Source organism: Dipodomys spectabilis, unplaced genomic scaffold (assembly GCF_019054845.1).
Source record: "Dipodomys spectabilis isolate Male_0828 unplaced genomic scaffold, ASM1905484v1 ptg000737l, whole genome shotgun sequence".
NCBI lineage: Eukaryota > Metazoa > Chordata > Mammalia > Rodentia > Heteromyidae > Dipodomys > Dipodomys spectabilis.
The window spans coordinates 41466-113554 of NW_024871414.1; the positions used below are offsets into that span (position 1 = coordinate 41466).

Here is a 72089-nt window from a genome sequence, read left to right on the forward strand (position 1 = left end):
AAGCCTTAACTATCTAAAAGTGAAGGAGATTCCCTTCCTTGAATGTAACATTCCACAGGCTCGAGTGTGTACATTTTATTTTACTTTACTAACCCTCTAAATAATCTACTAAAACATGCTGCATTGATGGTATTTTACTCCAATGCAATTTAAACTTTGCCCATGTGGTTATAATTCTGAAACTCATTTTTTTATTGTGAAAATACTGTACAATTACATGGGCAAGATAATGAGTACATTTCTTATCAAGCATTGTAGCCTCCTCCTTTGTTTCCCCTTCCCGTCCCATCCTCCTCCTCCTCCCCCCACCCCACACCAAAGTTGTAAAGTTCGTTTTCGACATAATGACTTGTATGTCTCATTATTGCAATGGGTCCACCTGTATCCCTATTTAAATGATTTGTTTTTCCCCTTCCCCTCCACAAATTATAACAACATCAAATACAGTGAAAGCAGGGGTTATACTGTGGGGGAGGGACATACAAAGCAACAAAGAAATAATCTTATAAATGTGTTAGAAACAATCCCATGAAAGAAAAAAAACATTTGAATACATATCTTAGGGTTCATTTCTCTAATATCAACTTATCTGACCTTTTGTGCTTGACTCAGATATATACTAGTTATTGCAAATAAGTGAAACCCATTTTTTTAATTGAAAGTTTCCAAGCCAAAAGCCCTGGTGTTGAATTATAACTGTTAATGAATATTTGCATGGAATTGTTACCCGTCACCACTTCTAGAATTAGGATTGTGATTTTGATTTTTTTTTGAATGACTGTCTTCACACACCTTCTTAATAAAAGTCTTTGTTACATGAACACATCATGCTTAATCATACCCTGTGGTTCCTTTAAATGGAGAGTGTCCCTCTTAGAAGTAATATGAGCAGTCAACAATACAGTTAAGTCCTAAACTATGGGAGACTAAACAACCTGAATTAAAATAGCATTGACATTTATGTTGAGGCCATCAGGAGTGAACTAAAGTAGTATTTTACATTATGTACCTAAAATTTGGCTTTAGCACACATGTGTTTTTCAAAGACAATTTTATTCAAAAAATAAAGCTAACTGATTAAAAATATGTCACCAAATTTCTACTTTGACTATTTTCTATTGTTTATTGATTTTATGGGAAAGTTTGGACCCAGTCTCAAACACCTTAAGAAATGCCTTTGAGAACTGTAACACAGTACAGATTCTTTGTTTAACATATGTGGGTTCTTGATTTCTATTCTTTTGTTTTTCTTTCAGGTTTTCCAAAGTACTTATGGTTGAAGTTGAACAATCCATTTCTGTAGACTTCCCTCTCCTCATACTTCCCAGTAATGGTAACTGCCCCTCACTTCCTTTTAAACCTGGAAATCTATTTGTGTGAAAACAACAGTAAATATTTTTAACCATTGTAAATTATTTTTAAAATATTCATATAAAATTTAAAATAACCATACTCTGATAGTAATAAGGGTTATTTTTTCTAGATGATGAGTTACTAGGCAACTTTTTTCCTTTCCTGGTCCATTTTAAATATTAAATGCAGGCTGCTTTCACAATGAAGAAGCTTTGTTTTTGAAAAGGCAGCTGTAGACACAATAAAGTCCACACCTATGCAATATGATCTCAGGTAACTACAAGGCAACAGACTGTCAAGGGAGCTCCTGATGGCAGAAGCATCAGGTTACTGTTGGCAACCTAATAGCCCACCCCACCTGGCTCATCACAAACAGAACCCCAAACTCTGATCAGGTCTTTAATACTGGCTTATCTCTAACCTCTTGTTGGAAGGTCAACTTCTTCCCAAAACAGCTCAGAGGAATCAGTTTGGTTTTGACTTGAAAAGCCAAATAAACTAACCCAGGCTTTACAATGAACATTTATTGTTCAATGGGTGACAACGTTTTAGGGTTTGTATACTTAGAAAAGCAACAAAACTTGTTCGTTGTTCAGTCTTGACCTTTAAGTACATGGATAGAGTTTACAACAGTGAAATCAGGGAAGTGCTGCTGCCTGAAATATATATGTATATATATATATATATATATATTTTTTTTTTTTTTTAATTTATTTTTTTTGCCAGTCCCAGGATTTGAACTTGGGGTCTGGGCACTGTCCTTGAGCTTCTTTTGCTCAAGGCTAGCACTCTACTGCTTGAGCCACAGCACCACTTCTGGCTTTTTCTGTTTATGTGGTACTGAGGAATCGAACCCAAGGCTTCATGCATGCTAGGCAAGCAATCTACCACTAAGCCACATTCCCAGCCCCTGAGATATCTTGATGGAGCCCAAAGTTCTTATCACTGTGGACAGATCCTATTATAATCTAGAAAGCTGACAGAATGTCTGTTCTAAAGATACTTATTTAAAGCTGATTTAAATAAGTGAATCAAACTTAAAAAACCTTCAAAAAATTTATGGCACCTCTAGAACTCACACTAATATACCCATATTCAGAAACAAAATTGGACATGGTTTATTTTACTCATTTCTCCATCAATCCACTAGCCAGTCCTTTTTTATTTTCTTCTGTGTGAAAAGCACAATCTCAGGCATTCAACATGCACCAGGGGAAACACCTTTCGATCACAGGTCTTAGGTTTACAGTTCTAGAAAGGTACAAATTAATAAATAAAATATAGAGTAAGTCAGATGGTGATAAGTATTATGAAGAAAAATAAATCCAGGAAGAGAGGTTGGAGGGGGAACCTCTGGGAGGTAGGTGTGGTGGTCAGAAAAGGCCCTGCCAATAAGGTAACTTCCTGAGACATGTGAAAGAGTTGGTTCTAGGTGACTTTCAGAATTCTCTTTCACAAGTTTCAAATAAAAATAATAATTAAAAAAAAGAATTCCCTTTCAAAAATCCAGTGGTTCTGTTATTGTGACTGAGTGTTGGAAATAATCCTTCTTTTGTCTTCTAAGAATGGTACCTCAGACACAAAAATATATTTTGTATAGACTGAATTGACAGGAATAATATATATATATATATATTTTCAGAGTTGCATGCCTAGTACAGACTCACCAAAATTTCTCTTTCTCAGATCTCAGCCTCCTGAGTAGCGAGGCTTACAGGACAGAGCCACCTGTGCCCGGCTACACTTCTTTTTAAACAATGTCACCCCTTCCTTCACTCTCTTCCAGTTTTTCCCTTCCATCCCTGCCTAGAAGTTGTGTAGGCATTTCAACATAATGTCCATTGAGTAATATGATTTTTTTAATTATATATATATATGATTTTTTAAAAATATAGTGCTAAATCTCTGTGAATCCTACCAGTTCAGGTGAAAGGGGAATAAGAATTCCATGATAGCATTATTGTGAAGGTCAAGTTGGGTTATATATATATAGAAAACATTGCCCATAGTGTTTTATGTGGTTGTTCAATAACTTATTGATAATTTTACTACTACTACTGTTACTTTTAGCAAATTGAGGCAAATACAATTTTTGTTTACATTTGTTGAACATTTAATAATCACTGAGGATACTGCTTATAAATATATCTGTATTAAAAAATTCATCTCCTCATACATCCATGTAATAATCTTGAACCAAATAACATTTATAATATTCTTGAATGCCATATTACTAAGACTATGAAGCAGTGGTTCAAGCCTATAATCCTAGTAACTCAGGAAGCTGAGAACTGAGGATATAAGTTTGCAAGCTAGCCTGGGCAGACAAATCTGAGAGACTGTTACTTTCCATTCACTAACAGAAAGCCAGAAGTAAAGGTGTAAATCAAGTAGCAGAGCGCCAATCTTGAGTGGGAAAGTCTAAACAAGAGGGTTTGAGTTCAAGCCCCAGAATTAGTATTGAAAAGGGGACAGGGGAAGACAATGAAGCAATTGTAAGATATTCTTTCAAAACCATTTCAGCTATGAGACAGGAAATGGGTGTGTCTCAAAACACACACACCCTTGGGGACAGTTTGTCATTTTACTCTCATGAGACTTAACACAATCTCAGCCCCTTAGGTTCTGTTCTTTTTGTATAGAAAGATACAGTAAGTGGAAGTCATTTTTTTTTCCAGGTGAGAAACAATGCTTCAATTTCCATTAGTCTGATAACTTTTTTTGTTTATTCAGTGTTTTCTTGAAGCACAACTAAGAACAAAAAGTTACCACTAGGCACAAAAGTCACTGGCACAAAAGTCACTGGCACAAAAGTCACTGATTCATGGGATTATGGAGATGATCTCTCTGATGTTGAAAATGTCTCCAGTTTTTTGACAACAGGAAATAACCATGGGGTCCAGCGGCCTTGGGAAAGCAGCAACATTAGATGAACTGCTGAGCACCTGCATTGAGATGTTTGGTATGAACCTTTCCCCTTTCATACTGATACAATTGCTTTTCTCAATTCAACTACAGGTTGTTTATGGGCACATTGTATATTCTGGTGTGATAATTATATGTCTTCAGACTTAATCCTTCTGTATATGTCTTATAGCTCTTGCTGAATTATTTCTTTGCAACTATGTACTTCTTATGTTGCTTATGTGTACCCCGTTGTTAAAATATTCCTTGCATAAATAGAATCACACAAGAATAATTCATTTAATTGATCCCTTAAATACTTTGACTTAAGGCTGGGTGCTGATAGCTATACCTTTAATCCTAACCACTTAAGAGGATGAGATCTGAGGATGACAGTTTGAAGCCAGCCCAGGCAAGAAAGTCCGTGAGACTCTTTGTGAGATTCTTTTTTTTTTTTTTGGGTCCGGTCATGGGGCCTGAACTATGGGCCTGGGTGCTGTCCCTCGGCTCTTCAGCTCAAGGCTAGCGCTCTACCCCTTGAGCCACAATGCCACTTCCAGCTTTTTTCTTCTTACTTATGTGGTGCTGAGGAATCGAACCCAGGGTCTCATGCATGCAAGGCAAGCGCTCTACCACTGAGCCACCTTCCCAGCCCTCTTTATGAGATTCTTATCTCCAATAAACTACTCACAAAAAGCCAGAAGTGGTGCTGTGGCTTAAGTGGTAGAGTGCTAACTTTGAGCCAAAGAAGCTCAGGGACAACACCCAGACCCAGAGTTCAAGCCCTAGGACCACCAATAAATAAATAAAGAAAGAAAGAAACAAAGAAATAAAATCTGATGTAAGCCAGCACAATATTGCAGACCAATTATAGAGTGATCAATTAAGTTTTAATTATATATAAACATTTTAAAATATGTGCCCTAAATACTCAGGCCAGACTTACACTGACAAAAGCACTCATTCTTTAACATCATATTCAAATTTTCCTGGGTATCCCCTACTGTTATTTGATGAACGTAACAGCTACAAACAGCCCAACCCACCTTATCGAGTAAAGGGAACCCACAGAAGTAGGAGTTTAAAGCTAATTTAGTTTATGAAAATATTTTTGGAATGGGGTTGAGAGAGACATGAAGGAGAAGGAAGAAAGGGGTGACATTGATCAGGATAATTGTGCTCATAACTAGACACATTGACTTCAAACCCCTTTGTATGATTTTAAGACAATTTTAAGGGAAAAAGCTGGCATTTTTTTCTAGTGATATTAGCACTGTTGTCTTTTAATTCTCACTTTATTTTTCACAGATGACAATGGAGAGCTGAATAATAGCTATTTGCCAAGAATAGTTCTACTGATGCACCGATGGTATTTATCTTCCACCGAATTGGCAGGAAAACTTCTCTGCATATATCTTTTCAACTACTATGTAATTTTTATTGTCATAAATCAAGCTCTGTATTTTAGAGAGCCTATCCAAAGCCAGTGAGTTAAGATGAATAAAGTCTTTAGTCAGTTATCCAACTCTTTTGAGAATATATAGATGTCTAGATGAAACTTCTGGATGATGGCCCAAATAGCTGATTACCCGCTGAATGTTTTGGCTGTACTTGAATATAATCAGGATAATGTGAAACAAAACAGGAGCTGCATGTTGAGTGTTTGGTAACTTGTCTTAAACATGTCAATTGTTAGTTCAAGGGAAGAATATTGGACACTGATCTAAGACCTAACTTACTCTTTCCATAATGACCAAACTGTGGGCACAGAGGACCCTGCCTATGTAGATGGAGATGCTGGCTAAAATAATATGCACTAGCTCAGACACAAACACAAGTTTTGATCTTCCCTTGCTGGCAAGACTCCATAAACACCCTGCTAGTTGTATTGTACTTTGTTGATTGATGCTGATTTTAGAATTTCTTCTGATATGAGAAGAAAAATATCCACATGGAGTGGGGATGTAGCTCAGTGTTAGAACACTTGCCTGGCACAGACAACTCTCTGGGCTCCATTCTTAGTTTGAGAATAAAATATAAGTGAAATAAGAGAAAAGACGAAGGGAAAAAAGGAAAAGGGAAAAGTGATTGAACGTCTAATGGTTGCCAATGCATGCAGTCTCATCTTTTCCCTTGAGATTTAATATTTATTGTGCAGTCTCTGATACTTACTTCCAGTGGTCTCTTCCTTCTTCAAGTCCAAGGGCTGTGTAGATGAGTAAAAATCCCTACAAGACAGGGGGAAGAGTCGGGCGCTGGTGGCTCACGCCTGTAATCCTAGCTACTCAGGAGGCTGAGATCTGAGGATCGCGGTTCAAAGCCAGCCCGGGCAGGAGAGACCATGAGACTCCTATCTCCAATAAACCACCAGAAAACCGGAAGTGGCGCTGTAGCTCAAGTGGTAGAGCGCTCGCCTTGAGCTGAAGAGCTGAGGGACAGCGCCCAGGCCCAGAGTTCAAGCCCCACGACCGACAAAAAAAAAAAAGACAGGGGGAAGGAGAAGGTTCATTGACAGTTTTTAGGGCTTGTCTAGGCTTCCTGGGCTAAGTGGAGATCCGCCTGCTTTGGTTCAGGTTTCTCCACTCTCCACTTTCTATGTCTTCCTTCCTATCCTCCCTAGAACATCAGAGCCAGAGCAGATGTTCAGGAATAATGGCCTTGAACCCAGGTCCTCGAAGTGAGCATATCTCCAGTAGCACTTGCTGTTCAAAGTAGAGAGTAGGGAAAATGGAAGGAATTGATCCACGTGGCCCTATCACTCCTCATGTTCCAAACCTAACCCCAAGATTTTTTTTTTTTTGTCGGTCGTGGGGCTTGAACTCTGAGCCTGGGCGCTGTCCCTCAGCTCTTCAGCTCAAGGCTAGGGCCCTACCACTTGAGCTACAGTACCACTTCCGGTTTTCTGGTGGTTTATTGGAGATAAGAGTCTCACAGAGTTTCCTGCCCAGGCTGGCTTTGAACCTTGATCCTCAGATCTCAGCCTCCTGAGTAGCTAGGATTACAGGCGTGAGCCACCAACACCTGGCTCTTACCCCAAGAATTCTTACTCTTACTATGTCCACTGTTAATAGAGCATATTAAAATCTTCATATGGGAATGTTGGAGTTGTATAAAACTTGGAGAGAGCCCCTGAGTCAACATTCTTTACATTCTTTAAATTTTCCTCTCTTTAGAAGAAAACGTACACTTCATATCCATTGTGCTAGCATTTTGTAGGGGTTCAATAAATAATTATTAAAAAGATAATCAATATACAACTTGTGGGCAGGGGGAAAATGAAGGAAGGAGTAATGTTGTCTAAATGAGAGATGTATGGGTTACCTGAAATGGTAACCCCTCTGTATTACACCTTAATAATAACAATACAATTATATATATTTTTTAAGATAATAAGTAGTCTTAAGAATAAACCACAACTTTTATATTTATGTACCTGAAAATGACATTCTCATATATAAAACAAATTAGGTTACATAGGTAAGGTACTAGTCCTAAATACAAAAAAAAAAACTTTTTTATTTGTAAAAATGGTGCTTCTACATACTACCCATTTTCATTTTTTTTTTTTTGGGTCTGGTCATGGGGCCAAGTCTGGGCCTGGGCGCTGTCTCTCAGCTCTTCAGCTCAAGGCTAGTGCTCTACCACTTGAGCCACAGCGCCACTTCCGGCTTTTTTCTTTTTGCTTATGTGGTGCTGAGGAATCGAACCCAGGGCCTCATGCATGAAAGGCAAGCACTGTACCACTGAGCCACCTTCCCAGCCCCTTACTATCCATTTTCAGTAGATACAATTGGCAATGTACTTTTTAATTATAGTTGGCAGCTATGGGTTAGTGTTTAAGAAGGTAAAACCAACTCTTTAAGTAGCTTATCTTCCAGACACCAGCCCCCACCAAAATACATATAAGAGCACTAACAGTTCAAGTTTTAATTACTTCATGGTCAGAGCTCATTTCTTTCCCCATGTGAGGGTCTATGTACACATGATCACTTCTCCAAAATGTTTCAGATCAGTATGCATCACAGCATGGATTTTTTTTGTAATTTTAGACCATTGCATATGCATAATGAGATTGGACTCAATTCTTAAAGTGAAATTCATTTGTACTTCAAATGCATTTTATGTATGTTGCCTGAGATCTTCTTTTCTTTTTTTCTTTTTTTTCCAGTCATGGAGGTTGAACTCAGGGCCTGGGCACTGTCCCTGAGCTTCTTTTGCTCAAGGCTAGCACTCTACCACTTGAACCACAGCACCACTTCTGGCTTTTTCTGTGTTTGTGGTACTGAGGAATTGAACCCAGGGCTTCACGAATGCTAGGCGAGCACTCTATCACTAAGCCACATTCCCAGGATGTGTTTTGACTGTTGCCCATCATGTAGAGTGAGGAGAGTCATTGTTGGGCATGGGGACATTATTGGTGGCCCTAAAGTTTCAGAGGCCGAAACATTTTGAATTTCAAACGTTTGAATTAGAGGTTCTCCACCTGTAACCCATATGTCAAGTATGTCCCCTGTGTTAGCAATGTGTGTATGGAAAAGATGCAGGGATGGGCAAAGAGCAGTGTGCAGAACTTTTCCTTAACTTGTGCACGTATCGAAATGCCAGTGGAGAAAGCTGTGATGAGTTTCGATTAAAGATCTGCTACTTCATGAGGTAAATGGATATACAGATTTCAATAGACTTACAGATTTTCATGGACTTGTAGCATTAACTATAGTCACTCATTCTGGAATTGTTGGCAATTTGCTCTTCTCCAAGCAGCAGGGATGCCTTCTTTGACCAACTTTGTTAAAATTAGTCCTCCTTGATTACTAGGGGTTAGGGATGGGTTAGAATTTACCTTCTGGACTAGAGATGAATGTAATCAGGGAACAAAAACACCTCTTGAAGAGGGTGAATGTAATTTTTTCCACTCCCTGTCCACACACTCATTACTTGTCATGAACTGGAAAGCAATTCCTCTCAGCTGCCTGTCCTACACAGCATCAAGATGATTCTCAAAGTTGAAATGATGGAACCTGGCTCTGGACTGAAGGAGGGCAGAGAGAGACTAGAATCTGGAATATCTGGCCATGGCTACTTGGAAGTACAGTCAGTCCTGGATTCAGTGTTCATTGTTGTCCATAACATGGTATGGCAGTTTCTATAGAGGTCCAGCTTGAAATCTTTCAGCTGTTCAAAAGCACTTTTATACCTTGCAGGTACTGGATTCTGACGTTTCCTGCGGAGTTTAACTTGGATCTGGGTTTGATTCGTATGACTGAGGAGTTCCGGGAAGTGGCTAGTCAACTAGGCTATGAAAAACACGTCAGCCTCATCGACATATCCAGCATGTAAGAGGGGCGACTCTTTCACACTTGATGAGTCCACAGCTTTTGAGGGGTTGTGGTGGTGACCCTCACTTGGCTTAAGCTCATGTTATTCCAGAATTAGAGGACAGCCTGGCTGCAGTGAACATAGCTGTTCTGAATATACTTATCTCTCCACGTGGCAGTTTATTTGTCAAATGGGATAATGCCTTTCTTATGGGATTATTATAAGCATCCCCAAAGTATAGCATGTGAAAGCACTTGGCAGATAATAGATGCTCAGTGCTTAGTTAGTGAATCTGAATCTAGTTATGATCTCCGTGCTGTGGAGACTCCATACCAGAATTGGCTCATTAAAAATGCAGAATCCTTGGCTCCACCCTTAACCTGCTGAATGGTAGTCTATACTTTAATGAGATGCCCAGGTGGTTCTTATGTTCATTCAAATTAGAGAAGCACAGTACCCTGGAGCTTTTGAGGCTGGCTTGAGACTAACAAATATGCCTGGAGTTGTAACGTGAACTTGGTAGGTCAGTTATTGGGAACTGGTTTCCTGTCACTGATTAGACTTTTTTTTTCAAATTTGCTATGTAACTTTGGGTTGAGAAAGCAACTGGATGATCAAGTATGCTTATCAATCTTGTAAAATGTATGTTCTTTTGCCTTAGGCATTCAGATTATATTCCCTTTATTTCAAATATTTCTTTGAGTGATGACACTAGAAGTGAAATCCCCAGCACAGCTCCCTTTTCCCTCCCCCTCTCCTCCCCCTGCCAAAAGAAATGATCAACAATGTGTGATTTGATAACTGTTTACAGTATACACTATTCAGGTTCTTTCTCAGTGAATTAGAATCTCTGGCAAGGTAGGTCCAAACCTTTGCTTCTGTAACAAGTTTCTCAGGTAATTCCTATTATGCTGAAATCTGAGAACCATAACTTCTAGTAGTTTCCAATATGCCTTAAGTCACCATCTGCTGATCAACTCCCACATTTCTATGACCTCTCCTTTATCATCCAGATCTTGTTTGGTCACCAGGAAAACCAAGTCAGAGATTTTGGGTGGATCAGTGCAAGCCTACCCCGTCTGGAAAAACAACTCCAAGTTTATGTTCTGTTGGCAATGGGGGTCAGTGGTTTTTCTCTTCAAATATGAAGGACAAGGGCATGTATTTTGTGCACAAGCCCCTGGCAGCGGACCAAGAGTTACAGAGTCAGTAGGTTAATAACTTCCATCGAGTGAAACGGATTTTCAGCACGCTGACCAACCTCCCTCTGCTTTTACAGTCCTTCCTATGACTGGATGAGAAGAGTTACACAGAGGAAAAAAGTATCCAAAAAGGGAAAGGCCTGTCTGCTGTTTGACCATCTGGAGCCCATTGAGTTGGCTGAACACCTCACTTTTCTGGAGCATAAATCTTTTAGAAGGATCGCAGTAAGGAACTTGACATTTATTCTTCCAAGGACAACAACCATCATGCCAACTTTCCCAAGAGCTGCATTTTCATACTCCGAAGTGTTGGCAGGCTCTGTCACTATGCTTTGCTAGAAAAGTGCCCTTAATTCACAGGAACAATCCCTTTTAACCAAAGATAAATATTAGCCTGCCTTTATTTTATGGCTCAGGAGCTATATTTCTGTCGCTGTTTTCAATGTGTCCTTTCATAGAATTAAAGCATGATTTTTTTCTAAATACTCAATGGAGATTTAACCATTCAAGGTTTATTTAGCTCGTTGACTTTTCTCCCCAGTGAATGTGTCTAGTTGGGTGAGTTCATTTTGGAGGGAAGAAAAATGTGCTTATGTTGGATTTTGCATAAATGCCTAATTAGGAGCACAAGTACAAAATTAGGAATTGTAGGTTTTGAGGAGGATCTCATCATGCAAGGAGAGAGATCTAAGACCTTTCTTCCCTCTTCATCTTCCTATTGCTTCATTCCTTTTCTACACCCCCTTTTTCTTCCTCCTTTCTTCCTGGATTGTGTTCCCAACTTTGTTGCCTTCTCCCTCTATACCAAGTATGTTATGATGATATTTTCACCTTGGTTCACAGTCAGCCAGCTGTTTTGCTTTGCTTCATCCAGCTCTAGGGAAGGTATTTCTTGAAATGAATTGCTTTATTGGTGGCAAAGAAGGCCCTGTTGATGAGAAGCCTGAAATTCTAAAAGGTTGATTCTTTCACTAAGTAGTCCTACTTGCACAGGATCCTGACCATTTCTTCCAAGCAGACCCGGGCTGGTGGGGTGTGTGTGTGTGTGTGTGTGTGTGTGTGTGTGTGTGTGTGTGTGTGTGTGTGTGTGTGTGTGTGTGTGTGTGTGTGTGTGTGTGTGTGTTCCCCTGTACTGTGTACATGATAAAAGGCTTAGGTATATTTCCTGACATTCACACTAACTTTCTGAGAATCTGTTCTGCCAACAAATCGTCCTTCCTCAGCTGATATTTTATCTCCCCTCCCCATCTCTCTCTTCCTCTCCTTCTTTCTCCCCCTTTCCCTCTCTCTGCCAGGGCTGGGTCTTGAACTCAAGATTGAGATACAGTAAAATAACCTGTTAATGGTGAATATGTATCAAATACATGGGTGTCATCATGCATATGAATTAAAAGAAATCATGATGTTGCTATGAAAGAAAGCTCATGGGCTGCCCATAGTTGGTACACACATGTAAATCACAGCACTTGGGAGATGGAGGAAAGATGATTGCAGTTTGAAGCAAGCCTGAGCTACATTGCTAGACCAGAGGGAGAGAGGGGAGGGTAGGGAGAGAGGAGGGAGAAAGAAAGAGAGGAGATAAAAATGGAGGGAAGGAAGGAAGGAAGGAAGGGAGGGAGGGAGGGAAGGAGGGAGGGAGGGAGGGAGGGAAGGAGGGGGGAGGGAGGGAGGGAGGGAGGGAGGGAGGAAAAGGGAAAGAATGTCTCACATCTTCTATGAAAATGTAAAATTTCAAATTTTGCAAAAGCCCAATTATAACTCAGGATCTGTGAATTTTCCTTTACCAGTTTACTGATTATCAAAGCTATGTCATCCATGGCTGCCTGGAGAACAACCCAACCCTGGAGAGATCTATTGGTTTATTTAATGGAATCTCTAAGTGGGTCCAGTTGATGGTTCTTAGCAAACCAACACCCCAGCAAAGGGCAGAGGTCATCATAAAGTTTATCAATGTTGCAAAGGTATGTCTTAGAAACAGATGGGGATCTTGGGATTCTGAATAATCATTCACTTCATTGGAAAAATATTGAGGAAATCTGGTTAAACTATTCATAGATATCTAATGGACAAATCATACTTCTTGGGCTGGAGATGTAGTCCAAATGGCAGAGTGCTTGAGCAAGTACACAGCCCTAAGTTCAGACCTAGGACAGTCAAAAACAAATAAGCATATAAATATACAAAACAAAAAATCAAACTACAATAAATAATAACAAAAAATCATACTTCTCTTGAATAACAAGATTGCTTTTTAAAATAAATACCCAGAGTGTTTAACATAGTTATTTTTCTAAAGGATTCTATTTGTGCTTTCAGTTTAAGACACATCAATGATGTTTTTTTAAGTTTTCATTTACAAAGTTATGCCTGCATTCGTTTGTAGTTCGAAACATTCAGAGCAATTAAGAGATCCTTACAATGTGTTGGTGTTAATATTTTTATTGTAGAAACTCCTTCAGCTCAAGAATTTTAATACACTGATGGCCGTGGTGGGAGGCCTCAGTCACAGCTCCATTTCACGCCTCAAAGAGACCCATTCTCATCTTTCCTCAGAGGTTACGAAGGTACTGTGAATTTTGGTCCTAATTCTAAGTAAATATTTGTAAATCGCTTAAAGTGTGCTCCTACCCAACATTCCTGGAGAGGGACTATTTTCCTCTTAAACAATGGTAGGTTACACAAATAAGAATAGCCACCTCAATCTGGCCACAGTGGTTCATACCTATAGGTATTGGATTCTAGCTACTCAGGAGGGTGAGATCTGAAAATTTCATTTTGAAGCCAGCTTGGGCAGGAAAGCCATGCAACTCTTATCTCCAATTAACCGCCAGCCTTGAGCTTATGTACTCAAGGACAGTACCCAGGCTCTGAGTTCAAGCCCCACAACCAACCACAAAAGAAAAAAGAAAAGCCACATCAGCTGAATCTAGCTAGAAAAGAAGCATATTTTTTTACATAAAATGAAGGTATTTTAGTTGGAACTACTAACAAGTATTTACTTAGTGTTTACTCTGTAAGACAGACTGCTCCCAGGCAATTACAGACCTTGTTTTTAGACACATCCATCCTGGACCAATAGCAGTTGCTAGAGAAAGATGGCATATAAATGGCTTAGTCCTTTGTTCCTGAACCAATCATAAACCAAAGGGATGGAATTACTGGTCTTATAGAAACAACCAGCTCCATCTCCACCTCCACTGGGATCTATTAGGATGGCCTGGTTGCTGTTAAAAAACCAACTAGGGCTTATGCATATAAACAAGAGGATGTTAGGCACAGAAGTACTACTGTTGAACCTCAAACTCTGTACTCATTCCAAGTATAATATGACTCATTATGTGTTCTGCTTTCTTTTAGCTTTGTACTAAATTTCAAATAAAAAAGCAAAAAAGAGAGTTTAAATGTTGTAAAGACTAAGACTCTGACAGAGGCTCACAAAAGATTGGAATTACTAGTTTGTCTTTCAAAATGATCTCCTTGAATTCCTCTTTCTGATAGAAAAGAAACTACGCTCTCCCCACCATATCAAGTGTGATTGATTTGTTCAAGTTCAGCCTTATAGTTAGTACAGAGTCAGAACTACAGCTATCTCAAATCTTAGTGTGACTTTTCCTGCCCAATAGTGTCCTATGCCAACCTTCAAGTAATATCTGAAATGCAATGTTCTTGGAATAACTAGGAAATTGTAACATGTTCCATGCTTAACTCTGTGGATTGTGATAGTCTCCTGAATTGCAGTTACTAAGTACACATGATACTCTTTAATATCCCAGCATCCCTACTGAGTAGACAGAGGTGGTGGTTAGTTCTGTTTTGTAGCAAGATAAAACAGGCTATCCAATTCATTAGGCAGACCTAATACATATTTCTAATTTTCTTTTTCCTGGTTAATATTTTCCTGCATCAACATTGGTGCAATTGATACTTCTCACAGTAGCTGAGGAATTTGCTAGCCACACGTTGCAGGGCTGGTGGGATGGCAGGCGAAGCGGGAAGTGGGCAGAAGAGAAGGTTATTGGAAATGTCTACTTTTCCATCTGTTCCCAGAACTGGAATGAAATGACCGAGTTGGTCTCCTCCAATGGCAATTACTGCAATTACCGCAAGGCCTTTGCTGACTGTGATGGCTTCAAAATCCCTATCCTTGGAGTCCACTTGAAAGACTTGATAGCAGTCCATGTCATTTTCCCAGACTGGATGGAAGAAAACAAAGTAAACATTGTGAAAATGCACCAGCTTTCCGTGACCCTAAGTGAACTGGTCTCATTGCAGAATGCCTCTCACCACTTAGAACCTAACATGGATTTGATCAACCTACTTACTGTGAGTTGGGGGGAAGGAGCGGGAGGAAGAGGAAGCATGGGGCTAAATGACCCTCATGCATCTCACTTTCTAGGACATACAGGAAGACCTGTGCCAGCCATTCACCTTGGGGATGATTGATTTTGGGGGAGAAAGGGGGGGGGGTGGTCCGTCAATGGGAAAAAATTCTCAAAGAATGAGGAAAAAGAGAACTCACATCCATAACCAACATGACTTGAGACTATTATCACCTTGGCAAACAAATTTCCATTTGTTTGGAGGTGCCAAGTCTTGACCCATATAGCTCTCCTTTCTGGATTTCTTTTTTCTTTTTTGTTTTTCTTTTTTGTCAGTCATGGGTCTTGAACTCTGGGCCTGGGTGCTGTCCCTCAGCTCTTCAGCTCAAGGCTAACGCTCTACCACTTGAACCACAGTGCCACTTCTGGTTTTGGAGATAAGAGTCTCACGGACTTTCATGCCCAGGCTGGCTTGAACCTGTGATCTTCAGATCTCAGCCTCCTGAGTAGCTAAGATTAGAGGCGTGAGCCACCAGTACCCAGCTAAGTCCCTGGCTTGGAATTAGCACCAGTTATTTATTTATATATGTATGTATTTATTTATTTTTGTTGGTCATGGGGCTTGAACTCTGGGCCTGGACGCTGTCCCTCAGCTTTTCAGCTCAAGGCTAGCATTCTACCACTTGAGCCACAGGGCCACTCCCTCTAGATTTCTTAAGGAGCCCCCTTTTGGGTCTGGTCGTGGGGCCTGAACTCTGGACCTGGGCGCTGTCCCTCAGCTCAAGGCTAGCACTCTACCACTTGAGCCACAGCGCCACTTCCGGCTTTTTTTTTCTTTTTGCTTATGTGGTCTGAGGAATCGAACCCAGGACCTCAGGCATGCAAGGCAAGTGCTCTACCACTGAGCCACCTTCCCAGCCCCTAAGGAGCCCCCTTTTTCAATCCATCACTCTCCCATTCTCTCTGCACACTTACCTGCCCAGCTGATGCCAGTTTCTTTTATTTAATGTGTGTGCCAGTACCGGGGCTTGAACTCAGGGCCTCTTATTCTCACTTGGATTTTTTTTTTTTTTTGCTCAAGGTTGAGCTACACTTCCACTTCCTTGTCATGAACGGCCACATGGCCTTAAATGCTCTGCTTCTCTCTATCCTCCTGACTGCTTTAGTGAAAGCTGGACTGATGCGAGACCCCCCACTGTGATCTCCTGTCACTGCCACACACCAAACCAACAGGGTGTTGTTCCTAGGCTGGCCTTTGAGACCCTTCAAGACCCCATCTCTGCACTTCAGCACCGCAGTGTTTCTCTTCCTCCTCTCCCACATCATAGCCACTGAGGAATATAGGACCTGTTCTTTCCGCTTGCTGCTTCCTGGCTTTAGCAAGTCTTTGGGTAATCTTGTCTCTGTCTATCCACATGGCGACTTCAAATTCCAAAGTCTTCATTTGTCTGGAGCAATCTCTGGCATCCTCTGTTCCCTTCCAAAAGCAGCAGCACATCTGTTCTCTGTATTTCCTTTGCTCGTCACACTTCCTTCAAGTCCAGGAGGTGTCACTTAGAATCTGATTTCCATTCTGTTTATGTGTCTTCTATGTCCCCCAGCACTTTCCATACCTGGCCCCTTTAAGAACTTGGAGGATGAAATGAATGCTAAGTTAAGGAGCGATGAGAGTTCACCGAAAGTATTTATCTACCACTCATGTTTTAAAAAATGCATTAGCATATATTATTTGTACAGAAAAGTTTCATTGTGGTACTTCCATACCATGCCCCTCCCCCTTTTTGACATTTATGACATACTAGTTTATCAGATATTCAGGTTCTAGAACTTTTCCACCTCACAAGAATATAGACAAGAACAGTTTCCATTGGCTTTTCTTTGGGAAGAGGAGAAAGCATAATAAAGTTCACTTACCCTTGCCTTAACATACAGAAACATAACTTCCCCGTTTGGGTTTCTAACACTATAACATCATAAACAAGGCTGCAATGCAGGGCCATAAAGGACTGTATAAATGGATTTTGTAAGATTGTATAAAATGAAATTGATAACTCTTTTGTGACCCAGACTGCCTAAATCTCCTCTTAAACAGCAGCATGGGAATTGGGTGAGAACAGACATCTCGCAAACTGTTCCTAGAGCACACAGTCCAACAGACCCTTGAGTGTAGCTGATAAGGCTACCTTCACTCTTAGTACAAAGCAGAAGTGGTCAATGTACCTATCTCTTGGGAATAAGTTTGGGTGAGGAATAGTAAACACTCAGACATTGTCTAGCAGGGGAGAAAACCAACTTGTAATAATTCAACCACCTGCATTTATTAATCATTTGCCATGTAAATCTGTTTCCATGAATAAGTGACCAGTGTTGCAACCCCCGACCAGACAACAAACCCACAGGCACAGGTGATGTCTGAAGAGTAGACCCAGATCGGGGCCTCAGTTTCAAGTCTCTGTATCCAGGCCTGGATCACTGATGTTGAGCAAAACTTCACAAAACAGGTGCCTATCCTTGGGCAAGGTCTCAACCAAATGAAAAAGAGTAATGGAATAAGGAAATTAATTTTGAGTTACAAATGCATCTAGCAGAGACTCTCAGTAGTGGCAATGTTTACTAAGCATGTACAAAGCCCTGGGTTTAGTCCCCAACAAGGCAAACAAAACAAAACCTAAATGCACCAAACATCATATGGGAAGCAAACACACATTTGGAGAAGTTTTGAATGACATTTTGGTAGTATCAATAAAAATTTTCAATCCCCAAAATAATGTGTTTTGGCTGGGGAAAGTAACATTAAAAAAGAAAAGGATGTCAGGGCCTCTTTATCATCTCTTTGAGGTATTGAAGAGAACATTTAAAACTCCCAAACACCATAATTCTCAAATGCAATGGTGTGTTGCTTAGTATAATGGTAAAACGCCATACAGGAGAGCTTACTTTTAGCTCTGTCTCTACACATTCTTAGCATTAGTCCTTTTTTTCTTTTTTTAAATACGTGATTTTTGCTCACTTGTGAGGTATCTTTCCAACTTTAAACAGCATAACTTTAGATTGATGGAATAGTTGAGGCATGGTAATAAATCATTTCTCTAGTCCTGGCCTCATGACTTCTCAGGATAGCACCACCCTGTTAATGAATCATAGAATGTCAAGCCAGTTTGTACCTAAACCTAGGATCCTTTTTCTCTCCTCCAAACCAAGGTGAAAGTTCAACACATAGGAATATACATTCATTCTTCCTGACTTTTGGGGAATTAATCTCTCCAGTATGAATGCTGAGACTAGCACTATATATTTCCCAGAACCTAGTGACCATTTACAAAGCACGTACACGTTCAGATGAGAACCATACGATGGAGCTGTCCGTAGGCAGGTGAGCACGTTTCTGAGCATAGTGTTGTAGGGGTGACTCATTTTTGTCCAACACTCAGTCAAGTGTTTACTCAAAGTGGTTGCTTTTGTCTCAACATGGCCCCAGCTAAGATCATCTGAATGACACATTATTGTGGAGAGCTTTGGAGGAGAGAGAAAATAATTCTTCCAGTAAACTGACAACTTCCAAAATGCCTACTCCTGTGCAATAAGCTGTCTAGCCATGTTGAATGTTTGATGGTAACTGGATTACACAACCCCTTCACATATATGTTCTTGGCAAATGCTCACAAATGCTCCGAGATACAGCCTGGGCGAGGCAGTCAGTGTAACACCAACACTGCCCCTTCCATTCTTCTAAATGAAGAAATTGAGATTTGGAAAGGACAGGAGGCATGGAAACAGGAAACTTCTGTTTCCTAGCATGTTTTTTTTCTTTTCCCCACTCCCTTGGATAGTATCTTAGTCTGTTTTCCATTACTATGCCAAATAACTGCTATAAACCAATTTATAAAGAGAAAAGGCTTATTTTGGCTCATGGTTGTAGGGGCTTCCGCCTATGGATGATTGGCCCCATTACCCTGACTCTGTGGCAAAGCAGCACATTGTGGTGTATGGTAGAGTAGAACTATTGCCAGGAAGGGAGGGAGAAAGGAAGGAAGGAAGCAAGCAAGCAACAAGCAAGCAAACAGAGAGAGAGAGCAGAGAAGGGTCTGGTACCTGACAATTGCCTTGGAAGGCATGCCGGACCTACCTCTGGGAGTCTAAATAGGCCTAACCTCTTTATGCTTCTGCCACTTCTCAATAGGACCAAACTGGAGACTCTAACACATGGTCTTTGGGGAATGTTTAAGGTTTAAACTGTAGCCGATGCTTTAGCTCAGAGGCACATTCACACCTCTAGTGTGAGCATGCTGCTAACATCTAATTTACTTCATTTTCTAATACTGAGCATTGAAGTCAGGGCCTCCCTCTTGTCAGGCATGTGTTCTACCACTTGTATCAGTGAAAAATTAAATAATTACCCCCCTCCCCACGTCCTTTGTGTACGTGTAGTGAAGGAGGTGCGTGGAAAGCACAGTTTACGAGGGCCAGGAACTCAGTCACTTTTATCATTGTGTCCTTGGCCCCTGGAAGAGCACGGGGCATGTGCAGGAGGAGGAGCAGGACACCAAGCTGTGAGGGTCTAGAGAGTTCCTCCTTTGGGGGGAAGACCTGGAGAAGACATTTGTCTTCAGGATTCCACTTCACATACCTGATAGTTTTGGAAGCTGATGATTCGGTTCCATAATATGAGAACCAACCTAATTCTCCTCCTAGTATTTTTAGCTCCATCAGTTACTTTTACCATTTTGAGTATATGCAAATTACTGGAAAGCCCCGTATTCTCAGTCTCATTTCACAAATGAAGAAGGAGGAGAAGGAGGAGGAGGTGGAGGAGGAGGAGGAGAAGAAGATGATGACGACAAAGGAGTTGAGAGAGTCTGATGACCAAGTGTGTTTTATTTTACAACAAACCTCACCAGTGTAGATGAAGACTAACTACTACCATCCTTGCTGGCAGGATTGGCTAACAATTGCAATAGCCTGAGACAATGGAGAAGAACATTAGTCAGAAACACCCAGCCTCGAAATATGTGAGACAAAAGCAAATATTCTTAAAAGTGCCCACTGACCAGCTTCTCATTATTTTAAAGGTGTATAGGAAGTCGGTCACTCTTTGGGCAGGTTTTTAAAGCCAGATATGTGAGAGGGGCCGTGGATTGTAGCTGGGAGTGCAGAGCGTGTAGCAGTGACTGGAGGGTGGATTTCTATCCATAGATAAGCAAGTGGCTGTGCTGTATTGGCTGAAAGCCAAGTCCACACCCATGATTTTATTTGTTTATTTATGCATTTATGCCAGTACTTGGGTCTGAACTCAGGGCTGACACTCTGTGACTTGAGCTATACTTCCACTCCTGGCTTTTTTGCTGGTTAATTGTTTTTTTTTTTTTTTTATTCCCTTGAATTTGTCTGTCCAGACTGACTTTGGACTGCAATCCTTATATCTCAGCATTCTGAGTAGCTAGGATCAAAAGTATGAGCCATAGGCACCCAACTTCCTATATGACTTTTGAAGCAAAGCCAGTGGGACACATATTCACCACAGTCCTGGGACAGAACTTATCCTTCGTGATTCTCATTTTTGAAGATCAGGAGACTGAAACTCAAGATTGGTTGATGGCCTAGGATCGAGCCACTAAGTAGAAAGCAAAAGCAAAACCTGTCTACTACTAGATCCGATATCCGTCCTTACGACATCGGAAAATACACAAGGAGGTTCTGCGTCTTCTGCATGTGTCTCTCCAACTTGGTGGATGGCTTGTGTGTTCCTTTAGGGTTGGATATCTTGTCACTGGCAGAGGTGGAAGTCGGTCATCAAAGGACTAGGGGCTGGGAGGGGTGAGTCTGGAGGAAAAGAACATGCTTACCAACATCAGGATGCAAAACAAAGACAGCATTCTGTTTTCTCTGTTTTTAGAGCTTCACAATACAAGGCTGCCCACTGGGACCGAGGGTCCAGACCTCAGTGCTGTCCACTTTCATGAGCCCAAAGTTGGCATCTGCCATGGCAGATGAGATACATTTGGTCCATGCAGAATTATCAAAATTGCTTATTGCTGATTGCTAGTATTGCCATCTGAGTCTGAAGGCTGCTGCCCTTCCTCCCCTCCCAGGCCACACCCCTCCCTACTGCTTCCCCAACAGGGAGCTGGTGTTACATCCCAGCACCAGAGGAAAGATCCCTAAGTCAGTTGTTGTTGTTGTTGGTCATGAACTCTGGGCCTGGGCGCTGTCCCTTAGCTCTTCAGATCAAGGCTAGTGCTCTACCACTTGAGCCACAGCACCACTTCCAGCTTTTTCTGCTTATGTGGTACTGAGGAATCGAACCCAGGGCCTTGTGCATGCAAGGCGAGCACACTACCACTGAGCCACCTTCCCAGCCCCTGCAAAGATTTTTTTGTTATTGTTTTCCATATCAGTCTTCGTGGCACCAATGTCTCCATTGAAATAACCCTTTTGATCATCTATGTCAGTTATACATGATAAGATGGTTCCTAAAAACCTTTGTTTGTTACATTTTGGTGATTCCTTTAAGAAGCCAGAGCTCCTGAGCTTGGTGTTTAGGGAAAGGTGGAGACAATGTCTATTCTTTGGGAGCAAAATTTTCAAGATCTGAAAAGATGCTGGAACAATGTATGGCAAAAAGAAACTTTAGGTGACAAAGTATAGGCAAAATACCTTACGCATACATACCTATACAGATGTGTGTGTGCATATGTATGGATAAAGTCTTCTGCTCTTGTACATGTCCCAGCTGCTTCTCTGAACAATCCCTGTGTTGATTTTTTTGTTACTCTAAGCCTGCATTGATATGGACATGTCATTTTTGTCCAGGTCCTGTTTATTCAAATATTTGTCAGGGGGTGGGGAACATTATATCATTTTTTATCATCAGGACATTTCACAATGGTCCAAAACAGGAACTGAGTTCATTTCTCCTTTATTTCTACAGTTCTTGAATCAAATCTCTAAAGTAGTATTCATTACATTTCCAGGTCTCATTCTACATATCTGTCCAGCTTCTGTTCTGGATATGTACAAATCTTTATTCATGATGACAAGCACATCAGGATTAACTTTGTCTTTTCATTTTTTTAACTTCTGCATGTTGGTTTTTTAAATTGTTCTTCATTCATTAGATTATTGGCCATTGGACTTGAGATGTTCAATTTAAAATCTCTCCCAGCAATGTCAATAAAGAAACATAATCCCACAGAATTGTTTACCCCCTCTAATTCTGTTGCAGCTCTCTCTGGACCTCTATCACACAGAAGATGATATTTACAAACTGTCGCTGGTGCTGGAGCCTAGGAATTCTAAATCGGTAGGTATTGTTTTCTTGTGGTGCTAAACACTGCTGTTTGTCTTCTGTTGTAATTGGCTATTAAGTGGTGTACTGTGTTGTAAAGACTGAAGAATTTTAGCTGGGCATGGGTGGCTCATGCCTATTATCCTAGCTCCTGAGGAGGTTGCAATTTGGAAGATTAAAGTTTGAAACCAGCCTGGACAGAAAACTCTGAGAGACTGCATTTCTAATTACCAGCAAAAGGCTGGGCTAGAGGCATGTCTCAAGTGGTAGAGTGCTAACTAAACAAGAAAGCTGAGCAAGCACAAGACCCTGAGTTCAAACTCTGGTACTAACAAAACAAAAAAAGGAATTATTCCCACTTTACTGGCAGAGCAGTTTAGCTCTGATAGCTTGCAAATGATTTCTTCATATACCAGGCTAATAAAGAGGAAGAATATTTTTCCATCACTCCATTTTATTATTAATCTTCTATTTCTTATCATCCCTCTACCTGGGACCAAAGGGAATAAAAAAGAACTCATCTTAGTTTAAAATCACTTATAATCTCCTAGGCTTTGTAAATCTTTATTCACTATAATTATATCTTTATTCACTATAATTTAAGAAATTTTAAATACTTTGATTTTAATTTATAATTCACAGAGTTCTCTATTCGTGATTGTAAAAGTTGACTCAGAATTCCAACATCACACTGGATAGTGTCTTATTTAATTGATGGCTGGCCCATTATAAATCAACACTTGCAATGAGATTGAAGAATGTCTTCCCTAAATGTTTACTGCTATATTTAGAAATGTTTTACAGTGAAAGAAAACACCTGGATAGAAATTGGGTCAGCTAGGGTAGCTTCAGTAGTAGAGTGCTTGCCTAGTATGGGTGAGGTCCTGGGTTCAAAACCCAACATCATTTTTTTAAAGCCAAAATGTGTTTTAAAGTTTACAATGTAGATGCAGTTTGCATATTGGAAGATAAAAGTGTCTGTGTTTTTTCCTTCTAGTCATAGCTCAAAATAATGTCCCTCTCTCTCCCCCCTTCTCTCTCTCCCCTCCCCTCCCCCCCCCCCACTCTGAAGTTTGAACTTCACACTTGGTAGGCAACTGCTCAACCTCTTAAGCCCCATTTCCAGCCCCAAGAGGAGTTGTCTTTCAGAAGTTTTCATCACAGCCTTTTAAATAGGTGGTTCTGTGGAAGGTTAGCAACTATGGCCACTAAATCTAGCAATAACTAAATCTAGTAATAACGAGTAACCAGTTCAATTCCAAACCGTTGGAGTGAGTGAAAGCAACTGAGTGACAGAGCTGGTAGAACTGCCCTAGAGCCTAAGTTAACTGACCTCTCAGAACCTGTTCTTGGAATGATGTTCCCAGAGTTCCCTTCACCAGTCCCCAGAGGCCATCTCCTGGGAACACTGGAGAACAGAACCCGTGGGAAGGTTCCACAGACTCAAAGGGAGGAGTGGGACCAAGGTTGTTCAAAGTTAGCCTGATGGAGGCACGAGAATTTGAAATCTCCCATCTCACCTGTGGGGTTAGTACAGAGAACCTGGCTAGGTGTGTTAGGATTGCACCGAGACAGATGTTCTACCTTGGGACACCTCCCTTCCCTTTCCCCATGTGCTGTTATTTGCTCCCAGTCACTGGAAGCCTGCAGGCATCACATCCGAGTTATGCTATCTCTGTTTAGGAAACCAGGCCAGCAGAGTGCAGATGCCCCTAAGCTGGCCCCAGGGATTCAGTCTCAGCTCTGTGTCTGTGCCTTCTCTGCTGTCTTTGCAGCAGGAACAGGGTAGGAAAGGGTCACAGGAACATTACTTTATGCTTCATTAGATTTTCTGGGGTAAGTTGTTTTTGCCTAATGTAAGAGACATTACTAACAAGCATAGAAAAGCCAATTTGCTATAAGAGTACAAGTTTTCAAAGCTGTTTTGAACAAGTGTTAAAATCCTAGGTCTCTTTCTGACTCTGCTGATAACCAAAGAGTAATTTCTAGACAGGATTCTGTTACTCAGAACAGGTGGCTTGAAGGTCTTAGAGGTGGCACTAGCTGACCTCACCTCAATAGGCAGTCCCAGAAGGTCTCTGTTTCTGTTCCCAGAGTCTTGCTAACTCTGTGTCCCCACAGATTTTTTTTAGGGTACCTTAAGTCAAAGAAATACCCACCAGTGATACTTAGAGAATAGTGAGGTCCAATTGACTTAATGAATATTTGTGTTCTAACAATTTAATGGCTATTTCAAAAGAATGTATGTAAGCAGAAAGTCAGGTAAATGTGTTTACCACCTTCATAGAGAAACACAATTCTTACTAGTAGATGTATGTGTCTGTTGCACACTAACTTATTGTCCTAGATTCAAATTGGAGGTGAAAGCCCCCCGCTTTTTTATTCTTGCTTTGCATTTTTTTTTTCTTCACAAAGTTACGATACTATTGTAAGCTACCATTGTGGGACCTGGTAAAGAAACTGTGTGTGGGTTGCTTTGAGGTGGTTGTTTTGTGGCACCTGACAAATATGGAGGGTGCCTGGTTGTACTTCATTTGGAGTTTTGAAATACCTTTGGGTGCTCTTGAGATGTACCACAGTTCTCAGGCAGACTTTGCTGTACAGTTTGGAACTCAGCTCTATCTTCTACTAGATCCGTCAGCTCAGAGTGTGAATGGAAAGGGCCCCAAGCATGTGTGGGGAGTGGGAGGGGATCAGGTGAGTGAGTGAGTGTGTGTGTCCATGAATGGGTCCAAATGGGTAGAGTATTTTTGATCCTGTTAGTCATTGACATAGCACTAATCACACACACACCTCACGGCATTGCTTGGGACTTAACTGTGTCCTAGTGATTTCTCAGTTCCTCTTGCAAACATGTGTAACCCCCAATTCATCACCACACTGACTCTGCTGATAGAGGTTCACGCATACGTGTGACCAGTGTGTGGGTCGCAGGGACAGGAAGGTATCCATGATGCATGAGACTCCGGATAGGATGGGCTGGGCGTCATCCTGTGCTATGCGTTATTGCCCACATCTTCCCCATAGTAAGTTTAAATATCCTGAAGTACAGAAGAACGCAGGGAGAAAGCAAGTACCCCAGAGATGTAGAAACATAAAGACCTGCAGAACAGAGTGATTAAGCACACTAAGCAAGATGCAAAGGATATGTGCTTGGCCATGCACTGGGGTCCATTGATTTACATGTATCTTCTAGTGCAAATTTATCACTGATAACAAGTATTAAAAAATAGAGAAATGTCTCAATAGTGAAATTCCTTTGGAAGCCCAAATCAAAGTTCACCAAAATAAAACACCAAGAAGTGTTACTCAAAGGGGGCAGGGTAGTGTCAGGGGAAAGGCATAAACAAATGAAGAGAGGGAAGAGGTAGACAAGAATCTAATGTATATTGTACAAAATTAAGAAGAGCAAGGGAAGGGGTGGGTGGGTAGGGATGGATGAGGATGTTGAAAGGGGTGACATTGATCAAGATATATTTTATCCATGAACTGCTTTGCTAGGTGGAAACTCCTTTGCCCAGCTACTTAAAGAAATTAGATAAATGCTGCTTTCTTTTGAGACAAGATTCTGGTCTATAGCCCAACCTTTGGTTTATAATCCTCTTGCCTCAGCCTCCTCAGTCCTAGGATTACAGGTGTATCCTACCATGCTCAACTTGATAACTATTTTTTTTTTTTGCTGGTCATAGGGCCTGATCTCTGGGCCCGGGCGCTGTCCCTCAGCTCTTCAGCTCAAGGCTAGCGCTCTACGACTTGAGCCACAGCGCCACTTCCAGCTTTTTCTGCTTATGTGGTGCTGAGGAATTGAACCCAGGGCCTCATGCATGCAAGGCAAGCGCTCTACCACTGAGCCACCTTCCCAGCCCTTGATAACTATTTTAAAATATAACTTAGATCATATGAGGAACCATATTGGATTGTTATATATCCATTTAAGGATGACTTAGTGGCATTTAGGGAACTTGAATGGAATTTGGATGGGTTGGGAAGGCATTTTCTTTTTTGTTGGTCATGGGGCTTGAACTCTGGGCCTGGGCACTGTCCCTGAGCTCTTCCACTCGGCCGGGCGCTGGTGGCTCACGCCTGTAATCCTAGCTACTCAGGAGGCTGAGATCTGAGGATCGCGGTTCAAAGCCAGCCTGGGCAGGAGAGACTGTGAGACTCCTATCTCCAATAAACCACCAGAAAACCAGAAGTGGCGCTGTAGCTCAAGTGGTAGAGCGCTCGCCTTGAGCTGAAGAGCTGAGGGACAGCGCCCAGGCCCAGAGTTCAAGCCCCACGACCGACCAAAAAAAAATCAGCACCTGAGCTCTTCCACTCAAGGCAAGTGCTCTACCACTTGAACCACAGCCCCACTTCTGAGTCTCATGGACTTTCTACCAGGGCTGGCTTTGAACCACGATCCTCAGATCTCAGCCTCCTGATTAGGTAGGATTACAGGTGTGAGCCACTAGCACCGGGCTCATGAGCCACTGGTGCCTGGCTGGGAGGACATTCAGTAATAGAATGAGCCAGGCATGGTATGTAATACCATGCTTGTAATCCTAGCATTTCCAGGCTGAGGCAGGAATGTGGCAAATTTGAGGCCAGCTGTGGTTACATAGCAAGATGCCATCTCAAAAACTCAAATGTAAACACATAAAATTAAAATAAACGTAGTAGGTTGCTACTAAACAAAACTCAGTATCTGAATAGTGGAGCCCATTAACAAAGGATGCTTATTTTGTCAACATTGAAGTGGCGGTGTGAGTGGAAATTCTCACTGCAATAATTAACATATGGGACCGTCTTTCTCAGTGTCCCTGGTACTAATAGCTCCAATCCAGCTAAAGTTGAAAAATGTGTGTCTCCTCTCTGCAGCCTACCTCCCCGACGACGCCCACCAAGCCTGTGGTGCCCCTGGAGTGGGCATCAGGGGTAGTGCCAAAGCCAGACCCCACAGTCATCAACAAGCATATACGGAAACTGGTGGAGGTGAGTGGCGGTTCAAAGAGAACACACAGAAAGTTCTAGAAGGCCCTTTTCTCTTTCCAGAATTGTTCTGTGATTGGTCCGGAGATTAGATGAAAGGGAGGCCATGAAAACAGGAAAGCCAAAACAAGTTGACAGACATTTAGGTGCTCTTGGCATTGTCCTCTGGGCGGGCAGAGAGGTGCCCACCCCCAAATGACTCCTTCTCTCTCTTTTCAGTGTGTTCTCATCTGCCCAAATATTCTCAGATACTTCGCTCTTCTCTCTTGCCACTTCCCATTGCTACCAATTTTGAAAAGCTTGGGGAATGGGGCTATGGGGGGGGGGGGGGCGGGGGGATCTTAGAATCCTTCATGAAGAACCCACATGAGTCACAGTAAAATGCCAGATAAATACTCCTGTATTTATAACCAATATATTTTTTAGGGGTCTGGGACAGGAACCTTATGCCATTGAGGGCAGAAAAATCACTTCATATACACAAGATCTGGAAGATTTTTTTTTAATATAGATAGAATAGTAGAGTCTAGCATGGTGGTAGATGACTGTAATCCCAGCACTTGGAAGTGGAAAGCCAGAAGGATCATGAGTTTGAGGCCACTGGGCTACACAGTGAGATCCTGTCTCAAAACAACAACAAATAGACCAGTAGAAGCACCAATATAGAGAAAGGGAAACATCTTTAGCACTAGAAATTGTGATCTTGGCCTGTTTAACTGCCTGCTTTCTCGGGTTGATATATCCTCAGGTACAGTAGGGGTTAGTCTGTGTGGTAGAGTGTACTTTTACTGGGAAAGGATATTTAAAGAAAAAGAAAGAACATCCTACATCTTGGTAACCCAGGGAAATGTGCAATACTGAAAAGGAAAGTTTTTTGGAGTGTGTGAAGGTTAGAAAGGCACAGTGATGCACACAGAAAGTTCAACTGGGAAGATGAAAAATCCCAGGACAGCTGGGGCTATATAGCAAGACTATCTCAAAAAGAAAGCCCTTTCTCACTCAAAGAATACAGACCATGAAAAGTATTTTCATCCACTTACCTTTGGAATTTTTATTACATTAACATTTTTTGCATTTTTGCACTAACATATTTAACATATCTAGTATCTTGGTACAGTTTATTTGGAAAGATTTTAGATATTTAACTCAACAGCAATTACTAGATAATTTATCATTTCAAATCCTATGGATGTGACTCTTTCTTTTTTCTTTTCTTTTTTTTTTTCCTTTTTGGTTGTAGGGCTTAGACTCAAAGTCTGGGTGCTGTCCCTGAGTATTTTTGGTCAAGGCTAGTACTTTACCATTTTTAGCCACAGCTCTGCTTCCAAGTTTTTGATACTTAATTGGAGCTAAGAGTCTCATGGACTTACTTGCCTCAGCTAGCTTCGAACCACGATCCTCAGATCTCAGCCTCCTGAATAGCTAGGATTACAGGTGTGAGCTATGAGCTCCCGGCCATTTTGTTATTTTTCAATGCAACTATCCTAAAGAAAATAAGTTTTTAGAGGGGGGAAAAGGAGCACCTTTAACTGATTTGCCAGCTTCAACCCTTGTGAGATAACGTCTAAGTTTTCAATGGTTGTTTGCCTGATGCCCATGAGCATTAGCAGCGGAAGGAATCAGCAGGCAGACCATAGCTGTGTGCTAAGAATAATTGAGCATTTGCAAATTATCCCCGCTGTCCATTTCTTTCACTACTCACATTTTGTTTTATGATTTAGCTTCTTAGAATGTTTGGTTTGTGAAAAGGATGCTTTCTTTCCGATTACGTTCATTGTGAATCTTTTTTAGGCTATTAACATATTAACTTCTCCTTGAACTTTAGCATCAGTGTGTTCATTCCTAAATAAATATATACATACATACATACCCACACTTATAGACACACCCAGATAGAGATAGCTAGCTAGCTAGATAATGAAAATTTTAAAAAGAAATTCAACTGGGAATTTGGTTGGAATTGTAATCAACATTGACTTTTGATTTCTGAGATATTTTTACCTATTTTTATTAGCTCTAAGTAGTTGTCCAAAAGAGTTGTCATTTTAGGGGCTGGGAAGGTGGCTCAGTGGTAGAGCGCTTGCCTTGCATGCTTGAGGCCCTGGGTTCGATTCCTCAGCACCACATAAGCAAAAAGAAAAAAGCCAGAAGTGGCGCTGTGGCGCAGGTGGTAGAGCGCTAGCCTTGAGCTGAAGAGCTGAGGGACAGTGCCCAGGCCCAGAGTTCAGGCCCACTACTGGACCGCCCCCCCCCCAAAAAAAAGAGTTGTCATTTTACAAAGCAGTATATGAAAAAATACAACGCATCTTGAGCAATGTCACTTAACGTTCTAACCCTTCCCTCCCAACCCAATCCACCTCTTCCCTACCTTTTTAAAAATTTTAGGATTGAACCTTCCTCCTTACTTCTACCCTGTGTTTATCTGCCCCAGATAATTCAACAACTTAAAGCTTCATTTTCTAATGTCATGGTGTTTGTAAATTGACTAAGCCTAACTCCTGCTCAAAGCAGAGGACTTCGTGTAGACTTCACTTGAAGTCTTTCTTAATTTACACCCCTTCCCTCCTAGAGCTTTTCCCCTCAACAAACCCCTTACCTGATACTGTGAAGGATTTTGTATTTTTCTGATCTCCCCCTAGATTCCGAAAGTTCTTGAGAGAATGGCTGGTAAGTGCTTTCGTAATTGGCAACATACGTATGTAGGACATACATATGTAGGCCAGCATACATACTTGACAAGTCTACAGCCCAACTCATACATCATCACTCAGTAAATGCTGTCTTCCTCTTGTAGTCTGTGTTTAGAAACTACGATCATGACCATGACGGATACATCTCCCAAGAGGACTTTGAAAGTATAGCCGCCAACTTTCCCTTCCTGGATTCCTTCTGTGTGCTGGATAAAGATCAGTAAGTCAAAAAAAAAAAAAATCCCACAGAACTGAGGATGAAAACCAAGGCCTTGTACACACTAAGGCAAATGTCCTACCACTGAAGTACATCTTCACCCCCAATTTTTTTGCCACTATTAGGGCTTAAACTCAGAATTTGACTCTTGTTTAGCATGCTTACTCAGCTGGTAATTTACTACTTGAGTCATGTCTCCCAATTAGCATGTTGTTGAGATGAAGTCTTAGGAGTCTTCTGCCTGGATTGGTGTCAAACTGTGATCCTCCTGATATCAATCTCCTAAGTAGGGACGATTATAGGTGTTGAGTCACCAATGCCTGGCTACCAAAGTTTGTTATTTTTTTAATGAAAAAAATATCAGAGGGAAACAGGACCACCTATCACTTACATCTTGACAGCTTCAAGTGTGTCAAATCTGCCTTAATTTATTTTTGTCAGTCGTGGGGCTTGAACTCTGGGCATAGGCACTGTCCCTGAGCTCATTGCTCAAGGCTAGTGCTCTACCACTTTGGGCCACAGTGTCACATCTGGTTTTCTGGTGTTTAATTAGAGCTAAGAGTCTCAGCCTGCCTGGGATGGTTTTGAACCTCAATCCTCAGATCTCAGACTCCTGAGTAGCTAGGATTATAGGTGTGAGCCACTGGCTCCCAGCAAATCTGTCTTGTTAGTGGTTGCTTTTTTGGCATCCAGGACCATGACCAGGTGAAGGGGGTCACAGGGCAGACCATATCCTTGTGTCCATTTGCAAATTAACCTTTGCTGTCCATTTCTTTCACTTCTTCTGCTTAGCTATTGACTCCAAGCAAATCTCTGTCAGGAAAGATGCAGTCATATCTGCTTTGGAGAGCCCACAGCATGGGTAGACCTGAGGACAATCTCAAAACTTGTGTGTGAGGAGATATTTTTGTTTTAGATTATTTATGATCTCCATGAAAGTAGATGGTAATTGCTGATGGTAGCCATATTTTGAGTCTTTGTAAACGAAGAAAATATAGTTTCTTTCACTTGAAATGATTCCTGAAAAATGTAATGGCCTTAAGAGCAAACATCAAACTCATTTTAAAAAATATTTAAAATAATTGCTGGGAAGACTGACATAAATAGTTTTATTAGGTTTTTTTTTTGAGACAGGTCATTATGTAGCTCAAACTGGTCATGAACTTGAGAATTAGAGACTAATTAATTTCTAAGTGTGAGATTAATGCCTAATTTGAAAAATCATCTATATGGGCCTATAAGCCTAGCTACTCTGGAAACTGACATCTGAAGAAACATGGTTTAAGGTCAGCCTGGGCAGAAAAGTCCTTGAAACTACATCTCCAGAATAGCATGGCTCAAGTGGTAGATTGCCAGCCCAGTGAGCAAGCAAAGCAAGCATGAGGCCCTGAATTAGAAATAACATCTATAATAAAATTCTGATTTTTATATTGATGAAATGTTCAGATTAAGTCACATTCAACTAATTTGATGAGTTTAAACACATTTTTGTCAGTATGAAAAAATGTTTTTAATCTGTAAGTCCTTCTGAAGCCTTGATGCCTGAACACAAAGAACTTAAAATTTATCTTCACTCTACATCCCAAAACAAATACCTTTGAAACAATTGAAATAATGAGAAACGTTGCAAAGTAAAATTTTTTTTGTGGGAGAGATTGGTGTTGGTGCTTGAACTCTGGGCCTGGGCGCTGTCCCTCAGCTCTTCAGCTCAAGGCTAGCACTTTATCACTTGAGCCACAGTACCACTTCCAGTTTTCTGGTGGTTAAGTGGAGATAAGAGTCTTACAGACTCTCCTGCCCAGGCTGGCTTTGAACTGCGATCCTCAGACCTCAGCCTCCTGAGTAGCTAGGTTTACAGGAGTGAGCCACTGGCACCCAGCTTACCAAGTAAAATTTAAATTATCTGCCGACTACCTATTCTTTCCCTAGTTTATTATCTATCACAGGTAAACACGACATGGATTTCAGATCATTTTCTGCCTGCCTACCTTTTCTCTGCAGCTCTGACTCTGACTCTGTGATACGTTTCTATCCATTAATATTCATAGTTAGCTACAGAAATGGGTTTTCTCTCAGAATGAAATGTTGAACTTTTCCTGGTTTTCTCATAGGACTTCTTTTGCCAGACACTGTGATACCTCACATGTGATACCTCAAACTTCACCATAGTTACTTGGATGGGAATTTGGGTGGGTTCAAACAGGCAAGTCTCAAATGGATAATTTCTCTATTGTTTTCCAAACTCTGTGACACAGAACTAGCTATTAGTCTTTTTGGAACAGCCATTACCTAAGAGAGTGTGGGACATATGGGGTTAAATCTAATCAAAGGATGTCTTCACTGCAATACTTCTCCAAAATTTTAATGGGCTAAGATGTGTTGCCACTCTCTTCAGGCGTGTTGGGATAACACCCCATTTTCCAGGTGTATTTATCTACGTATATAATAATGAACTCTCTGAACATTTTCTATTAGCACCTCAAGGATCTATGTTTCCACAGAAGTCTTTGTGGGAACTTTCATCTGGAAGACTCTATTGGGAAGAAGTCATAGGTTTTAGGCCATATTGGGAGTAAAACTTCATTCCATCAGAAAGCCTGGCAGAACTTCACTTGAGGGCTAGAGATAGTCTGCCTCTGATTGGCACATGGAGGCAGGATGTGAGTGCAGTAGACTCTCCGAGTCAAGGCCAGAGCCTGTCCTGACTGCCACAGAAACCAGCTTCATGATATGAAGACCCTTGCTGTGGGCTGAAGCAGGAGGGACCCTGGATGTTTCCAAGGGTACTTAGTGGCAAAGCAGCAGCTTCTGCAGCAAACCCTGACTTTTCACTTGTGTGACACACTCAAGTTTTTCCCATTCATGTGAGCCCCATGTTCTGGATGACTGGTCAACATTCCTTTGGGTAACTCACGGACTAGGCCCCTTTACATATCTCTGGCTTCCTGGAGTTCCATGTTCACATCTGGACAAGTATCACATGTCACATGCATTCAAGTTGTTAGCGTGGTTGAGAATCACATGGCCCTACCTAGACGAAAGAACTGGGAATTGTAGCATTGGCTCAGCACCTTTTTCCCTCCTTCCCTCCTTCCTTCCCATCCTTCTTTCTGTCCTTCCCTTCCCTTCCCTTCCCTTTCCTTCCCTTCCCTTCCCTTGCCTTCCCTTCTCCTTCCCTTCCCCTTCCCTCCCTTCCTTCCTTCCCTCCCTCCCTCCCTTCCTCCCTTCCTCCTTTCCTTCCTTCCTTCCTTCTTTCCTTCCATCCTTCTTTCCTTCCTTCCTACCTTCACCTTTCTTTTTTCCTTCCTTCCCTCCCTTTCACAAGATCTTCTGCTAGTCTAGGATGGCCTTGAATGTGAAATCTTCCTGCTCAAACTTCACGGTACCGGGATTATAGCCATGAACCATTATACAGCGCTTTGACAAGATACTTTCAGCATTAGATTTACATGATGAAACATGTTGCACAGGCTAGGCAACAGCATCCATTCCTCCTTTTTCTGTGTGTCAACCCATGGACGAGATTGAGCCATGTTGCTGCCTGATGGTTGTGCTTCAGGACGCTACTCACTTTATATTCTAGTAATATAAATGCCCTTGGGGTTGTAGGGCTCAGTGATTCTTTATGTATTCTTCTCCTCCCCCATTCTCTCATTTTTTGATCTATCTATGTAATCTCCCAACTGTACAGAAGAACTGAGGCTCCACTGGCCACCTGTGGTTGATGCCCATAATCCTAGCTATTGAGGAGTCTGGGATCTGAGGATGACAGTTTGAAGCCAGGTCTGACAGCAAAGTCCGTGAGACTCTTAACCACAAAGAGCCAAAAGTGGGACTGTAGTTCAGGTGGTAGAGTGCCAGCCATGAGCAGAAAAGGTAAGGGACAGTACACAGGCCCTGAATTCAAGCTCTAGCACAGGCTCCCTTTACGTGTGTTTGTGATTAAGTAGAGATCACTTAACACATTTTTCTGGAGGTAGGTAAGACACTAGATGGCTTTTAAATTTTTAGAAATTTAATTAGGAAAACATATTGATAAAAATGTAAAATTAATAGTTATTAGTGGAATTAATTTCATTTTAATACAGTTTATTAATTTCATTAATAAGATTTGTTAAGTATTTCTCAAGTGTTTTTAGAATATAAAGCAAGAATAGGATCAGAAATTTTTATATCTGGGAGAAAAGTATCATGGCTAATAGTACCTGGGGCCTGGGATAAGACTTATTGGGGGAAAAAAATGGATGAAGAGTTTGGCTTAGACAGATTGATTTTGAGAGAAAATAGCAAAGAGAAACATCTAGAAACTTTTTTGAAGACTCTGGTTCAAGATTCAGGAGCTCAATCATGGGTGGAGACATAGACTAAGTCTTCAGCAGAATTAGCTGGAATCAGGAGCACCCAGACCCCGGCAATGGGGAAGTTAGCGGAGGTGAGCTGAGGGTCTGAGGAATGCACCTGCAGGGAACCTCCCTTCCCTACGTGTTGAAGCTGAACACATTAAGTGGAGCCTGCAGAAGAGCCAGAGAAGAGAGATCATGAGAGGAAAGGAAGAAAACCAGGACGACATGGAATCACTCCATTTATGGAGCAGGGGGTTCAAGGAAGTACGTCCCCAGGCCACCAGCTTCCAAGAGATTAGGAACTTCCAAGAATGAGAAACAGCCACTGAGAACAGTTTCTGTAGGATGGAAGGGTTAGAAACGAAACTATGAATCAAGAGTCTGATGAGTGCTGGGTTTGAAAACAGTGGGAGTGAGAACAGGAAGAGAGAAAGGACAAGTGTGGGATGGGGCCTCACCACCGAGGAGAGAGTTTCAGGAAGAGAAAGTCCGATTTGCAAACTAAGGGAAAAACCAAGTGAATGGATTTCTCAGGGCCTAGAAGGTACAGAGTTCCACAGAAGTGAAGAATGGAGGCATCCCCTTCCCGTGTCACAGGAAGACCCAAGCGAGGTCAGAGAAGATGTAAAAGAATTCCAAATGGGCAAGAAGAATCTGATCTCCAACACATGCTTCTGTGAGAAAGAACAGTATGGAGTTCACCTTTGCCATATGGACTTGATCTTTTTTTTGGATAAGCAAGCAGCCAGGGTCTGTAGTTTGCTGGGGGGGGGCGGGTAGGGAAATGTTTGGAACTAGACTTTGTTCTACTTGGAGGAGATCTGGAACAATCACTCCAATGACTGAGCTGTGAGCCACTAGCATGTGAATGAGATCACTGAGGATGTAGCCCATGGCATCAGGTTAAATGGTGGGTTGTGTTAATTGAGTCTCCTACCTTTCCCCAGAAGCATGATTCTTGAAATCCTCTTGCTAGGAAAGGGCTAGAGAAATGTCCCTCTGGAAGCCGCTATTCAGTAATAAAGGAGACTTACTGAGCTCAAGTACACAGGCCACATGTGTTCACACATATGTATGATCCTGTGTATGTGCACACACCTATACACACATGCACACACCATCTTCCAGTTCTTGAAAATGGCTTTGAATGTTGGATACTGTCCTCTGAAGTCCTCCCGTTCTTCCAGAGGTGACAGGGAAAAGAACACTCTTCATCTGGTTTTGGTGACAAAGATTTAAGAGGTGGGCGATTGAAGTATGGCAACGACTTAGCAATATGATACTCAAAGATCCCTTCTCTGATTCTCCTCACAGGGATGGCCTAATTAGTAAAGATGAAATGATGGCTTACTTCCTGAGAGCTAAATCCCAACTACACTGTAAAATGGGACCAGGATTTGTCCATAACTTTCAGGAGATGACTTACCTCAAGCCAACCTTCTGCGAACACTGTGCAGGATTTGTAAGTTTGCTTTCCATTATGTTTTTTTTTTTAATTTCCCTTATATGTAGTTTTTTTGTCATATTCCAATAAGGTAAGGAAAGGGTAGACTGAATAGAATCCACCCATCATCTGCTTTAAATCAGAAGTAAAACATGGCGGCTCCTTAAAATCTAAGACTCAGTCATAACCAAAGCAAGACCCGTGAGGTTAGCCATGTTCTAGGTATGTAGAACTAGCCAAGACAGGGAAGGCTGGTGAGGCCTCTTAGTCCAGGAAAGTGGTTTGTCTGTCTAACCTAGGCCAGGGAAAGGTGTCATACCAAAGAGTGCCGGCATTCATCATTGGGATGCATAAATGACGACAATTAAGGGGAACACTAATGTTAACCAGTTCCTTCTAGCACTTATCTAAGAACGTATTCATCACTACAAACCCACCCTGGTATAGCTTAATAACTCCCAATTTAAACAGGGAAAAAATAAATCTTTGGAGAGAAGATGGTAGTAGGAATAAATAAATACTACTTACTTAACCTTTTTTTTTTTTTTTGCTGATCCTGGGGCTTGAACTCAGGGCCTGGGTACTGTCCCTGAGCCTCTTTGTGCTAAAAGCTAGCGTTCTACCCCACTTTAGCCACAGTGCCAGTTCCAGCTTTTTCTGAGTAGTTTATTGGAGATAAAAGTCTCACCTACTCTTCTGCCCTGGCTGGCTTGAGGAGTCTAAAGTTAGGCATTTGTTTTCAAGCAGACTTCCTCCTGGAAACAGATAAATAAGAGGTAGCTGTCAACTCAAAGATGGCCCCAGGTGGTCATAAGAAACTCCTGTGGTTATGAGGAAAGACCAGCCTAATTAGTCTTCACCCACCCTAGGGAGGAAAAACTTCCTCTTCTGTTAGTTTTCCCACAGGAAGTGCATGACCAGACCACTCCATCCGAAAATAAATGTGTCTCTTTTTACATGTGTCTCTAGTTTCTCTATTATGATTTAAAGTTTAAAAAGATGTCGAGGCAGGGGCTGGGAATGTGGCTTCATGGTAGAGTGCTTGCCTAGCATACATGAAGCCCTGGGTTCAACTCCTTAGTAACACATAAACAGAAAAACGTGGAAGTCGTACTGTGGCTCAAGTGGTAGAATGCCTAGAACAAAAGAAACTCAGGGACAAGCTCCAGGACTGGCAAAATAAAAAATAAAGGCACAACCTTAAAAAAAATGTTGAGGCATCCAGGTACTGTTAGCTCATAGCTATAATCCTAGCTACTTGGGAGGCTTCGGTCTGAGGATCACAGTTCAAAGCCAGCCAGGCACAAAAGTCTATGAGACTTTTATTTCCAGTTCAGCACCATAAAAAGCCAGAAGTGGAGCTATGACTCCAGTGGCAGAACACTAGCTAGCCTTGAGCAAAAATAAACTCAGAGACAGTGCCCAGGCCCTAAGTTCAAGCCCCAGGACCAGCACCAATAAACAAACAAACAACAAAAAACCTTTTAAAAAAAAAACACCAAAAAGCAAGCAAATAAACAAAATAGAGCTTAAGTAGGATGGGCTGGGTGTAATGCTGCCTGTAAAAGTCCAACCTCCAACAACTGACCAAGTAGCAATGATGCCTTGGCATGGTTCCCCCATGGTTGGGATAAGTCATCTGACCTATGGTGAGGTGTGATGATGATCAACTCTGCTCTTTTAGACTCATGAGAGCATCAGTGCTGGTGCTGAATGGCCCTTCATACAGCTGAGATGAAGTAGAAAGCCCTGGACTTGGAGTCTGGAACCCAGGGGTTTGAATCTCAGTTCTGCCTCTATGTCTAATTCTATGTCCTTGAATAAGGTCTCTGAGTCTCTGTTTCCTACCTGTAAAAGGGACTCCACAGAACACTTAGCCACCATGTTATCATTGTAGTGATCAAGTTAACACCAGACATGCTGCCGCAAAGAAAATATCATGGGGGGTAGGGGGGGAAGGGATAGGAAAGGGAAACAAAGGAGGAGGCAACAATGCTTGATAAGAAATGTACTCATTACCTTGCCTGTGTAATTGTAACCCCTCTGTATGGTATTTTCACAATAAAAATAAATAAATTTAAAAAATAAAATAAATAAAAAGAAAATATCATGGGATGTTTGCTATATTCCTTTTTAAGCATTCCTTGACACTCTTAGAGTTCCGAAAGTAGGCCATCTTTAGTTTTTATAATCCTTTATATTTTTTAAATGTACTTAATTCCATTGGTACAGTTTTATTTAATCTTAATTTACAAACATAAAATGATTGTCTTTTTTTTTAAAAAAAGGAATCTATAAATAGAACTCTAAAGATACATCATTGAAAGAAATTGTGAAGGAATGCAAGAGACCATTTCCCAGTCGCCTTGGCTTTTCTTTTTTTGAAAATAGATTCTATTTTAAGGGCAAGGAGGACAGATTCTACTTTCCCTGTGGTACATGTCTGAATTAGGAATCTGGAATTGAACGAATGTTGGTAATCCCCATATTTTATAAATGAAGACACTGAGATCTGGAGAAGTTAAGGTGACTTCCTGGAGGGCGCATGGGCAATTAGCAGCAGGACCATGAACCGTAGCCAGGGCTCGTGATGGTCAGTCCAGCGCTCCTGACATCATGAAGAATTCCTCCAAATATTACCGCAGCCTTTGATCTCAGGACAAAGGATTGTGGGAAATCCTCCTGATACCCATCTACATGAGTTCACCTTCTACTTTCCTTGCCTGGTGCACTGAGTCAGTTCTTCTCCCTGGCTAGTGTTTTCTCATGGTGGTCAGGCGAGCATTGGGAAACAATGTGCTCACTTTCCTTCCTGCTAGGTCCTGAATTTTAGTACATATCCCTCTATTGTCTCACTAGTTAGCTTAAGCTAGCTTCCTGCCCCGGCTCCCTAGTGCTAGGATTACAGGTGTGTACTCCCCAGTTCCCCACAAAGCTGTACTTAAGTCATTCTTTCTGCCCACTGCCCTGGGTTTGCTAACATGCAGACCACCAGAAACAATGCCCTCCTCTGTTTTCCTTAGGTGACACAGTCTCCCTTACTTACTAGCTATGACACCTTGTAAAGATGAAGAAAATATTGTCTCAAAAGGCCATCATGAACATCAAGTAGGTGAATACATATTAAGAGCTTTAAACTGTGCCTTTCACATAACACGAGATCAATAAACGTTAGCTATCATCATTAACTATTACTATTACAAGCTATTCCAGCAGAGAATCTTTTTTATCACTACAAAGTTTTCCATGTGGTAGAACCTGACAGATTATTTATTTCCTGGATAATCATAGTCACCTTTTATAAAGGAGATGCCAGCTGGCTATCATCTTCAAATCCTTGTGGTTTAGACAAAGCATGATTCTCCTGACCACCCACTTCTCTTTCCAGTCCCCCATCCCTTTTCCGCTCATCCTCTGCTTCTAGGTCTTTCAACCATTCAGTTGTCAAATATTTCTTCCTAGCCCGTAGGCAGAGGGTTGCCCTGTCTCAGGAGGCGTTTGCATCTTAATAATGTATTCTGATGAAACCCACACAAGTCCACCATATTTTCCCTATAAAGGAAGAGAGTCTGGGAGGATCTCTGCCTTTGATGGTTGTTTTTCTTGTTGGCAGGAGAGAGCTTTTTTATTTGTGGGACTGGGGCTTGAACCCAGGGTTAGGCAAGCACTCATTCACTGTGCCACCGCCAGCCCTTAATAAAGCATTTTAAGTAACTCTTGAGGCTCACAGAAGCCCTGGGCTTTCCACTGGTGGGATTTCCTTGTTAGGAAAACGTTAAAGAACAGTCTAGCTGCTGTCCTGAGTCACTGTGTGTTGGAATTCACTTGTTCTTTCCCTAGGGCCATGATTCCCACACCTGGGGGCTGCATTGGCCTGAAATACATTATGAAAATGTTCACAAGCCCCAGGAGGCCACTGATCCTGCTTCTTTCCACATCATTTCATTAAGCAAACAACACACACCTATCCTGACCTCTGGAAATGTTGGCAGTGGAAGTCTTTCACCTTGAGCTAAGCCTCTTTAATTAAGTTGAGCCCAACACAGTGGTATGTGGTGCCCTCATTCTCCCTGTGCTCAGCTCTGTGGGCAGAGAGAAGGGAAGACTTGGAAAGGTTTCCTTGAACTCAGAATTTAAATGGAGCCTACATGAGGACAGTAAAGAAACCACCAACAGGATGACAGCACAGAACTGCCTGGGCAAAGATTTTTCTTTTAAACCCTTCCTGAGGGCTGGGAATATGGCTCAGTGGTAGAGTGCTCAACAGGCAAGCACGAAGCCCTGGATTCGATTCCTCAGTACCACATAAACAGAAAAAGCCAGAAGTGGCACATAAACAGAAAAAGCCAGAAGTGGTGACGTGGCTCAAGTGGTAGAGTGCTAGCTGTGGCTATTCAACTTGGCTTTGTTTGGGATTCTAGGACCATAATAGAATAAGTATTCCATAAGAGCCAAGCAGCACTGGTTGGCTTTACAATCAGGGAGAGGTTGAAGAAAATAGAGGAATGGAGAGAGGAAGGGCAGGCAAATGCAGTCATGATATTCAATGTGTATAAGTAAACATGGAATTAGGTAAACTGAGGGGATGTATAGGGTTGGGAGAGATGGAGGAGAAAGATGAGAGGGTAAGATTGATCAAGATGCATTGTAGTCCCAGACTGACATGTTGAGTGGAAATCACTTTGTGCAACTACTTAAGAATAATGAATAAATAAATGCTAAAAACTGATTGGCCCCTTGATTGCTTATAAGCCAGGGTTAGGGAGACAGAACAAGAGAAAAACCACTAGTTAATATATTTTCTTCAGATTGTTAGGGTAAGTAAAAGGAACTTCATTACTGTGGCCACTGACACTGGATGTTTGGGAACTGTAGCTATCTCTCATTCCTCCTGGTTTCTGAGGAGGTCTGATAAACAACTTAGTTTCAGCTTGGTGGTATAGAACCCATTTTTATTTTAACCTGGTCTGTTGGGGCCCAGTGCAGCAGCTTAGTCCAAAACACCGATCTCTTGCAATTCTAATTTAATAATCACATCCCACTTATCAACGACTTGGAAGTCATTGATCTTGGTTAGCAGATTCCAAGCCTTTTTGATGTCTCCAACTGCCCTGGCATAGATCAAACATAGAGCAAATATGAATATTGAATCCATGAATACATATAATCCATTGCTCTTCTGGATTCCTCAAGGAACAACTCAGAAAATATAGAGACAGAATCCAAATCAGTGCTCTTCTTAGAGTACTTTATTTCCCACAAAGGGCATCATTCTTGAAGGGTAGGGAGAGTGAGGGGCTTGCTAGAACCCCCGAGTGGCCATCTCTCCCAATAAATTTTCCTGAGGCTATATCATCACCAAAGTACCAACTTCAGATTCTCATCCCATCACCAGAGCTGGGAAGACTGGGGGAGGGCTTTCCTCTCAGACAGGAAGTGTGTCCCAGCAGCTACATCCTGTTTGTTTCTTATTATCCTGTTTCCCAGGACATCCCTTTCTGTAGCCCTGTTTTCCTTCAAGAGTTTTCTTCAGATTCCCTGACTTTCCTTTGTCTTTTGTTACAGCTCTGGGGCATCATCAAGCAAGGATACAAATGCAAAGGTAAATAAATGTGGGGTGGTTTTTTTTGTTAGTATTGAAAAAAATATTTTGACATTTTTCAATAGGAATCAATTAGTCTGGTTTAACCACTGAAGCAATTGGCATTATCTAGAATTGGGGGTCTTTCTTGAACGAAGGACATAAGTGATCATGTTCAGGAAAGAGTCCCAGTTTTGGAGAGGTAAAATGTGAAATTTTTTGATTGGTTGTTTGATTTTCAAAACAGAGTCTTTAAAAATGATATTTGTATTATCCTGAAGTAATTGCACAAAGGAGTTACCATTCAAGAAATCGGTTTAGGAATGCATGCATCTTGGACAATATTACGCCTTTCATCATTCTTCCCATCCCTCCCAACCTGTCCTCGCCCTTCAATGTTCATAGTTTTGTTGGATAAGCCATTTTATGCGTGTATTCTACCCTCCCTCCCCTCTTTATTCCTCTACCTCGTTCCCTTTAACCTCTTCCACCTTTCAAGTACCAGTTTCTTGGTATTCATCTGGTGAATTGTGTTTGTCTTTAAGGAAGTTACACCTTCTGAATTCTCCCCTGAAAATACCGTATTTTATTGAATACATTTGTGGACACATGGCAGACAACTCTGTATGTGTTTTCGTATACATTTATATTTTAGTTCTAGCTTCCATGTAGCAGAGAAAAACACACATCCCTTGTCTCTCTGGCCTGATTTACTTCATTCACTTCAGGGCATTTTCTCCAGGCCTATCCCAGGATCTTGATATGTGTGTAACCCAGGATGTTTGGAATTCACTTTTTTTTTTTTTTTTTTTGGGTCCGGTTGTGGGGCCTGAACTCTGGGCCTGGGCGCTGTCCCTCAGCTCTTCAGCTCAAGGCTAGTGCTCTACCACTTGAGTCACAGCGCCACTTCCGGCCTTTTTCTTTTTGCTTATGTGGTGCTGAGGAATCGAACCCAGGGCCTCTGGCATGCAAGGCAAGCGCTTTTACCACTGAGCCACCTTCCCAGCCCCCACTTTTTTTTTTTAATTGTTGGTGGTGGTGGTCATGGGGCTTGAACTCTGGGCCTGGGTGCTGTCCCTCAGCTCTTCAGCTCAAGGCTAGCGCTCTACCACTTGAGCCACAGCACCACTTCTGGTTTCCTGGTGGTTAATTGGAGATGAAGAGTCTCACGGAGTTTTCTGCCCAGGCCGGCTTTGAACCGTGATCTCAGATCTCAGCCTCCTGAGTAGCTAGGATTACAGAGTGAGCCACCGGCGCCCAGCTGGAATTCACTTTTTAAGCCCACACTGGTGACAAATCTGTGACCTTCCTGTCTAAAATGTGAGTTGTATGGCTTGTTGACAAGAGGACAGCAAATTCCCCTAATAACACTGCAGCTTATCCCTCAGCTCCATGATCCTTTGAGAACCAGCACCAGTTAAGGTTGGAATGAGGGATTTCTGAAGAGAGACAGGCCTACCTACCTAAAATACTGCAGAGAATGGAAGGAGCCACACCCAGGGTTGGAAGAGGAAGGCTGTTCTCCCTCTCTCTGCTCCCTTCTCTACTAAATCACAGGGGTAGTGGAAGAGGAGAAGCCTTTACACTTGTGGTTGCTTGTAATGAGCTTACTTTTAGTGCCCCCATTTCACTGACATTTATAAACAAATTTATAAATATACAGGGATTTAGCAAATGCCATATACAATACATATTAGAAATGTGTTACTTGTTTATACAGGCTTATGCTACATCCTTGCTATTTAAGCAGGAGCTGGTTCTTGCTTAGTATCTGACTGTCTTCACCAGACCTTGCTGTGGGAGGTTTCTCAGATTCTGCTGTCCCCTGCAAGGCTATAGACTCCATGTGGAGCCTGTTTATGGAGTAGAAGCCAGCCTTGTTTTCTACTTCCATACAATGAAAGGAAGCAGAAGATATAATCACATACTCTAGAAAAGTACTTGGAAAATGGGAAATGAATTTTACGGAATGGAGAAACACTATGCCCTAATGGAGAGGTAGCAGGTGGTCCTGCTAGTAAGAGAAACTGAGGCTCCATAAAAATGTCCAGTTAGCTTTAGGCAAAGGCAAACAGATGTCTCAGGTTGGATTCTGTTTGTTTGCTCGGCAGACACTTCAGTGACTTGAATAGAGAAATAAGCTGAGGGCATTATGAGAATTTATTCCTACAGGAAACAAAGAAGAGGCCCAAGGCTCTTTTCCAACCCCTAGAATGCTCTGCGGGCCTAAGGAGGACTCTGAGATCCAACCCAGTCTGAAGGAGAAGAGGGGAGGGGAGGGAAGATGCTAGAACCCTGTCAGCACCGGGTCCATGTCCTTCCCCTTCACCACCTATGATGCACTTGGGATTTTTTTTTCAGACTGTGGAGCCAATTGTCACAAGCAGTGCAAGGACCTTCTGGTCTTGGCCTGCAGGCGACTTGCTCGGGCACCCTCCTTGGGCAGTAGTCATGGATCACTGCCAGGAAGCCCCTCACTGCCCCCAGGTAATGCTCTCTGCTTTCCTGGCTGCCACACTTCTCCACCCTTCGACCTCATGTAGGTTCTTGGTTTAAACCGAGTCTAGTAGAAACACCAATGAGCATCCATGGCTAGCCTCCTTGATCCTCCTCACTTTCTCTCTATGTTGTTGTCCTGCTAAAGGCGCAACTCAGCTGCAGCTAATGTAGTCTGTCCTCCGCGTGGTGTGTTCCTCTCCAACCTTGACCTTGAATGTGGGACTCCTGCTGTAACCCCTTGGGAGGTTGGCTGTCAAACAGATGCCAAATACTCACCTTCCTCTTTCTCCTCACAGTGCAGGATGAGGTGTTTGAGTTTCCAGGGGTCACTGCTGGACACCGGGATCTGGACAGCAGAGCAATCACACTGGTCACCGGCTCCTCTCGTAAGATCTCTGTGAGACTTCAGCGGGCTACCACCAGCCAGGCCACCCAGACCGAACCTGTGTGGTCAGAAGCCAGCTGGGGGGATTCTGGGTCCCACACGTTTCCCAAAATGAAATCCAAGTTCCATGACAAAGCCGCCAAGGACAAAGGCTTTGCCAAGTGGGAAAATGAGAAGCCAAGAGTACAAGCCGGTGTGGATGTGGTAGATCGGGGCACCGAGTTTGAACCTGATGAAGATGATGGTCAGGGGGAAACCAGATAGGATGGTGAGGTCAGTGCCCGTCAATCCTCAAATGAAATCAGGAGGTTGGAGGTGCTGAGATGGGCTTCGGTAGGCAGCCTGATAGTTCTGAAAGTAGTGTTTGCGGGAATCGAGCATACCATTGCCAGGGTGGCTGTTGGCTAGTTGTGTGACCTGGGGAAGATGGCTGCTTCTCCCTGCACCTCCTTTCCCTTGTGTGGAAAACGGACCTGGCTTGTGTTCTAATGCTTTGCAAAGGTGGTCATGCCTGTGGACTCCATGTATCTAAAATCCAGGGCACTATGCCCCTGAGCTTTAATTGTTCAAGCAAGAACCAGGGCCCAAAGTCAGGGCAATGGAAGCAAGAGTTGGAGACAGAGCAGAATTGGAAAGATTTTTCTCTACAAAAAAAAAAAAAAAAAAAAAAAAAAGACTTTTGACAGCAGCACAGAGAAAAGGTAGTGAGAGTCAGAGATAAAGACCCCAAAGCTCTGTGAACCAGCTCAGCCTCTACACAAGGGTTACATTCAGATCAGCTCAAGTCAATTAAGACCCATATGGAATCTATTAGAACACACTGAAATTATAAATTGATTCAAGATGGCGTTCAATAAATCTGTGAGTCAACAGCTCGTAGGATACGAAGAAAAAGGATTTGGAGAAATTTAAAGCAATGTCATGGAGCGTGGCCATCACCTTCCTGTGGAAATGGCTCCTGAATGGAGTGTTGAGCTGGGCAGAGATTCTACTGGACTGAGCCAGTGCGCTTTGTTCTCCTGGGTGGCCCTCCACATTCCACTCTTCTGGAGACCCAAGCCCACAGTCTCCATACTGCCTCCTGATAAAGCAAGCCCTGTTAACCTTTAGCCATCATCCCTCTAGCTCTATCCTCACTGAAGGTAGGAACAAGGCCTTGTACTGCCCCAGCCATAGGAAATGTATTACAAAGTCAGGGCTTTGTTTGCTGCCTGCCCTTTCCTCCCCTTCCCTTCCCTTCTCTTTCCCCAGGCTTGAACTCAGTGCCTCCTGTTCCTAAAACTGTCTTGCTCACAGCTGGCATTCTACTAGAGCCACCCCTCCGGCCCAGCTTTATGCTATGACCTGAAACCTCTCACTAGCCCTCACCTGTTACAGGATTCCAGCACCTTCTAGTAGAGCCAGGCTGAGGGCCAAGCCTTTATTTAACCTGAAGGGCTCTTGGGTGACATTTATTCAAACTACACCTCCTTTTCTATTCTTTCTTTCCCCCTCCTGTCTCCTCTCCTCGCCTCTTTTCTCCTCCTCTTTCCTTCTTTTCCCTCAAGGGGAAAGTGCAGATCTCAAGGGCACTAACTTTTGAGAATCTCTCTGTGGGAGCTGGGGGTGTAGCTCAGTAGTGGTGCACACGTCTAGCATGCGTAAGAATCGGTTCAATCCTCAGGACTAAAAATAGGTGAAATAATATTTTCTTTAAAAAGACTGCTTTGTTGAAATAAAATGCACACACTATGAAATCCAAATATTTTCAAATGATCTCTTGACCTTTCAATTTCTCATCTCATAAATCATAGGAAAGCCTCACTGACCACTAATATTTAGTTTCTCTGTGCCAGTCATTAGATGCAGTTATGGTCCTGTGTAAAATGCATATATATGGCGTATAGTTTTACGTTCAACCAGATCAGTAGAAAATGAGAAAACATTTGACCTTGGTCAGGCAAAAAAAAACACATAGGAAAAAAATGTGAAAGAAGTTATACCACAAGTTGAGTAATGTAGACAAAGCAGTTATTAAACTTTTGGTTTTTTTGCCAGGCAAGACCAACGAATGCATTAAAGGCGCTCTGCCTTAATTAGCATCAGGTGATAGTTCTCAGCCCTAAAAAATTCTAAAGTGATAAGCAACAGGTGTCAGTCCTTTTTCTGAGACTAGAATCAGGTTCCTTACAAAAGGATGTTACTTAGGTAGCGGGAGGTTCTGGAGGCTGACAAGTGCACTGCCGAGATACCAGCATCTACATTAAAGCATGGCAGAGGACTCCACCTGCAGCACAGAGCACGCAGGCCACTCAGCTCGCTCTTGGAAAGCCACAATACCCTGATAAAGGCCCCATCCTCATGCCATCTCCTCCTCAACCCCTTCCAAAGTTTACCTTTGAATACCATGCACATGGGAATTTCGGAGTCAAGTTTTTCTTTCAATTTCTAGTTTTTCTTTCAATTTCTAATTAACTTTCACTAGCATATATTAGTTGTACAAAGTACTGTGACATTTTCTTTTTCTTTTGTTGGTCGTGGGGCCTGAACTCTGGGCCTGGGGGCTGTCCCTCAGCTCTTAAGCTCAAGGCCAGCGCTCTACCACTTGAGCCATAGCGCCACTTCCGGTTTTCTGGTGGTTTATTGGAGATAAGAGTTTCACAGATTTTACTGCCCAGGCTGGCTTTGAACTTCGATCCTCAGATCTCAGCCTCCTGAGTAGCTAGGATTACAGGTGTGAGCCACCGGCGCCCATCTACTGTGACATTTTCATACCTGTATTAATTGTACAAAGTACTGTGACATTTTCATACCTATATATAACATACTTCGATTGTATTTACCTCTCCACAATTATGATATGAATTTTAAGGGATATGTGCAAACCATAGCAACTGAAAATGTACTTGGGTCTATAACCTGTGCATTTCCTTCAATGAAGTGCTAGGATTTAACCTCATTTTGAAGTTGAAAGGTGTGCGTGTTTCCCATGGCGACAGATTCTCTCTCCCAAGTGACCACTACATACTTAGATTACAGAGACTGCCATGATTACTCTCTTGGCAATAAGAATATAAGTATTTTCTTTGTAAGCCTTCTTTTGTTTTCCATTATATTTGCAAGATTAAATTGAATCAACAAATATTTATCGTAGTATGATGAATAATAAAATTCAATGTTTAATATACAAATATATGTATGTATATATGATTATGTAAGTTCTTATATATCCACTTCTTATATCCACAAGTACTTTTCTATTAAAATTTATATTGTGGATTTCTAAGAGGGAAGCTTTTTTTTTTTTTTTTTGGCTAGTCCTGGGGCTTGAAATCAGGTCCTGAACACTGTCCCTGAGCTTCTTTTGCTCAAGGCTAGCACTCTACCACTTGAGCCACAGCACCACTTCCGGCTTTTTCTGTGTATGTGGTGCTGAGCAATGGAACCCAGGGCCTCATGCATGCTAGGCAAGCACTCTGCCACTGAGCCAGCTTCCCAGCCCCGAGGGAGGCATTTTTAACTAGTTGCATTTTGAAGGGCTAATATGTTTGTGGAGTACATTTTAAGAAACCCTGTATTACACAAATCCTTATTGGCCCATACATGGACATCTTTTATATATGCTGGGTGGACAGTATGATGTTAATTTTAATATGTGTGTATGTATGTATGTATTTATATTGTGCCAGTACTGGGGCTTGAACTCAAGTCTCTTAGCTTTTCACTTAAGGCTGGTGCTCTTCTACTTGAGTCACAGCTCTACTTTTGTTTTCTTGATGGTTAGTTGGAGAGAAGTCTCATGGACTTTTCCTGCCCAGGCTTGCTTTGTACAAACCTCAAGATCTTAGCCTCCTGAGAAGCTAGTATGACAGGCGTGAGCCACTGGTTCCAGGCAAACTTAATTTTGTGAGACAAGTTTTCAGTGTTGCCCAGACTGGCTCCACCTTCTGGGCTCAAGTAACCTTTTCCCCTGAGCTTCCTGGTAGCTGGGACTTCAGGCTTGAGCCACTGCCCGTAGCCACATGATTTTAATTCTGAGATTAGATGATACTGATGATTTGTGATCTTCCCTACATTCATGAGCAAAACCACTTGCTAGGATTACTCTTATTTTGGTAAGACTCAGCCATGCAACCTTCTTATGTGTATTGCAGGATGGCTGACTCCAGGCTGAGAAATTAGAAGCCAATCACGCTGGCTTTGGAAAGAGCAAGATGAGACACTCTGATGAGCACTTGAGTCTCAGGAAATTGTCTGGACAATATTTGGCTGTTTACTGCCTCGTGATATCATGGGAGCGCCACATCTGGACTATGGGACAGAGGATTTACCCAAGCTATGAACTATTTATTTCCTCCTCCCCTGCCCCAAAGACTGTTATGTAGTCGGGCGTTTCTCACTTCTCTTTCTCTAGAGTCACTTACATACGGGTGGAACGAAAGCTTTTGTGCATGTCCTTGATACCCATTCTCTAAACTCAGATTGTTTGTGAGAATATTATTTTAAGGTGTGTGTGTGTGTGTGTGTGTGTGTGTGTGTGTGTGTGTGTGTGTGTGTAGAATTGTTTAATAAGTTGACTTAGCTCTTTTGTGTGTGTGCTTTTGTCAATGGACTTACTGTTTTCCTGGGGACAAGGATACGCTTCCCATCCTGGAATACAAAGGTTCTTCTAATTATGGAGAATACAACTCACACCTGCATACATCACCTATGCCTTACCAACTGTGCTTCACCAAGGGCTATGACCAGCCTTGAAAGTGTTTCAAATATTTAGAATAGCCATGAGGGAAATTATCCCTATCTTGTCCTATCTGAGTTCACCATCTTTCTTCAGACCCTGAAACTGGAATAGCAATTAAGAAATGATTCAAGTTTAGTATGTGGGTGCATTCCTGTATCTAAGAATTTAGGAGCTGGGAAGGTGGCTCAGTGGTAGAGTACTTGCCTTGCATGCATGAGGCCCTGGGTTCGATTCCTCAGTACCACATAAGCAGAAAAAGCTGGAAGTGGCGCTGTGGCTCAAGTGGTAGAGTGTTAGCCTTGAGCTGAAGAGCTGAGGGACAGCGCCCAGGCCCAGAGTTCAGGCCGCACGACCGGCAAAAAAAAAAAAAAAAGAATTTAGGAAGCTGAGTAGGAAGATCACAAGTTCAAAGATAGGCTAGACTACAAAAGAGACGAAACCACATGCCATAAAAAGGAAAAAAATATGAAAGAAAAAGGAAAAATGACAGAAAAAAAGAAAAAAATGATCCCTAGATAAAATTCAGCAGAAAAACTGAAGTCAATGCAGCAAAATGCAAAAAATTATCACCAATATTTTAAAGCCCAAAGTAATTTTAAGAATTTGGTTTAAAAATATTGTGCTTCTTAAAGATAACTCTTGTACTTTTCCTAATAAATTTCATTACAATTAAAGAACATTCATGGAAAGAAATTAACATTTTATTTAAACTTTTGTGGGTTTTTTTGGTGCCAGTCCTTATGTTTAAACTCGGGGCCTGGAAGCCGTCCCTTAGCTTTTTCATTCAAGTCTAGCACTTACAATTTGAGACACAGTCCACTTCCAACACTGCGGTGGTTAATTGAAGATAAGCATCTCATGAACTTTCCTGTCCAGACTGGCTTCAAACTTGGATCCTCAGATCTCAGCCTTTAAGCTAGGATTGCAGACATGAGCCATGAGCACTTAGGCCTTTTAAACTTTTAAAACATCAATTATTTAAATATACTCTCTTGACCCTGAACTAAATATATGTGCGTTTCATTCTCAAATGGGTAGAGAATTTGTTCAAGATCCTTAAAACTAGGGCTGAAGTGTGACTCAAGTGACAGAGTTCCTGAATAGATACACACATACACAAATACACATACACACACACACACAAACACTGCCCACACATATGTGGCTGAGCCTGTGCATGAAAGGAATGACTAGCTACTGAAGTGACCAGCCACAATGTGTACTCCACAGATGAACACGGTCCACTCTGGCAGCTTAAGTGTACACATTTTATGTCGAACTTTGTATTCAAGGCCATCATTCTCCATGGAAGACAACTGAGGAAATGCTATTGAGCCAATCTGTTGAGCACCCGCTCTTGGGCAGGCCCTGCAAAACAAGCCAAGTGGTCTCAGCCTTTGGGAATGGAGAGCCTGTGGACAGTAAGGCCAGGTGATTCTGAATGATTTGAGATGCGGTTGGAAATTTGCTAGAATGGATATACTATGCAGAGCAGACTCAGGAACAGAAATGCTGCAAATTAAATAATTAGTTGAAGGATCTATGATTGGGCTGGGTAATATCTCACCACTTATGAGCACCTGAGAGGGTTACCAGCCATCCTCCAGGTGTGGGATTCATGCATCTGCACTACCTATTCCTCCTCAAAAAGGCAAAGAAATAAGTTGGCAAAATCAAAATCAGAAAACACCAAGCACAGTATGAGAGACTTCTGTTGTGTTGAAAAAGAATGTAAAAGTCAGGAAGAAACTTGTTAATACATGTTGCATGGATTTTCTTGTTGTTTTTCATTTAGCAGGATGGAAATTTATGAGTTTTCATATATAGGATCAGTTTTATATTGCCAGTCTTCTTGTGGCAGACCAAATGTACTGAGTAAAAAATAAATACAAAACAGAAAACAGATATATGTATCTATGTCTGTAAACTATGTATGTCTGTGTGGTGTGTGTGTACACCCAAATACACATAGCTGAAGAGGGATTTAGGCCATAATGAAGCTCTTTATAATTTTTTGTGTGTATACCAGTCCTGGGGCTTTAACTCAGAGCCTACGTGCTGGCCCTGAGCTGTTTTGCTCAAGGCTAATGCTCTACCACTGGAGCTAGAGCTCCACTTCTGGTTTTTGTTTTTGGTGGTTATTTGGAGGTAAGAGTCTCAGGGATTTTCTGCTCAGGCTGGCTTCAAATCTCAGCCTCCTGAGTAGTTGAGGATTACAGGTGAAAGCCACCGGCATGAGACTAATTTTGAGTATATCATTTACTTACAAACAATGGTGACTCTGATGATTCCAACCTATTTATTTCTCATAATCAGGAAAATAAACAAAATAGGCAAATTGTTTATGGACAAAAAAGCATTATTCTTGCTTCCTGAAGATGTTTTCTTTCTAGATCTGGTGACGACTGTCAGCTTTTCAAACTTTTTATAGAGCATATGATGTCCTGGGCAGGAGTTATTAGATGCTTCCACTAAGTCTCCAGTAAGCCATGTATACATAGGACGGATACCTATAGAGGTCTGCCTAAGCCAGAGAGGAATGTTTGCCTCTTGATCAATAATATCCTCAGATGCCTGCCTGCCTTCCTTCCCCCCCCCCCCCCCTCCCCTTTCTTTCCTTTTTTTTTTTTTTTTTGCCAGTCCTGGAGCTTGAACTCAGGGCCTGGACACTGTCCCTGAGCCTCTCTGTGTGCAAGGCTAACACTCTACCACTTGGGTCACTGTACCACTTCTAGCCTTTTCTGTTTATGTGGTATTGAGGAATCAAACCCAGGGCTTCATGTATGCTAGGCAAGCACTCTACCACTAAGCCACATTCCCAGCCCCGTATCATGCCTTTCTAATGGTCTAAGAGGTTTGTTGTTTAAAAAGTGAAGGCAAGACTCCAAGGGAACACCAACTTGTTATTGGTGATAGGAAGATTTTGTGTCCCTAAGATCAACACAGTAGTTCTGCCAGGGTTACCGAATACAAGAATGACTGAGCAGGTAAATTCAGTCAAATCACATCACCAGAGTCTACCTTTGGATGCAACTCACAACCAGCTGTAAATCTCATGTCGACTGTGTATGCTCATGAGATCTTGGGCAATCAGTTTCTTCATTCAAGAGGGATACTGCCTCCTCTTCCTCAGCTACCTCAGAGTCCTTGGAAGAATCATGCCAGAGAATGTATGTGAAAGGACTTTGTAAAGACCTTAAAAATGGATATTTTGCAATCGAGCAGAGATGTCTTCTAAAATTGTCTTGAGGTCTTAGACTTCCTATGTATTGTATTGTGTAATTTGGAGGCTCTAACCCCAATCTTTAACTAAATTTGGCATCAAACATTACTTAAAACTTACAAATGAAAATACTCGAGTTTTTCTTATGCTGGATCTTATATGTATATGTAGGATTAGTTCTGGTTTGTTTCCTAAAATGGTGTGTTCTTACCCTATTTGAAAATAGGCAAGATTAAAAGAAGCAATGGTTACAATGTAAATCAATTTAGAGAAACATGTTGAGAACATGTAACTATACCAAGCCATAAACATGCTTAAGAGATTAGCTTCATTTTGTTCTCTACAAGGAGACAGGAGGAACACAAAATTTAACTTTCACAATAAAAGAGCATCATTTGTCTGATAACAGGGATGTATTTTAGAAGGAATGGAGATGGGTGGGAACAGGAAACTACTGGCATTCAAAGCTGATCTGCAAATAGCTTTCTGGGGAGGGTACCCCTAATTCAGCTGAAGTCTAAAAAGCCTCTAACAAAACCAGTTACTTTATCTTATCTTTTCAAAAGATTACTAGCAGTCAGGCTGGAATTTCTATCCAGTGATCTAAGTGGCAGAGAGTTTATACAAAAGGCCATAAAGAAAACATTTCTGGACCTTCAGTTAGACAAGTGGCCTGAATACTTCAAAAGCAAAATGTGAAAGCATAAAAGTAGCAGAAAAGACCATTCTGAATCAAAAGAGTTAATGAGACATATAAACTTGGCTTGAACAACAACCTGGGTTGGATCAACAATAAATAAATTGAGCTGGGTGCTGGTGGCTCACGGCTGTAATCCAAGCTACTCAAGAGGCTGAGATCTGAGGATGGAGGTTCAAAGCCAGCCCGGGCATGAACGTCTGTGAAACTCTTAACTCCAATAAACTACTCATAAAAAGCTGGAAGCGATGCCATGGCTCAAGTGGTAGAGTGCTAGCCTTGAGCACAAGAGGCTCAGGAACAGTGCCCATGGCCCAAGTTCAAGCCCCAGGATTGGCAAAAACAAATAAATAGGGTATTTTAAGGGCAACTAGAGACGATGCCCTTTTATTGTAAAAGTTAATTTTTGTCTTCCTCCTGTCTCCTTCTAGTGAACAAAATGAAGCTAGTCTCTTAAGCATATTTACGGTTTGGATAAACATATAAACTATGTATCAGAGGTTAAATTAAATGCACTGAATAAATGCAAGTTCACTTCAAGGTAAGGATTTGATTTTATAGCTGTGTAGGAAAAGGTATTTTTAGAAGATGCTTGCTGTAGTAGAGATGTAACAATATCACCAATATTTTTCGCTTCAATTAAAATGTTTCATTTTGAGCAAGGGTCTTACTATGGTTTCCAGGTTGGCCTCAAATTCAAGATCTTCCTGCCTCAGCCTCCCAAGTAACTGGGCCAAAATACATGCTCCATGGCTTTTGGCAATATCCTATTTTCAAATGATCCAGTTTAAACAAGAAAAGTTTCTATGTGTAGAGAGCAATAAAACAATATGATAAAATATTAAGATGTTGACTCTAAGGCCAAGGGCTGATGAATTTTCACTTACTATCTTTTTAAGCTTTTCTGAACATTTCTAGTTAAACGTTTCTTCTAACTACTGTAAATAACCTTTTTAAAAAACGAGAAAACAGTAAGAACAACAACAACAAAAACCCAAGTTCCACTTGCAAAGAAAAAAGAGGAGGGACGGCTCCGGCTATGTGGGCCTGTTGCTGTGACAGAGGACATTCAACCAACCAGGACACATCACAGACAGCAGCAGACATTGCAAAGAGATGACACTCTGCAGGGCAAATCCTCAATCCTAGATCTTTTTTTTTTTTTTTCTGGACCTGGGGCTTGAACTCAGGGCCTGAACACTGTCCCTGAACATCTTTTGCTCAAGACTAGCATCTACTACTTGAGCCACAATACCACTTCTGGCTTTTTCTGTTTATGTGGTACTAAGGAACCGAACCCAGGGCTTCATGCATGCTAGGCAAGCACTGTACCACACTGAGCCACCTTCCCAGCCCTCCTCCTTTTATAGCAGAAGGAACAGTGATACAGCAACTAGTAGGCCTGGATAGGCTCTGAAAGCAGAAGAGCTGGGCAGACAAGGTAAGTAATATTTAAAAGAAACTAGTCATCTCAATGGCAGCAGAGGGTTAGAGGGTCTTTAGGTGAGTCTTCTACCAAGATATAACTCACACTCAAAACCTAGGGTCAAGGGCTGGATATGCAGCTTAGTACTAGAACACTGGCCTAGTATGTATGAGGCTCTACGCTCCATCCCCAGTACAGCAAAAACAAGCAAAACATAGGACTGTAAAAATCATTTCATTTTGTCTAGTCATTATTCTGGGCTCCTTCCCTACATGAACTTGTCACAAATTTTAGACAGATGCTCTAAATTAAAACACAAAGTAAAACAAAAAGCCAGAGTACAGTAGAAGGGAGGGGAGAAAAAAGTTAAATGTCAGAAGACTTCTCACCAGACCACAACAACAAAAATGACTGCAAAACATAAGAAAATTATTTCTCTAAGAATTAAAGCTAAAGTAATGAATCCCTGATCCACAGAAACCACAATAATAAACACTCATTGTTTTAAGCTGCAAAGTATTAGAGTATTTGGTCCTACATTAGACAACAAACGCAATATCCTAGAGGGTAATTTGTCATAACCTTGGGAGTTTTCTTTTCTACTATACTGAAAAAATATACCTCTCTGTCAGATTGTATCTTATCCATTTTCTTCCACTTAGCACCTGAACTTGAATCTATATTTAACTGGCAAAGCAAACACAATTGAACTGGACATTTGGGGCTAATGCTTTGTTGGGAAGCGGGGATTTGGGGGGTAGGGTGCTAGTCTACTACTGCATTTAACAGCACTTGGATTTTAGCTAGTTGGCAGCAGCAGCGTTCCCTTCCCTTCCTTTGAGTTGTGATAGCTCACCACCCTCCCAAAGTTGTCTCCAGACATTTCCAAATGTCCATGGGTGGCAAAATTGCTCATGGCCGAGAAAAATTGTCACGTCTCAATCACAAGAGGTTTGTTGACCAAATCTGATGTTCAAATACTCCATCCACAAAGCTTCTGACTCTGTTGGCCTGGGCAAAGCCTGAGATTTTGCATTTTCTGTGCTCCTATATTGTCATGCATGCTGGTAATTGGGGACCACACGTGAGAATCACTGCTTTGGAAAGTCTGTTGACTCTTCTTTTGGGGGGGGGGGGTCTGGTCGTGGGGCCTGAACTCTGGGCCTGGGCGCTGTCCCTCAGCTCTTCAGCTCAAGGCTAGCACTCTACCACTTGAGCCACAGCACCACTTCCGGCTTTTTTCTTTTTGCTTATGTGGTGCTGAGGAATCAAACCCCTGGGCCTCATGCATGCAAGGCAAGTGCTCTACCACTGAGCCACCTTCCGGCCCTCAGTTGATACTTAGGCAAACCTTTTTTTTTTTTTTCCTTGCTTCCATTTTCTGGATCCCTCTTTTTTTGCCAGTCCTCAGGGCCTGGGCACTGTCTCAGAGCTTCTTTTGCTCAAGGCTAGCACTCTACCACTTTTAGTCACCACACCCCTTCTGGCCTTTTCTGTTTATGTGGTACTGAGGAATCAAACCCAGGGCTTCATGAATGTTAGGCAAGCACTCTACCACTAAGCCATATTCCCAGCCCTTTTTTTTTTTTTTTTTTAGTAATTCTAAGGAAATATAAAATGAAGGCAACTGTACTCAGTCATAAACAGAGCAAAACTTGTAATCTTACTAAGTATCAGAATGCAAACAAAAACCAAAGCAAAGAGAATCTACAGAAACTTAGGAAAAACAGAAAACAGATCCTAAACAATATGACAGAACTAAGATAAATGTATCTGTCATATAAATGAATCTAAATGGGCTAAACTCACCTATTTAAATAAGAAGGCTCGCTGGGAAGGTGGCTTCAGTGGTAGAGTGCTTGCCTTGCATGCATGAGGCCCTGGGCTCGATTCCTCAGCACCACATAAGTAGAAAAAGCCAGAAGTGGTGCTGTGGCTCAAGTAGTAGAGCACTAGTCTTGAGTTGAAGAGCTGAGGGACAGAGCCCAAGCCCAGAGTTTAGGCCCATGAACGGCAAAAAAACAAAAAAAGAAGGTTCTCACATTTATAATCGAGAAAAACCTAATTTTATGCTACAGGCAACAGACTTATCATAAAATGATTTAAGGTTCTGAAAACATTTAAATAGGTACAAAGATCTACCAGGCAAATGCAAACAAAGAAAAAAAAACACTGATTATAAATGTATTATCATACAACACTGAAGCATATAACAAGACAAAGGCAGACCCATTTTAATACTAGAGGATACAGCTCACAATGAAAAATATACAATTATGAATCTTTTTTACCCAATTACATAGCAGCATTACTTATAGAACAAAAATTGTTAGATATTCAAAGGTAAATACTCAGCTCATGATAACCAAATAACAAGTACATGTATCACTGAATATGGTAGATTTTAGCTACATTAGCCACTGGGCATTTGAAATGTAGCTAGTCCACACTGGTGTGTGCTGTAAGGACAAAATAGTCTGTATTTCTGAAGCTTATAGAAAAAACAAAGTAGGTCATTAATAACTTCTGAAGTGATTACATGTTGCAGTGAGAACATCTTAAGTATAGTAGGTTAAAAGTTTCTCCCCATTTTTTTATTACCTTCTCAACATGGCTTCTTTAAACTTAAAATTTATATGTGGCTTATATTACATTTTCACTGGATAGTAGTACTGCTCTTGAAGACCCAAATAACAAGATTGATCTTAACAGTCAACACAAATGTAATGTTTAATCCCAGACGCTGTTCTAAGTATTTTTCACTTATTAATCTATACAATGCCCACAACTACTGTAGGAGGTACAGAGAAATAAAATAATTTGCACGAGGTCTTGGTTGTGAAAGTGGGATTTGGCTCCCATTCTTCTGGGAGACTATACTCTCAATCATAGTGCTACAGTTGATAAGCATGCACATCAAGCCCTGTCCTCTCAAGCAGAAGTCCATCTTCTGTTCCATCTGCTTCCATAAAAAGTTCATAAAGTCATGCTGGAGATATAACCCAGGAATAGAGTACTTGTTAGCATGAGCCTGTAATCCCAATATTCAAGAAACTGTGGCAGGAAAATTATGAGTTCTAGGTCAGCAGTAGCTACACAGCAAGCAAGACATGACACAAGACACTGTTGGCAATGTCACATATTTCCATCAAGTGATGGATAAACAAATGTACATACACACAAACACACGAGCATTACTCAGCCATAAAAAAGAATGAAAATATGTGGTTTCCAGGAAAATAGAAGGAACTCAAAATGATCGTGTTAGGTGAAATAAGCCAGTATGAGAAGGACAAATATTCCAAGTTCTCTCTTATATGTAGAATCCAGACCTCAAAAATGAAAGACAATGTAAAATGATGCTGGCAGCCAGCAGAAGGAGAGAGGGTGTGGGGTTGAATATCATCCAAATACTTCATACATAGGTATGAAAGTAAAATAATGAAACTCATTAGTTTGTTTCAGAAAAGGGGGAAGAGGAATAAGAAAGTAATATGGGGGATAAATTTGACCAAAGCACATTATGTGTAGTCTAGCTGTACAATAAATACATGCTAATAAAGTGAAAACACAATTAGAATATTCTTGGGCCTGGGGCTTAGCTTAGTGGAAGAGCACTAGCCTAGTAGGCACATGGATCTGGATTTGATCTGGTTTTGGCAGGTGTGGAAAGCAGATATTCTATTACTGAAGCATTATTAGGAACACAAATTTATGTACCCTCAATGAAGACAATTTTGTCAACATCCATCCAAGCTGAAGTTCTTCACCCTCTCTTTTTCTTCTTCCTCCTCCTTCTATTCCTTCTCCTTCCTTCCCTCCCCTCTTTTTTTGAGACAGGATCTTGCTTTGTAGCTTGTGGCTGGCCTAGAACTCACTATCCTCTCTGACTCAGCCTCCCAAGTGCTGGGATTACAGCCATGCATTAGAACACCCAGTGTTTTAGTTTCTTCTTGACCTAGTAATTCCATATCTGGTAATTTAATGTAAAGATAATGAGAACAAAAAACCATGTAACCAATTGTTACAATATAGTAGTCTATCAGGCCTAGTCTAAGCCACCTGTACAGGCAAGTTCCCTACACTAACCCAGAATTCTTGCTTGTAAGGAACCAAAGACAAAGAATTAAGTAGAAAGCCCAAGGTCAATCAATCCACAGAAAGTCAACCTATGATCACCTTGTTCTTACTTGTAACTGCTCTGCCTACACTTGGACATAAGAGAAATAGAAAGTCAATACTTTTCATACAACAGTGCTTTCCTAGAAATGTGAAATAAGTCTAAAACATTCAGTAAGCCTTAATTAAATAAATGGTTATGGAAGTGGTGCTGTGGCTCAAGTGGTAGAGTGCTAGCCTTGAGCTGAAGAGCTGAGGGACAGCGCCCATGCCCAGAGTTCAAGCCCCACGACCGACAAAAATAAATGGTTATATAAATACAATAACATTATTGATTTTTCTAAGAGGCACTCTGCATAAATTTATACACACACACACTTCACACGTATAAGGCCAAAACTCTACCACTGTTACACCTCAAGTCCAAAGATAAACTTTTAAAGTCAAGATGTCAAGTATATATCGCATGTTGTCACTTGTGAACAGATAAAAAAATCAGTATTATTTATTCTGTGTATATTTAATGTACACAAGGACACAAAAATAAACTTACTGTGTGGCTGACAGGCAAAGGTGAAGAGATTTTATGGCTAACTTCTTTATACATATTTTGAATTTTCAATACATATTGCCTATCTAAAAATTAAGTAATGATAGCAATAGAACAATATGGATCTTCCTTATCAGGATCTAGGTCACAAAGGTAAATGGAGGCAAAGAGACAGTGTGACAAATATAAGGATTCCAGAATGCCCAGAATGCATACTCTGTTAATGGCTTATGCACACAAGAAGCATAGACTTTTTTTTCTTTCTTTCTCTTCTTCTCCTTCTTTTTTTTTTTTTTTTTTGGTGCTGGTCCTCAGGCTTGAACTCAGGGCCTGGGCACCATCCCTGAGCATTTGTACTAAAGGCTAGTGCTTTACTACTTGAGCCGTATGTCTATTTCTGGCTTTTAGTGGTTAATTGATGGTTAAAGTCTCTGGGACTTTTTTGCTCAGGCTGGCTTTGAACCACAATCCTTAAATCTTAGCCTCCCAAGTAGCTAGGATTACAAGCATAAGCCACCAACACCTGGCCAGAATTATTAGCTTTAAAAGCTCCTATTTCAGTCTTCTTTCCAATGACTCCCATCCAGAATAGAGTATTAGAGTGTTAGCAATGATCTGTCTCTGTCTCTCTCTCACACACACACCACCATTACCACCACCCACAATTTTCCAAATCAGTAAGCTTTTCTGCTTATCCATGCATTTTCAAAGTTATACATAATGTCTCAACAAAACTTTAAATAATTTTTCTTTTTCTAGAAGACAAAATAAGCATCATGGGTTTGGAACAAGTACTTCATGACACAATGTGACAATAAATAGGTTTCAGAAACCATTTTTCCTACAAGACCTTTGAATGGGCAAGAAGTCACTGAACAGTTTATGTACCGTTTTGTTCAATATTGGTTTTCCTAAAATATTCTAGTAATATTTAAAACAACCCACAGAACCTATACTATTTTGAGCTTTGAATTCAGAATATCCCTGGATTCGATCTTCAAGGAAAATAAAGGTGTTTGAGAAGCTGCTTTGGATACTTGTAAAAAAAATAAGGTTCTCTGAGTCCATATTTTGATTGTCTCTTTGACATCCAGCATGTTTCTTTGGGGCAATTCACACCATAGGTAGCCATCCTCAGACATCTTTTGGGCCTTTTGTAAAGGGGCCAAGTTGTCTACTCTGGTTGGAGGAAGAGTGCTTATGAGAGAAGAGTTCTTGCCCAAGACACCCCTTGCCTTGCTTGAAGCTATCCATTCAAACAGCACATTCCTGCCAGTGGCGTTCCACAAACATAAAGCTAAAGCATTGCCATAATTCTTTTTTTTTCCTCCTCTTTGGATGATTCTGGTTATAGAACCTAGGGAAAATGTCAGACCAGCACTCTACCACTGAGCTACACTCCCTGTCCTATTATATTTCCAATAGTTTTGTGAAGTGCCCGACTATAAAAAGAACTCTGGAACATGAATCAATAAGCCAGGAGCTTCCCAATTCTCCCACAGCCTTTGCTGTTCTTGACAATGCTGTTGCAAACACAATTTCTAAAAGCACTAGAGGTGGTGACAATTAAGCAAAACGATGCACTGGGCATGGTTCCTCTTAAAATCGGCACATGTGAGCACTGGAGTTGTTTTAGGGTACTTGGAAGTTGCAGAAAGAAGAAGTAGCTCAGTGTCAAAGAGTTGGAACATTTGCAAAACTTAATTAAAGACACAATTAACCCTAATATTCTGAGAATTACCCCACATTGATAATAGCTAAACATTGAGTGTATTATTATGTATTATATACTGAGGTAAGAATTTTTTTGATTCTCACCCTTAATCCTCCCAGTTTTACTAAGATGAGAGTACTAAGATGAGGTTAAATAAATTAGGTCACATTTTTATTATACCAGAGTTTGTACCGGACCAACTCCCCTCTTAACCTATAAGTGAATTGTTAGGCAAGTATTTGTTGCATCTATCTATCTATTGCTTTCTCTTTTAATATGAATGTACATTTCAGTATCTTAAGTTTGCTAAAATACCTAAAGGGCAAGGAGGTGTCCTATTACCAGACTGCTGCAGTAACTTTGTTAGAGCAATACCACAAAACTTAAAAACTACTTACTACAATTCACCATTGTAAGATTAGAAAATAGACCTTGCTCATTCTTTCAGATTGAGATTTACCTCCTGCTAGTTTTAGTAGAAATTCTTTTGACTAACTTCTGACCACTAAGGGTTAGGTAGAATGAAGCAAGTGCAATGTAGTTGACCTGTAATTGATCATCTTCTATACCACATAATACGGTTTGTATTGAGACAGTGCTCAAGCAACATTACAATGTTAGGCTGGTGATGCAGCTCAGTGGTAGAGTACTTGCTTAGCACGTAGGAGGCCTTGGGTCCAGTTCCCAGCACAAAAAAAAAAAAAAAAAAAAGATGGCTAATGTCTTCATAAGTGCTGGGAACTATGTGTATCCATTATGTTCTGAGGACTTGATAAAACTTTTATATACATTTCCCAAGGAAAATTGGATTTACCTCAACCTCAATTTTTTTGGGGGGGGAGGGGGGTGGACAAATGTTTCATAGAGAACAGTAGGAAGAGCCAGGCATAGTGGCATACAGTTGTAATCCTGGCACACTGGAAGCTGGACCAGGAAGATCTCAAGTTCAAGCCTACCTGGGTTACAAAGCAAAACCAAAACATGAACAGAGTCTGGTAAGAGATGGCCTGTGAATGGCTGTCAGTTGGTTAGTAGCAATGGTATACTGTTCCAAGTTATTTGTACATCAAACCAGGGTGCCGTTCACCATACAGAGAAGCTTCTTTGGGCTAAACTGTTAGTACTTTAGGCTTAGGTCAAACTAATATTTCCAATAGACAACTATTCTAATACTCGAGTTCAAAGCACTGTTGTTTTCTTCTTATTCTCTCCACCATCTACCAGATAATTATTCCTTGATTCCATCCCCAATTCAGGTTTTCCCCCAACTCTTGGGTAATCTAACATGGAATTATGGATTTATTTCAACCCTTCCTCTTCCTGTTAAATCTTTAGCCAATGAATTTAGTTTCCAAATCAGGAACATGCCATTCTTTTTTGATTTACAATTCTGGGAATTAAAACCTAGTGTTTCCCTTACAACTGAGTCATGAGATAGGGTGATAACTTTGCCTTGGTTGGGGTTGAACTCATTAACTTCCTATTTCTACCTCCAAAATAGCTGGGATTACAGAAGTTTGCCACCAGGCCAGGCCTGCTGCATTGTTTTTTGTTTTGTGTTGCATTGTTTCTAACTAGTATAAGTTACTATACACAAAATAGGTCCATGTTACACAAAAAGGCAGGTAGAACCCTCTCCTAACCAATGTAACCTTCCCAATATTGGCCAATGTCTATCCCAAGTACACAATATCTAAACACTATGCTAACCTAGCATCCTGCTGTAACAGTCACTGGCTATTATTTTCTTATTTTTGCACCTCAGCCTAACACAATGAGGAATATAGCAGGCACACATTTTTTTTTTTTTTTTGGTAGAGCTGGGGATTGAACTTACAGTCTCACCCATTTTAAGCAGGTGCTCTACCAATAAACTTACATCCTTAGCTGAACACTCAAGTTTTCATCAAACCAAAACACAGGCCTTTTCTCTCTCGTAAGTATAATTCAACAAATATCAATCAACTAAGAAGTTTCCCTCCCTCTAATACCTAGAGAACTTGTTAAAAACTCACTTTTAATTTTCACAACAGGTTTCATGTACATTTGGTGGGCAGTCTTGCCAACCTATGTTTAATACAACTTCTTTATTAACCACAATTACACAGGTCTGACTGTTTGCAAGATGTAAATCAAGGTCAAACACGGACACACATGCCTGCCTCAAGTATATCAGTAATTTAAACTCTAGGAATAAATCCACAGGCACAAATGTGGACATGTAGTAAACAAAATAATGAAAGGAGCATTTCTCTCTACCCACCAGGCCAATGAGGAATAAAAAACAAGAGCAGGAAAATAACACACACACACCAATGATGGATGTATTTTTCTATTTTGGTAAACTCAATGGTTGTTTTTTTAAAAAATGAATCAAATACAAAATTATATAAAGATGACTGCCATTCACGCCTTTGAAATCTATCTGTAAAATGATATACACAGTCTGACACCAGTGACTTACGGGTATAATTCTAGCTACTCAGAAGGCTGAGATCTGAGGATCATGTTTTGAAACCATCTCAGCAGACAACTCTGAGACTCTTTGATCTCCAATCAACCAGCAAAAAATCAGAAATAGAGCCGTGGTTCAGTGGTAAAGTCCCAGCTATGAGTGAAAAAGCTAAGTAAGAATTCAAGCGATAATACCAGCACAAAAAAATAAAGATGTAAGTACATAAGAATCAAAACCAAGAACAATTTAAGTATGTACAAACCTAGATGATTTGGGAAGTGTGAAACCAGTTTAAAAATAGAGTATTTGTTCTCAGCTACAATTTAAGTCTTAACAGTTGGACAATCAGTTAAGTTCTAGAGCAAGAAATGAACAGGATAAATTGTACAAGTTAAAATTCCCAAGAATACTGGTATTGTTTAGTTCCTTTAGTGAGCAAAACCAATGCTTAATATAATGTAGTCTTTATAGAGACAGTATCTTTTAAGATTTCATTTAAGAAAGTTCCCTCCTCAAAATTTCCTCTTATTTCAAGAAATTCCCACATGCCTTACTCCAGTAAATCCCTGTATTGCTGCTACATGTAGTCCCCACTAACCAGGAGGCCACGTTGGGAGGACTGAAAGAGCTGAAGTTTGCAACAAGACTCGACAAGATATCTAGACCACCATTCTCAAAAACAGAGTATGTCTAAGATAAAAAGAAAAAGAAAATCTAAGTACTTTAATAAAACCACCATAGGGGTAGTCTGAAATATCTTATTTCTGCAGAAGTTACATGGACAAGGAATTCTTTTAGGGTTTCATATGTTGAGAAAAAAAAAAAACTGTGTAGGTTGAAGCAGAAATTGAGGATGTGGATTTTAGAGCCATCATGGAGATATCTATTATTTGCCTTCAAACTTGTTGATATCTGAAAAGGCAATCTGGTAGTTATTTTTTTTTAAAAATCAAAATTAGGCTGAGCACCAGTGGCTCACACCTGTATTAGCTACTCAGGAGGCTGAGATCTGAAGATCATGGTTCAAAGCCAGACTGGGCAGGAAAGTCTGTGAGACTCTTATCTCCAACTAATCACCAGAAAACGGGAAGTGGTGCTGTGGCAAGAGATAGAGCGCTCACCTTGAGCTGAAGAGCGTCCAGGCCCAGAGTTCAAGCCCCATGACAGACCCCCCCCCCCAAAAAAAATCAAAATTGTATTTATCAAAACCTTAAAATGAGGTCAATAGGTATGTCATGTTATAGGTTAAAAACCTGATGGAACCAAGTGTAAACTAAAAGTGAATCAATTCTAAAGTGTCAAGATATCTATGCCCATTTTATTAAGTATAAACTCCTATACACCCTGAACTTATTCAATATAAAGAGATCAGCTCTTACAATGTTTAAGACAATTTAAACTTTAATGATGAAACATTTTGAACATCTCAGAATGCAAATATTAGCTGAAAAATAAACAGGTAAAAATTAACAAAGGATGGATATGGTCTTTCCAAGACAGTTTTTGGGCTATCAGCATGTTCTTATCTCAGTGGTAAGTAGGATATTTTTTAATGGTAACACATGATTTTTTTAAAAGACTCTTTTAGAAGGAAGACACAATTTCCCCCTTACTAAAAATATTTATACTTCCAATTCACTTCTTTTCAACAAAAAATGCCCTCCACTTGTGGTAATAATGGAGAAATGAACCCTCTACAAGGTAAGACATTAGTATCTTTACCTAACGTGTAGCAACAGCTACACCCAGTGGCCAGAGGTAAGTAGTGAGGTTTTCCAGCCACATGGTAATTACAAAAGATGAATTTGGAAATGGCCATTCTTCAATTCACTAGGAAGATTACCTGTTACTACAAATTAGGTTTTAAGGAAACACTCAAGAATCTTTGGGAACAAAAGCCTTAGCTCATAAGCTTGACACTACTATCCAGAACAATTTAGTTTTTGAAAGCAAAAATAAAACTCAAACCAGAGAGAACATACAGATACTTTATTGCTCACCTTTCACACAAAGCACATCTCCCGCCATTTTTCTTTCACAGCTTGACAATGTTTAAGTATACAAAAACCCAGCAAGAAGCATCCTGTCAGGTAGATGTCAGTAAAGGAGAATGGGAAACATGGACTCAGCCAGGCTTTTGTTTTCTGCAGCAATAATAAAGGGCCTCCTGCACTAAGCAAAACTCTAGCTTACTTTGTTTGTAGTGCATTTCTTCCATTACAAAAGAAAAAAAAGTGTCCTGCCTAAAGCAAACTAACTTGTATTTGCTGAGCCAGTGGTATTAACTCGTGCATAAAACAAATTTTGGTTTGCCAATTTTTCTAGCAGATTTCAAGTAAAAATAAGGTTGAAGGAGAAACTTGTATGGATGCAGGTCAGTTTGAGTTGCTACACTTAATTAAATGCCTATATGTACTATAGGTTCACAATTGGTTTTGCTTTTATAGTCTTTATGGATTTTGGTCATGCTCAAAATTTTCAGAGTTGAGCATATGGTACATTATTCCATCAACAGAATAAGGCTACTCAATGTGCTATCTGCAGAGGAGCTCATTTAATAGGAACGGACCTAACAGGTCTACCAGGGAACAAATGTGGCACAACCTCTTGGAATAATAAAACGCCAACCCAGGGCAGAACTGTGCTTGCAAAACAGACATGAGAACATCTGACGCAGAACACATAGAAGTGGACTGTGAAGTATGAGGAAGGTTCCTAGCAGCAAATCTAAAAAAGCCTAGGTGAATCCTCATCTTCAAAACCGCATATTGAAAACACGAAGATTACTTTAGTCAAGTACTTTCTTCAAGAGTATGCAGCATGTTCTGACTGTGGAATTAGTCTACTGGTCAATTAAAGGCAATTTTAATAACCTTTAAAAAATTCTTTTTCATAGAAAGGAGAGACGTGTTTTTCAAACAACATTAAGTCAAAACAAAAAAAAAAAAACCAAACCAACAGAATCGAATGAAGACCCACAAGTACTTATGGCAAGTAGGAATCTGCCTGCCACTGGGGGCCTCATGTGAACTCAAATGGGGTGCTGGATCCAGGACTCCAAAACTAAGTTTCTATTACTTGAGCTCTAGCAAAATGTAAGGTGCTGCAGCCTCAACTAGTGTAGTGTCTTCCCTGCCCAAAACCAGAATGACTGTACTGGTAGCCTCCATGCTGGAAGTGCTGCTCAAACTGCCCCCCTTGGTGGTACGTCTGGCTCCCTCTGCCTCCCCATCCTCCTCCCTGGCCTCCACGCCCACCCCGGCCTCCTCCTCGGCCACCTCTCCCACCACGACCACCGCCTCGATCGCTGTGGTGCCCACCATCTTGGTATCTATTGTCCTGCTGGTATCCACCACCCTGGTATCCGCTTCCTGTGTATGAAGATGTCTGGAAGCCCCCATAACCACCGCCTCCACCTTGATAGCCACTGCTGTGGCCACCATGGTAGCCACCAGCCTGGAAACCTGAATCTCGATAACCACCATCTTGGTAGCCACCTCCTCCACTCCCTCCATCTGTCCAGCCTCCTTGGTGTTTACTTCCTCTTCCTCCCCCTCGGCCACCGTGGTCAAAGCCACCACGTCCACCTCTCCCTCCTCCTTGTTCATGACCTCCTCGTCCTCCATATGAGGAATGTTCATAACCACCTCTCCCTCCTCCTCGGCCTCCCGTTTGATGCTGGGGGCCATCTTGCCTTTTCTGCCATGGTGGCATCTCTGGGGGTGGAGGTTCAATTTCATTGGGTCTACCACCTCTGTCAGGCACTCTGCCCATCAACACCTATGGAATAAGCAAAGATACCTTAAAACCATCTCACCTTATAAACAGGGATGAATGTATTGGAGAGATAATTAAAGTACCATAATCACCTTATTGATGGCACAGGCAGTCTTTTCTCTTATAGACCCACTACTTGTCCTTAAAATCTTTGACAAGTCTTGTCTTGCAGCCAGAAGATGGGCAACAGAAACAGTGCTTTTAGGAGATAATGCTGAGCGCTTTGGCTGGTAAACTTTCGCTAATTTTTCTGTCTGACTCTGTTGAAAGAAAAGGTTCAAAGACATGACAGTTTTCAAAATGAAACACCCATAATAAGTTAGAGAACTAATAATGTCATTTACTAGGTGCTAGATGGTAGAAAAAGTTACATATTCAACATTGCTCCTACCTAGTCAACAAATGTCTCGTGTAAGTGCAGCTGCCAATGCAAGGAGTAAAGATGAGACTGGGCAGGATTATCCCCTTTGACACTGAGGAATCATATCTAAATAATTCTTTAATGTGTACCTTAGCTCTGTCAGACCAGCCAAAGGACTGCACAGTGACATCCAAGCGTTTTATTAGCAGCTTTCTCCGGACTTCATATTCATTGGCTATGGCTTGGTTGATTGCTTCTATCTTTTCCTAAAGCAAAATTTAAAGACTAGTTAGAATTTAAAGCGACTTGCTCCCATGCTCTTAAAAAGGAGAAACTATGTCTGTTTCTTTCAGAATGGAATCCCTAGTATTTAACACATAGTCCTTTCCAGTTGGAAATATATTTATACTTCGTAAAATATTAATGCCTAGTGAAACAGCAGGCAAAAAAGTTAAGCTCAAACAAAACATAATGAACAATTTATAAAAAACCAAATTCTTGTTTAGATTTCTTGTAATTCACTGGATGAAGTTTGTTTTTAGCCTAATGTGGTTTGTGGCTTGTGCCCATTTGATTATTGGGAGTATGCATCAAAACAAACTTCAATTTATTTTAAATGGCTTGTGATATAGTCACAATTATAAAAGTGCTTCTAATTGTATACAAATAAAATAACCTGCACCGTCGTAAGATTCACAAAAATGATACCCAAGCTATCCATGTAGAAAACTGTATGTTACAAAGTACCACTTAAAAATCACAAACTATTAGCGTGGATATTAAAAACCCCACAAAATCAGTAGATGATTCCTCACAGAGTTTTTTGAGATGACGACTACTCACCCAGTGGGCTGGTCCCATTGGCTTCTTCAATAAAGGCTTTCCCACATGATTAGGTGGAACTTTTGCTAAGGTTTCCTTTAACTGACACAAAAACATGAGTAAATGAATGAAACAATCTAAAAGTAAACGCATCTTCCTCCTCTTCCCAATTCCCATCATATCTTGTCATCAAAAGAAGACTCCTGACAGAGGCAAAGGTGGAGGGGTGTTTTGAAACGTGAATGTAAAGACCCACGAGATACAGACACTCACTTGTCCCACTCCTCACGTGCCTACAGAAGCATGAATCCTCCACTGGACCTAGAGCAGTGCCTGACAACAGTGGGCACTGAGTGGGCATTTGCTGAATGGATGAATGAACACACAGAAGATTATGGACTACAGATATATTGCTGCGTCCCTGTAGCGTTCACCAAATCTGTGCATCCTGGTGCCGTTCTGCCCCCTTGCAATTGTACCAATTCTTACAATCCAGCAGATAAGCATATAGGAAATAGCAACTATAACAAGTACCATTTTCTTTTCCTCATTTTTTTTTTTTTGTTAAAAATCACTAGTTCCTAACCAGTTACATTAAAACATCTTAACCGTTGGTGATATGTGGCACAAACATAATTCTGATTTATTTTCACATACTAGATTATGTTAGCAGTGAGTAAATCCAGTTACCAATGGAACATATAGACCCAGTGACTGGACAAAGCAGAACGATTATCATCCATTTCTACCGTCAGCAGAGAGGACATTATCATTTATTCAATGATGAAGACTGGAAAAATTACTTTCATCCAAGTCCAACAATAAATTAAGGATTTAAATCATAATTCTTTTTAGATTATGTGTACCTTACTTCAGCTTAAACCAAAGTGTCAAGGTGTGTCTTTGAAAAAGAAGAATGGTGGTATGTTTTTAAAAACACTAAGACACTAATTTGTCTTTAAGGTATCCATCTAGAAATTTAAACCCAAACTCATTTAGTAACAATTACTTATTAATATGCACATTTGATTCCCATTAAGAGAAATAAACTTAATGTTTCATTTCAAACAAACGTAGGACTATGCCTTTAATACACTACAATCTGGTACTAAAGGTCTTACTTTTTTTTCAATCCCGCTGAAGAATTGGAACATAGTTATACTGGCTGGAGGTTTGGACATTCCTAGAGCAATACAAATGCCTTTCAACTCTTGAAAGACCTCACTACCGCCTCCTTCTTGAGCTTTTTTTGGAGGAGCATTCACACAGAGCATTCTGGCAGCTTCTAGTTCTGAGATGAGGTATGCTGAAGTAAACAAAATAAGATTTCAAAATGAGATACAGCTATAGTTAATAGTCATAAGTCTGGAGTCACAACTCTATAGACCTAAGGATATGTAACTTTTAAAGCTGCAAGAATGGATAAAAACAAGAAAGAAAAACCATTTTTACCTGCAAATGACATAACATATAAAATGGTTATGTAATTCAGGTATTTAACCAATATATACTATTTAAGATTCATTTAAAAACAAGCAATTCTTTGAAACCAAAAGATCAAGGTAGATCACTTATCTAAAGATTTGGATTGTTGTCTTCTGCTATTAAGGAACCTCCAGAACAGGGGTTGGCATTGGGTAAAAATAAATAAATAAATGAACAGGCCAAATGTTAGTGAATGTTTCGCTATTTGTGAGCACCAGTGATAGAATCCCTTGCCCTCGTGCCGCCCAGTAATTGGGCAGGTTGTTTAGAACTGGGATGAAATGTTTCTTCATTTTAGCTTACAGGAGAGGTCCTTTCCCACATCTCCCATGCCGACTTTTCCACTCTTGTTCTTCTCAGTGTGCCTTTCCCCACGAACCACAGAACTTTCACACCACTTCTTTGCAGAGCCACCCCTGCATGTACCATCCTGAGTGTTGGGTTCACACAGAAACAGTAGAGGCCACTGTGCTTCAGGAATTCAGTACAAGGTCTAGATTTTCAACCCCACTCCTTAAGCCTTTCCAAGACATTTCAATTCTTGTTGAATAATTAATAATCACTGAGTTTAGGGAAAAACAAAAGATCTTTTCCACACCCCTAAATCCTATTTGAAAAACAAGCGTGATCGACTTTACTCACATGCTACTACCCCCAAGGCCAAGATGCACGTGGCCATAATTTTGGTAATTTCTTAAAAAAAAAAAAACACAACTGAAGTTCTGCAAAAATTCTAAATAAAATCTTAACGTGTTGCATATAGTGAACTGTACATGGGTGTTAAATGGCAAAGAGCCACAGTTATGAAAACTGCTGCTGCAGTTCACCTGTGCCCTGCCACACTTGTTTGTTTCCATACTGTCGGGCTGCTTTCCTGCTACAGCAGCAGAACTGTGTACTGTCACCAACACCTACTGGCCTCCTCGGCCAGAAACATTTACTATCTGGCCATTAAGGAAAAAATTTGCCAACCCTTGTTCTAGAAAATCATATACTATATGATTTAACAAACTGGTTCTTGAAATGTGGGGTAACACAGTCAGGCAATCAGAAAATGAATTCACCAATGTAATCATAAAAAAAAAAAACACTTTAATTGTGTTCAAAGCACTGGAAAGGTACTAGAAATCCCATTAATAAAAGATTATCTCTACAGACAATGTTATTAAGAATAAAGATATGCCCCCCTCCAAAAAACAATGACCAGCTCGTCCTCTTTTAGGAACTCAAATCTTAACTTACCTATGAGAAATAATCTGAGAATCATAAAAGACCAGTAAATATCCAGAACTGCCCGTAACCTAATATGTAGGAGGCTCTACTATTCAAAGATACTATGTTTTACTAACAATTCTAATGAGGTTTATTTATTCCCTTTCCTCCATATACAATGTGCTAAAAGATTCAAATGACGCAAAACAATGTCAAAGTAAATAAAGACATTAGGGGAAAAAAGATTCAAATCAGTGAGGCAACAGTGCTGAAAGAATTGAAATTACAGCATCAAGATGTGACTGGTACTTGTAAAGATAAGCCATCCTTAACACAGAGCAGTGAAATGCTAGAATCAAATAGAGGTTGGTTATAGGCAGAGGCACAGATAAAGAAGGAAATAGTGGGATGAACAAATGAGAAGAATGATCTTTAGCCGGTTAGTGACTTTTAGTTAACTTGGCTATTTAATTGAGAAGCAAATGGTTGTGTCCCTCAAAAAGTTTCTGAGGCATTAGCTAAGTCTGTCATAACCCTGAGTATAAAATAATTTGTTTAGTCTGCTTAAGAGGAAAAAAATAAAAACCACGTTATGGAGATTTATATTCAAAGTGAGTTTTAACATTAGTGCTAGCAGCACTGCACTTGGAGCCCTTTGGAAGAATTAGCAATTCAGGGTCATTATCAGGCACTCCACTGTAGTTGTTACCTTCCTATGTTGGCAACCTTCAAAGTGGCCAATATCACTGCTAAGGATAAGCAAGGCTGTAGAGGAAGAACCAGCAACCACCACAGTGGAGCCAGTTACTGAGTGGTACCGGCTGAAGGATGCTGAACGGCTGTGCAGGAACGATACGCGGCATCACTCCCACAGCAATTCTGAACCCTACCATGCACATCTCTCTTTTAAGATCATTCCACAGGGGGAATGCCAAAGGGGGGAAAACTGGGAGTCATTTAGTATCTAGGTAGAAAGGCTCTAACACTTTTTCCTTTTAAACAACTTAACCTTAACTATG

General features: G+C 41.0%; 2 protein-coding genes across 4 annotated transcripts in view; one reads left to right on the plus strand and one right to left on the minus strand.

The window, feature by feature from the left end:
- Nucleotides 1-4089: 4089 nt before the first annotated feature.
- On the plus strand, nucleotides 4090-49445 carry Rasgrp3 (RAS guanyl releasing protein 3). Of its 3 annotated transcripts, none has more exons than XM_042672634.1 (16): nucleotides 4090-4315; nucleotides 5566-5668; nucleotides 8848-8910; nucleotides 9459-9590; nucleotides 10853-11000; nucleotides 12563-12736; nucleotides 13223-13339; nucleotides 14823-15098; nucleotides 22317-22394; nucleotides 27237-27353; nucleotides 30145-30260; nucleotides 35915-36062; nucleotides 41610-41646; nucleotides 43987-44112; nucleotides 44421-44782; nucleotides 48643-49445. In XM_042672634.1, exons 1-15 carry the CDS (start codon nucleotides 4246-4248, stop codon nucleotides 44771-44773), a joined length of 2058 nt encoding a protein of 685 aa, XP_042528568.1. In that variant the 5' UTR covers nucleotides 4090-4245; the 3' UTR covers nucleotides 44774-44782; nucleotides 48643-49445. The 3 variants fall into 3 exon arrangements, with proteins under 3 accessions (XP_042528568.1, XP_042528569.1, XP_042528567.1); XM_042672635.1 differs by having other exon boundaries at nucleotides 27240-27353; XM_042672633.1 differs by having other exon boundaries at nucleotides 27240-27353; nucleotides 44421-44769.
- A 15942-nt stretch (nucleotides 49446-65387) lies between these two features.
- Fam98a (family with sequence similarity 98 member A) overlaps nucleotides 65388-72089 on the minus strand; it is a 14044-nt gene continuing 7342 nt past the window's right edge. Inside the window, exons 4-8 of the mRNA XM_042672632.1 lie at nucleotides 69495-69679; nucleotides 68395-68475; nucleotides 67701-67817; nucleotides 67283-67450; nucleotides 65388-67193 (exon numbers count right to left, since the gene is read on the minus strand). Coding sequence (XP_042528566.1) covers nucleotides 66525-67193; nucleotides 67283-67450; nucleotides 67701-67817; nucleotides 68395-68475; nucleotides 69495-69679 — 1220 coding nt within the window. The 3' untranslated portion in view covers nucleotides 65388-66524. The remainder of the gene's footprint in view (nucleotides 67194-67282; nucleotides 67451-67700; nucleotides 67818-68394; nucleotides 68476-69494; nucleotides 69680-72089) is intronic.

Coding starts and splice junctions, on each gene's coding strand:
- Rasgrp3 (XM_042672633.1), top strand. CDS start 4,246: ATGGGGTCCAGCGGCCTTGGGAAAGCAGCAACATTAGATGAACTGCTG. Junction 27,354..30,144: donor ATATACGGAAACTGGTGGAG/GTGAGTGGCGGT, acceptor TTCCTCTTGTAG/TCTGTGTTTAGAAACTACGA. Junction 36,063..41,609: donor GCGAACACTGTGCAGGATTT/GTAAGTTTGCTT, acceptor CTTTTGTTACAG/CTCTGGGGCATCATCAAGCA.